General features: G+C 37.7%; 7 protein-coding genes and 1 pseudogene across 12 annotated transcripts; 5 read left to right on the forward strand and 3 right to left on the reverse strand.

Moving 5' to 3' along the window:
* Positions 1–7228: 7228 nt before the first annotated feature.
* Positions 7229–8902, forward strand: LOC135652524 (acyl transferase 9-like). The gene is made up of 2 exons (XM_065173509.1): positions 7229–7759; positions 7856–8902. Exons 1-2 carry the CDS (start codon positions 7346–7348, stop codon positions 8702–8704), a joined length of 1263 nt encoding a protein of 420 aa, XP_065029581.1. The 5' UTR covers positions 7229–7345; the 3' UTR covers positions 8705–8902.
* A 3840-nt stretch (positions 8903–12742) lies between these two features.
* Positions 12743–16513, reverse strand: LOC103970459 (protein DEHYDRATION-INDUCED 19 homolog 2). The gene is made up of 5 exons (XM_065175095.1): positions 16269–16513; positions 16029–16174; positions 14123–14202; positions 13679–13948; positions 12743–13101 (listed from the first exon to the last, which is right to left on the reverse strand). The coding sequence occupies exons 1-5, from the start codon at positions 16381–16383 to the stop codon at positions 12999–13001; spliced, it is 714 nt and encodes a 237-aa protein (XP_065031167.1). The 5' UTR covers positions 16384–16513; the 3' UTR covers positions 12743–12998.
* Positions 16514–20657: 4144 nt separating this feature from the next.
* On the forward strand, positions 20658–28218 carry LOC103970460 (two-component response regulator ARR2). 2 transcript variants are annotated; one of them, XM_009384239.3, is made up of 6 exons: positions 20658–21260; positions 21423–21575; positions 21650–22054; positions 22284–22360; positions 25591–26877; positions 27676–28218. In XM_009384239.3, exons 1-6 carry the CDS (start codon positions 21065–21067, stop codon positions 27745–27747), a joined length of 2190 nt encoding a protein of 729 aa, XP_009382514.2. In that variant the 5' UTR covers positions 20658–21064; the 3' UTR covers positions 27748–28218. The 2 variants fall into 2 exon arrangements, with proteins under 2 accessions (XP_009382514.2, XP_065031166.1); XM_065175094.1 differs by having other exon boundaries at positions 27679–28218.
* A 3418-nt stretch (positions 28219–31636) lies between these two features.
* LOC135652093 (probable galacturonosyltransferase-like 7) lies at positions 31637–33717 on the forward strand. Its single transcript, XM_065172776.1, has 2 exons — positions 31637–32057; positions 32134–33717. Exon 2 carries the CDS (start codon positions 32360–32362, stop codon positions 33467–33469), a length of 1110 nt encoding a protein of 369 aa, XP_065028848.1. The 5' UTR covers positions 31637–32057; positions 32134–32359; the 3' UTR covers positions 33470–33717.
* Positions 33718–43811: 10094 nt separating this feature from the next.
* LOC135652318 (GDSL esterase/lipase At2g27360-like) lies at positions 43812–44252 on the forward strand. Its single transcript, XM_065173161.1, has one exon. The coding sequence runs from the start codon at positions 43812–43814 to the stop codon at positions 44250–44252; it is 441 nt and encodes a 146-aa protein (XP_065029233.1).
* A 1934-nt stretch (positions 44253–46186) lies between these two features.
* LOC135652472 (GDSL esterase/lipase At1g31550-like) lies at positions 46187–48122 on the forward strand. The gene is made up of 5 exons (XM_065173418.1): positions 46187–46533; positions 46659–46871; positions 47227–47375; positions 47467–47743; positions 47817–48122. Exons 1-5 carry the CDS (start codon positions 46281–46283, stop codon positions 48047–48049), a joined length of 1125 nt encoding a protein of 374 aa, XP_065029490.1. The 5' UTR covers positions 46187–46280; the 3' UTR covers positions 48050–48122.
* A 511-nt stretch (positions 48123–48633) lies between these two features.
* On the reverse strand, positions 48634–59493 carry LOC135653362 (protein TPR1-like). Of its 5 annotated transcripts, none has more exons than XM_065175267.1 (25): positions 59234–59493; positions 58947–59126; positions 58688–58801; positions 57513–57671; positions 57188–57362; positions 56976–57102; positions 56273–56391; positions 56021–56156; positions 55823–55932; positions 53584–53653; positions 53395–53498; positions 53231–53326; positions 53057–53149; positions 52686–52813; positions 52353–52587; positions 52105–52272; positions 51944–52039; positions 51266–51415; positions 51061–51171; positions 50799–50978; positions 50590–50718; positions 50428–50523; positions 49529–49711; positions 49276–49451; positions 48634–49069 (listed from the first exon to the last, which is right to left on the reverse strand). In XM_065175267.1, exons 1-25 carry the CDS (start codon positions 59311–59313, stop codon positions 48856–48858), a joined length of 3429 nt encoding a protein of 1142 aa, XP_065031339.1. In that variant the 5' UTR covers positions 59314–59493; the 3' UTR covers positions 48634–48855. The 5 variants fall into 5 exon arrangements, with proteins under 5 accessions (XP_065031339.1, XP_065031338.1, XP_065031337.1 ...); XM_065175266.1 differs by having other exon boundaries at positions 56273–56394; XM_065175265.1 differs by having other exon boundaries at positions 56021–56159; positions 59234–59459.
* A 6715-nt stretch (positions 59494–66208) lies between these two features.
* Positions 66209–71658, reverse strand: part of LOC103970896 (phospholipase D zeta 1-like) — an 11803-nt pseudogene continuing 6353 nt past the window's right edge.

Genomic DNA, 71658 nt, shown 5'->3' on the forward strand with positions numbered 1-71658 from the left:
CGTGGGTCAATCTAATTGCCTCACGTTTACCGACTTAATATTATCGAGAGATGTTTCTAAGATTTCGTCTCTTGATATGACATGTCACACATATACATATTTAATATATATCTACATCGCATGCAAATATATATCCTTATCTAGTATGTGTATAAGCAATCACACCAGATGATCATGGACCACAACCTAATATGATTAGGCCCGAGCCAGTAGGCCTAATCACTCACATCAAGATCTATGTGTGCAACGGTGCATCTCCATGCCCTGTGATCGTCCATCTCGTCCTCATCGGTTCCGTCGACATCTTGATGCATCTCCATGCATCACGATCGTCCGTCTCGTGGGTCCCGTTATCGCATCCATGCTCCCGCTGCGCCTCCTCATGTGATTACAACTTAATCATAGGCACGCAGGCCCGACAATAAACGAGAAATATAATGGAGGCTCGCAGACCTCAATAATAATAATCACATGTACACACATCACACGGTCCATGATCATCCGTCCACACATCATACATCACATGTATAAATAATCATCATAATGTAGGACTACTAGATAATAATAAAAATAATAATCAACTAAACCTTTTAATTAATTAATATTTTCTGAAATCATGGACATGTAGGAAATTTCTGAATTTATAGGGGTATTTTCGTAATTTGGATAAAAAAGATAGAAACTGGAATTTCTCAAATTCAGAGGGGCAAAACTGTCTTTTGCCCAGAAAACCCTAATGCCCTTTCCCCTTTCGCTGGTGCCGCCGCCGCCACCCTGCCGGCGGCGGCCTGTGCGGCGAATGAGGGCACTGCCCTCGCCTGCGGGAGGCACGCCCGCTGGCGGCGCTGCCGCTGCGGGTGGGCGCCCCCTTCGGGCGCCGCTGCCTCCGCAGGGGGCGCTGTCCCGCCGGGCGGCCGCCCCTGTGGGGGGGGGGTTTCGCCCGCGGGAGCAGCGGCGGCAGGCGCCGCTGCCCTGCGGCGGCTGGCGCTGCTTCCTTGCGGCGCCTCTGCCCGTGGGCTGCCAGCCCCGCCGGCAGCAAGCCTGCTGCAAGCAGGCCGCCGGCCGGCTACTGCAGACGCAGCCCCTGTGCTGCCCGTCTTCGACTGCGCTTCACGCACGCAGATCGAGGGTAGCAACTGTTGCTGCGCTTTCTCGCTTTTGTGTCAACGATTTTGACGTCAAAATTCTTCCAAAACATAACACACGCAGTTCAAAATCAATCATTCGCACGAACAATCTGGCTCTGATACCACTGTTGGGAAATCTTGAGGACGACATCACATGCACAGCGGAAGAACAAGAAAACAAAATCCCCGATTCCCAAAAAGATGTTCGTCGTCATGCGAAGATTGGTGCGCAAAAATCCACGAAAAACTGCGTATAGATTGTGTTACCTAGGGAGATCGTATATCCCTGTTTCCTTACAAAGGAGGTCAAGCGTCCTCCTCTCTAGCGGTGATCCACACAGCAGGGTGCTCTGAATCCCTCCTATTTATAGAGGTCCCCTGTCAAACCCTAATGGGTCCTCCCCTAGTGGGTATTGGATCTGCATCCAATAAGACAAGGGCTCCGTCGGATATCTCATATCCGAACCTCTACTCATCGCAATGCCTACCATATGTGTGTGACCCTCTAGGCCCAATATCGAGCTGGCCGTGAGTCATACCTGTTAGAACTCCTTCTAACTCAGTGAATTATTATCTCTGTAATAATTCACTTGACTCATCGACTACGGACGTACTAGGCAACTACGTCGTAGTCCCCAAACGATACAGGGGAATTCAATCCATTGGACCTGTCTGTCCTTAGTTACCGTGTACCTATAGTCCCTCATCCATCTAATATCCCAGAGACCGTATATTGAGCATGGTGCTGTCAGACCCATACGGTTTCTACTCGAGTCTCGCTCTAATCGGATTCTCCCGGAGAACTCTTTCTCTCTCAACCCGAATGACCCTGGACAGGGATTTTTCTGAGCAAGAACACATGGGATATTCCTCTCATGACGCCGAGAGTGGATGATCCTCTATCGACACTCAATAGCCCTCGTAAGGTCGACTACCACTCCCAATTCCCAGTTGTACTAGATCTGGGACAGCCAAACCTATAAGTCTGGTATCAAAGAGTGGAGCACTCATACAGGACATCCTTGGTGTCTCAAGTCTAAGGACCAGATACACCACTAGGACTACGGAATCGCTGTCTGACAATAAGGCATCATCAACCATCTAGCATTCCGTAAGCGGATCAATCAGTGAACTCATTCTCCAATGAGCACCTGTACTGTATCCCTATTGTCCCTACACGAGCAGCTATGAGACCAGCTGCATCCATCATATGGACGGGTATACAGCACACCAGTCTATCCGGTTATCACGATATCCCTCTCGAGTAACCTTTGACCGGGATTATTTAGGATATGTGTTTAAATGTGAATCGATCTTATTATCGTGATCTCATCACGATCTGATTCCCATTGCACAAATCCAAGGACATCACAATATATGTATGCATTTATGCAATAGTTATAAAGTGATATACGCCAAAATATAATAAGCAAAAAGATTCTGTATCAAGTCACACGTGCCATCACTCACGTGATTGGTTTGCTGGGCACCTATGACTAGCATCTATTACTGTGATTGATTTATTATTGCAGCTATTCTTACATGATAAAGCATGATTTATTATTGTGGTTAATGATCGTGGGATGAAATAATCTATTATTGTGATTAAGTTACCATAGTAATATGCAGACATTTACTTGTGATTATAAAATCCATAACTTTTTCTAGTATATTTTGTTGTAGTATTATTAGAATCGTATTCTAGTAGAATTCTTAAAGTTTTGATAATTAATTAACCTAAAAATATCTTTAAAAATTAATTTTAAAATAGATTAAATAATTGAATTTAACTTATTTTGATTTCAAGGGTAAATAAGTCAATATATGAAATAGAAAATATAGGATTTTGTGATTAGTTTTATAATAAATTTAAGATAATTTATATAAAATTATTTTTTTTAAACAATAAGTGTAACTCGAGCATAACAAATATTTTTTGGATACTTTAGAATAATTTTATATAAAAATTAATATATTTTTTAAGATAACTTGAGTTTTTAGTTTTACGACGAATCTAAGATAATTTTATATCAAAACTAATGTACTTTAATATGTTTTATGAATAAGTGTCACTCCAAGCATAATGATTTTTCTGGATAACTTAGAATAATTTTATTTTAAAAATAATATATATATATACACATATATTAGGATAATTTAAAATTTTTAATTCTATGATAAATTTAATATAATTTTATATTAAAAATATATAATTTTAATATTTTATGTGAATGAGTGTAATCTGATTATACTCAAGTGCAATAGTCTATCTGTGTAAACTATGAGGAGGAGAAGACAAAAGAGGAGGGGGTGATGGAGATGGATAAAAGAGAATAGATAATGGAGTGGGAGATGGATGAGGCAAAACTAGAGAGGGAGGAGGTGATGTGGAGGTGAAGTGAGAGAAGGAAGAAGTGAACGAGGAAGGGGAGGAGACAATAGTGGAAGATTAGGTGGAGAAGGTGGGAGATAATTTGAAAAAAATCAAGAAATAATCCAAGGTTTAATTAAATCAAATTGAATAATTAAGATTTAGTTGAATCAATTGGTTCATCTCAAAAAATCGATTTAGTCTGAAAAAATCGAATCAAATATAATCAAAGGATAATCATTAATTTTTTATAATTTTATGGAGAATATTTTGATCAAAACTTAGAGAAAAGGCAACGCATGATAAAAGTGAAATATAAAAGCGTCATATATTAAAAACCTATTACTAAAGATATTTTTTGCTAAATTTCTCATAATTATATACAAATGATATTAAAGTTGAGAAGGATAAATATGGTATTTTTATTTTACTTTTTTACTAGGATAGTTGTTTGTCAAAACTTACGAGTATAATGTTTATATAAATCCATATAGAAACTTTGATAAGCCGTAAAACTTTGATAAATCCATGTCAAAACCAACTGAATAAGTCGTAAAACTTTGATAAAATATCTAACATTTAGTCCTTAAATCTTAACATATGAGTTGTGAATAGCTTTCGAAAAGATTATATCTTTGACTAATATTCCAATGGTTACAACTTTGTGGGGGCTACGTGTCAACTCTAACTAAGCCAAGTAGGACTAAGAGGTTGAACTCTTTGAGTTGGGTGGAGAACAGTTAAGAATTCGATAGACGTATACTAGTGGATAAGCATGTGGGTTTGAATTTTTAATTCAAATTTTTTTTGCGGATGAATTCCCAATGGTCTCTATGGCCTTTTTTTTTTATTAGAGTGTTTCAAATTTTAAAAATTATTATAAAATATCTTTTGTTATGTATTATTTTATTCTTATAATATTAAAAAATTATTTGTAACTCCGGTCCTAGCTACACCTCCGCTCACTCTTGGTCACTCAACTCGTTGACCCTCACTAACCCATCGAGCCTCGCACGAAGTAGGAGGGGACATGAGAGTTGCGATTGCCTCCACATATCTCATTTGATACAAAACCAATCATATCTATCTTTTATTTAAATACATCACCGTTGGTCTTTTTTGACCCCTCGAACTCATTGTTGCTTTTTCTCTCTCCGGACTCCTCTCCCTCCTCTCTCGTTGATCATCGTCGATGCAACGATTGCGCAAGGGTTGATAGGTAACCCCTCATTCCTTGTGTGAGGGCTCATAGGTAGGGTTACCAAGTGTGGGGCATAGAGGGACGATCAGCAAGGCAAAAGCATGGCTAGGCATGAGTGGAGACATGACGAAAAGCGATGATCGGTAGGGGCAAAAAATGGTTAGTTCTGAAAAAAAAAATAATAATAATAAAGTGCTTTACGAGAAAACCCCAAAGTTATGAGCTATTTTCGAGAATTCACCCATCTTTTTTACTATTCATCATTTTTATTTTAAAAATTTTAATATTTATAAAATATCTCTTTACATATATCTTTTTTTTCTTTTTCTTCTACTCTTCCTTCTTTTCTTCTTCGTCATCAATAAACATCGAGGGGATGACAAATAAGATCGGACAATATTGAGGTGTTAGATGTAATTAGGGATTATGAGAAAAAAAATAAAATGGTAAGATTGGTAATTTGGGATTATAAATAGTAAAATTATATTTTGTTAAAGATTATCCATACTAAAGGAGTTATCAATAGTAAAAAAAATTACCATTAGGAAGCAAGCCTCGATAATTATGTTGGATAAATACTTTTTCTATTTTTAAATTTTGAAATCTATTCTAAATAAATCGTAGGGGGGTTGTGGCCTTGTTTGGCTCGGTCTTCCGGATGATCAAATTAGATCACTCTACAAACCCATCTTGACAAGCCAATGGTATCGTGTAGCATTATTATCTTTTTGGTTCAAACATTACCTTTATGGTTAGATGCTTTCAAGCAACGCTGGAACCTTTTACTTCTTAATTACCATGTTAATTACCACTAGGATAACTATCTTTTCAACGAATATGATATGCTAATTATTTTTCATGATATTTCTGAAAATATCATTATTATAAATAAAGATACACTCCAAGTGTGGTCTAAACTTTTTTTTTTTTCGCTTGAATCATCCATACTTCACATTAGACCTTTGGTTTCTCAATTGATATTGGATACTTATTGACATAAGCATCGAGGGATCTCTCAAGATATACTTTATATAATGTTTTCTCTTACGGGAGATCATAGAGATAAATCTCTCTTAAATCGATGTTGAAGCTTTCGAAGAACGGAAACATATGTTTGATTCTTGAGTATGGCAAATTATTCTTGTATAATAACATAGAGATAAGCCCCCTCTCAAATCGATGTTGAGGCCTTATAGGTTGGTTACTACACCTTAGGTCTTATAAGCTGGAGTTCATAAATCTCAACTAGATTGGAGCAATTCATAGCTAGATATAAATAATACAATAAAGATGCCTAGCTAATCAAATCGTTGATACTTTTTCGTACTCAATAAAATACTTATATATTTAAAAATAACATATTTATCATTACAATAATAATAATAATAATAATAATAATAATAATAATAATAATAATAATAATAATAATAATAAAAATCGTAAGTCCTAATTATTTAGGATCGATCATATAAAATTTTTATTACAATTGAGATATATAAAAAATCACATACTTAGTTAAGTTTAAAATACTTAAATATCTATTTATAATTTTTATTAAAATAGTTTTAGATCTTTCTCTATCTAATCTCTTCTGGCTACCCATTAAAATAGCATAATTATCATTATAAAATTTAATTTAAAGTATATTTTTCATATATCATTATCATTAATATCCCTTAATAAAACTCATGTTAACCAATTACGAGGGTATCATTAGATAAAAATCTAATAATAAAAATATTTTTAAGTAAAATATTGTATAATAATTTACTCTAGTAAAAATATCACCTAACTTAGTAAGGATTCTGATAATTTATCATAAAGTCTTAGACTTAAATTTGACCTATATATATATATATATATAAAACTTTGGAGGCCTGATCTCAGCTGAGGTTGGCATGACCTCACCTGCTTCCGCTTGCTTTGGAGTTCTTATCCGAATAGATAATGCTCACATATGAATTCTATTGCGATATACATAATGCTCACATATGAATTAAAACATAAGATCTATGATTTGTGTAATGTTGTACCAATGGATGTTTCAATAAAATTATGTTGGAAATAATATTAAGTAAAAAAAAAGTCTTATGTGCATCCAATAAAGACTATTTTAAAGGTCAAGTCAGTTGTCCTAAGTGTTCAGATAATCCTAATAAATTTAGAATGATAATATATTTGAAAGCTATGTTATATATATATATATATATATATATATATATATATATATATATATATATATATATATATATATATATATAGTATCGGTTTTGTAATTATCATCGACTATATAATATTAAAATATATCTTATTTTCATGTCATGTTAATGTGACATAATCCATCGGTGCTTCATCTTCTTTCGATTCCTTTTGTGTTGAATAGAAACAGCTCTCTCATGGAAAACGTCACCGTCGTCCATATTCTTCGAAGACTCGCATGCCATTGCTGATCCTTCAGTGCGCATCTGCGCCCAGTGGAGAGCTTCCTTTTTCTCCTCCACTTGCTTCATCCTGGCCCGCTTTGCCTACCAGTCTTAATCCACTGCGAGCAATTGCCATGGCCATTTCTCCACCGAATCCAGTCTATATAGCCACAAAGATACAGCTTGGCAGGAGAACGCTGAACCAGGAGAAACGTTCCTCGCCATGGACTTCTCTGTGAGCAAGCTGACTGAGGGGCTGGTTGCACCGGCGGGGCCGACCCCGGCCGGCACCCTCCCACTCTCCGTCATGGACAAAACCCCAGGTTCGGTTGTACTCGTGGACTCCATACACGTGTTCCGCCACGGTCGACAGCCCGCAAAGATCATAAGGGAAGCACTGTCCAGGGCCTTGGTGTTCTACTACCCTGTGGCCGGCCGCTTCGCCATGTCCGACCAGGACGAGCTCGAGGTCGCTTGCACCGCAGACGGCGTGTACTTCATCGACGCATCCGCCAGCTGCAGCCTCGAAGATGTCAATTACCTTCAGCTGCCTCTCTCGGTGCCCAAGGAATCCATACTCCCGTATCCATCCCCTGATGCAGGGCAGACGGAGGGCATCGTTATTCTGTTGATGCAGGTGACCTCCCTCCCTCTCTCCTGAATACTGTACGTAGTTTGGTCATGGCAGCACGAGCAAAACCTACTCTTCTGTCTTGTGTGCGATCGAGATCAGGTTACAGAGTTTACATGTGGGGGTTTCACGGTGGGCATCAGATCCAGCCATGCAATTTTCGATGGCATCGGAGCAGGTCAGTTCTTCCAAGCCATTGCCGACATAGCCAGAGGTTGCACAGAACCCCTGGTCAAACCCATATGGTGCAGAGACGCCATCCCCAGCCCGCCTAAGCTGCAACGAGGACCGCCGCCGCCACTACTCACCTTCAAGTTCGTAGACACCATACTGGACGTCTCCTCAGACCACATCAACCGGATCAAGGACGAATTCATCAAGAAGACAGGCACGTTCTGCTCCACGTTCGACGTATTGACAGCCAAGGTTTGGCAGAGCCGAACACGAGCGATCCAGCTGGAGGAACACTCCACCGTTCGCATCGGTTTCGCGGCAAACGCTCGTCACTTGCTCTACAAATCGCTGCTCAAGGAGGAAGGCTACTATGGGAACTGTGCCTACCCCATGACCATCACGGCTCCTCGACAGAAGGTCGCGGATGGATCTCTGCTCGAAGTCATAAGCCTCATCAAAGATGCAAAACAGTGTCTACCGATCAGGTTCTCCAAGTGGATGATGGGCGACCCCCAGGAGGATCCATTCAAAGAGCCAATCGACTATGGATTCCTGTCCATATCAGATTGGAGTCGAGTTGGGTTCTCAGAGGTAGACTACGGCTGGGGAACGCCGATCCACTTTTGCCCGGTGAATGACTACAATTTCTTTGGTTCGTGCATCTTTCTCAGGCCACCTGCACCCAAGCAGGGGTTGAGGTTGATGGCGCGTTGTGTCGTAAAGGAGGAATCGGCATCCTTCCGAGATCAATTAATGGAGTTTGCCACCGAAAGATAGGATCTGATCGGAGGACTTCTCTCCATCTTACGCTAGTTTTGGAGAATAAGCGACGAACTCGGTTGCCTGTGAGTATGGGAAATGGTTTAGCTGTTTCATTTGGGAAATGTTTATTAGGGTTTTCTGAGTACACTATCAGCATCAGATTAATGTTTAAATCTTTAATTTTTAATAAATGGATCTGATATATCATCATCATATTAATGTTTAAGATATTAAATATATCGGATGAGGTTTAAAATGTCAACCTTTTAATTAGTGTCTACAATATCATTTTAATATTTTTTAATATATCTAAACTATCCCTTTATAAATATATTAAAATATTTTCATCTTTTTTTTTTCTCTTTCTTTCTCTTCTTTCACAAGCAATAGAGCGATGATAACGGTGTTGATGAAAGATTGATGACATGCGGGCAAACTAGGTTGACAATTAATTATAGTGGCTTCCTCCTCTTCTGTAACCCGTAGAGTCGATGACAATGACGTTAATGGAAGATCGATGGTAGATAGGCATGCTATGGTTGACGATCGACGATAGCGACTTTCTCCTCTTTCACAACCAATAGAGCTAGAGTTAACAAAGACGTCAATGAAAGATCGACAACAAGCGGATAGATTAGGGTCAATGATTGATGTAGATGGTTTCCTCCCCTTCCGTAGCCAATAGAGCTAGCGATGATGGAGGTAACGAAATATCAATGATACGTGAGTAGGCTGAGACCCATGATCGATAATAACGAGTGATGAAGGTAAGGCCATGGGCACTTTCACGATAGTAGAGTGCACAAATAGAGATCGTGAGAAAGAAAAAAAGAAAAGATGAGGGTCAAAATAAAATTAAAGATGTTATGAATAATAAATCATTTTTATTAATATTTAAAGGGATTATAAATAATAAAATTTATGAATAGTAAGAAGGAGCTTTGAATATTAAACTCTAAAATGAAATGTCTGTCCACGCTCAGCTCCTTATATTTTTTAACCTGAAGATATTTAAGCAATTTAATCATCAATATTCATTATTATTTAAGAATTTATCTAAAGACTGATACATTTATATTTTCTAATACTATTTTTCTCTTCTAATGCAATCTTATACTAAACGAAACTTTATAGATTTTATTGTTCCTTCTCCGGAATTTTTATATTGTCATATAGTTTTTTTTTTTAATTTTAACAATGAACATTTTATCAATCAATCATGTCCGAACGGATGAAATCATTCCTTCAAATACAAATGCATTCACGGGGAAGAAACGTCAGGTCATATGTTTTGGCATGTGATGCAATCAACCATGCATAAACGGATGAAATCGCTCCTTAAACCTACGATCATACATGCTTCAAAAGGTTAGTGCCTTTCTTTCGTGCTCTTTAATGTATTATAATACAATGCTATATTATTAAGAGCTAAAAGATACCATTTCGGATTTACTTGTATCTAAAATAACTAATATATTTTTAAAAATATAATATATAAGATCGTCCCGTCAAATCTCAATTAACATATTAGAACATGTTTACGTGACATATTGACTCATAATAAACTATTAATATAATGACATATGTAATTTAAGTAAAAAAATAGATCCATTTTAGTCCTTGTGATTTTGGTTATGGACCACTTAAGTCCTTATGATTTTATTTGTGTATAATATAATATTTATATTTTTTAAAATATAGCATATAAGTCCCTTCTATCAAGTCTGAGTTGACAAACATTATAATCACATACTAACCCACAATAAATCATTAATATAATGATATATATAATTTAAGTTAAACAAAAATTCTTGTCGAGGAAGAGGAAGCGATAAAGATCATAGCGACGGACAAAAGCAGAGAGTCAAAGGTGATGGAGAGTTGGACTACCACGTCGTAGGCGTGATAGGTGGGGGGCATAAGAGAGGACGAAGTGAGAGGCAATGGAGGATAAAGACACCTAGAGACCATTGTATGTCTAGCATCTGACTAGTCGATGCACATCCATCTTAGGTAGGATCTGAAGCTCTTGAGCTTCTCGTCAGCGCAGGAGAGGTTGCGTGCGTACGATACTTTGCTAGGCAGCAACGACTTAGTGTTGCAGCTGGTAGTTGCTTCCACAATGACATCTCCTCCCGTCATTGATGGTGGTATCAATTTTTTAATTTAAATTATACGTATTATTATATTAATGATTTATTATTAGTCACTATATCATATAAATAAACTATAATATTTGTTAATTCAGATAAAATGATCTTTTATATGTTATATTTTTTAAAATATATAAATTATTTTAGATATAGATAAATCATAAAAATTTAAGTAATCCAAAATCACTTGAGCTAAAATGTACATTAACTCTATTATTAATCAAAAATAATTTTACTCTCGTAACACACCAGTTGCATTTATGATGCAATAGCTTTATTTATAAAGGCATACAGTACATAGTCTTTATGCCATGTTATGTTAAATCGGGAGAAATAATAGTTTCATGTCCCCTTGTTTTTCTTTATTTTTTTATGTCATCTTATATTAAATTGAGAGAAATAATAGTTACATTTCCCCTTGTTTTTCTTTCGTTTTTTTTAATGAAAATTTGTCATCCATACTTCGAATTGTGAATTTCCGATATATTAATATGAATTCGATTATGAACATGCCATTTCTACCCCAACATTCTATCAATGTGATCTTGCCGTCTGTCACCATGGCAATTTTAGGAATGTTTCTATAGCCTTGATTTATGCGTTCATCGGACAAAGATATGGTTCAGCGGATCAAAAATATTCAACGAGGATTGATAGCCAATTTTTTCATGTATCTATGTCTGTCTAAACCCCTCAATTTGATTTATAGTTCCATTAAATCAAATTCGAAAACATAAATAATCACAAAAATTAATTAATCGAGTTGGGTCTTTTTCGATAATGGAGTTTATTTGGCTCTTCATTAAGATAATTATTTGAGGTATATGTCTTTGTCTATCCGACTCACTTGATTATATTTGATTGAAATTTCATTCTATTGAATTCAAATACTTGAATAATTTTAATTATAAGAGGCGGGTTTTTTTTTTCCTTCTAATAATGGAGCCTATTTGAGTTTTGATTAAAATAATTATTAATCAGGTTTTGATTAAATATGAATAGAATATAGGTATTTGAGTATGGATTTAGGATATGTTGCATTGCATAGATGATTATAAGTGCATTACTTTAATGTCATTTAAAAATAAAATAAATAATTTTATTTATCCTAATGTCATCAACTATTGATGAAAAGCACAATATGTGATATCACATATTGGATCAACGTAAAAGTGATGTAAAAAAAATAATTTTAATAATTTTAATTATTTTATTAATAAAAAAATTTAATATCTCACATATTAAAAATAAAAAAAAAATATTAAAATTATCTTTTTTTCTCTACCATTTTCGTATTCATCAAACACATGTTATATTTTCTTTCGTATTGATCCAACACGTATTATCACGTGTTATGTTTTCTTTTGTATCGACAAATGAAATTATTTGTTTTACTTTTAAAATTATAGATATCACACTATAAATTATTAAGTATAAAGAGATAATATGCTTAGGCCAGACAATAGCAATGAGTTGCATTTAATGGCAATACTATTTTCCAAAACCTGTCGAGACATTATAAAAGCCTCACTAAGGGTTTGTCTTTGACCACCACCATACCTATATTTCACAGCAGCAAACAGAGTGTCTCCCAATTCCCAGAGCTCTTCCTAGTTTGATCCGCCATGGCGACTCCGAGGAAGCACGTAGTGGTAGTAAAAAAGAGACTCACCTGGTCTGCCTTCCTCCGCTGGACTCCGAGGAAGGCCATTGCTTGTTTTCCGGGCTCTTCTTCTAATGACTGCCTCAAAGTGATGGTAAAAAGAGCCTCACCTTTTCAAACCTGTGAAAGCAAAATAAGCTTGCCTTGATGCACTGAAGAGGCCATTTCTGCCTTAGCAATTGGAGTGATCTGTGTGTGTTCCGTTCCATCTGTGACAACTGGAAATCAAGAAACCGGTGGCAGAAAAATGCTAAAGCAGTCTCCCACTATAAGTAGGTGTTGCTGCCCATAGTATATGATAGTTCAAACATTCACTCCTAAAAACATGTACTAAGTTAACATGCATAATACAATTTATGCTCTTCGCTCTCCCCTAGTAAGACAATTTAAGTACTAATTTGGAACCCTTCCATAGGAAAGAAATGCCACCCGCTGATGATCTCTTCTGTTTCCCTCAAGCATTCCGGCCGCCACTAGATGGCAAAAGCATGGCTTACAATGCGTCGTCAAAGATAGTAGACAGCACAAGCCCCTGCACGAATTCGCTCCTCTGAGCCCTCTCTTTCTGATCCTTGTCTGACAGAGACGGTTCAATCCTGGATGTATAGATCACACAGGTTGGTTAATGAACTGAGAAAAAACATTTATCGAAATAGCAACCAAACTACAAGAAAATTGTATATTAAGGAACAAGTTGTTCAGCATAGAGGTGCATGGCCTTTCATACACTTTATGTTATAATATGTTCTACCATTCATAGACAAAATGCAGTTACTACCAAATTGTGATCATTCTCTAACGAGGGGACTAAAGAAAGACCATATGATAAGGCCAAGAAGTAGGTCGATCAATTTCTACGACAAATTATTGGACTAATCTATCCCCACTGGAAATACATGCCATCCCAAGTCTCAGGATACATAAGATGGAATAACTTCACAAACAACCCTGACGACCGAAAATATATCATAATTTTATGACGGCGTAAAGAGAGTACTTGAGACCAAAGGTTTCTAAGAAAACACATTCATTGACACAGGAAAAAATAAAATAAAATGAATGAGCCAACTAAATTAAGAATTGCAGAAAATCAATGACATGTAAAGTTCCAACATCATCTGCATATCAAATTGATGATATCATGTAATGGAAAATCTATAAATAGGCACATACCTATCAACCACTTTTTCATCTGAACTCTTGCTGACAAGTGTTCCTTCATCAAAAGATTCTGGTCGTGCATCTTTCAAAGACTCATCCAAAGGCAAAGTATAAATTAGCGATGATATAAACGGATCAGGTGTTGCCGTAGGAGGAGGAGGAGCCCCATAGGAAGATCCCCCTAGAAGAGCTTGCAGATTGCCGTCTCTCAGGTCCTTTCTCAACAGAGAAAGCATAGTACGGGGTGCAAATGATCCTCTGCGGCATTTTCTCCTACGCTGCATGTAATTCTCAATCAAGAAATTCAAACTCAACGATCCGAACATAGGTTATGATCATTTTTATAGTACAGCAAAAGGACCCTAGAGTTGATTTCAAAAATTCAAAATTCTTCACACAGCATTTTTAGCTCAAACTTTAAAAAATGGGTAACATCCAATAGAGAATGAAAAGGATATCTTGAAAAAGCTCCCATGTTGTGTTGTCAAATGACCAACCAAGTCAAGCCCCACGCTAGCTGCGCAGACAGGACATACCTGCAAAAGGTAAAACATCCCGACCCTAGCATGATAAATCATCGTACAAAGTGCACTCAAACAAATGCAGCAATAAGGAAAAAGGGAAATGGCTTATGCCTACTAAACACTCACCACTTTTCACATAAATCAGAAATTTAACAAAACGTTAAAAAATGTGCACAATACAGAAGGAGGAGAAACTGTTTTTTTTTGTCACAAGACATTAAAAACATAGCAACAATACTTATCCCAATTGGTTGGGGAAGTCTGCATTGTCACTTTCCCATCTATTAGATCAATTAACAAAAATATCCATATATGTTATAAACGTCATCATGCCCCTTCATCCTTCTATATAAGACCACTTAACCTTTATTGACTAAATTTTCCAACCAACACACGTAAAGGTCTTATATACACATACCATTTCAACAGATCTTTTCCTTATTGTGTCCACAAAATGTACTACCTCCAACTTTAATATATCTGAACATACTTATTTCAACCACATTAACTTTTTGGACTTATGCAGACTACATAACAATATATTAAGTAAAGCACGATGGGCATATTCACATCTAATAATCTTTTTTATTTGAGGTTGTCCAGCATTCTTTGAGATGAAAGAAAATGCAGAACCAAATGAAACACAAAAGTTTAAATACTTCAGCTGGTATAATTATGTTCATCAGGAAAAATGTTAAAATGAGGCAATCAGGATGCAAAAGATGATACGATAGTAGTGTTAAATACCATGAAATACATAAGCCTTATTCCAAAAGATGAGCTAGGCAGTTAATGTGGATCCTATAATTCCCAGTCCTTAATGAACATCAATTGTATAAGCAACTCTGACTTTAAAAGGATTAAAAATAATTCATTAATTTAGAAAATTCTCCTTTTGAACAGAGAATGAAGCGGATCTCATTGTTTGTAGTGATACCAGGAATATACTCTCACATAACACAACTAGTCAGGAAAATTTTGCTACTATATATTTGCACACAGTTTAAAACAGAGTTTTGAACTATATATGAATCCAGACAAACTACGAACCTCAATGGCATCAACCATGTACAGAGAGCAGTTTTGGCTGATATTAGAAAAGAAGAAAAAATCTCTTCAAAATGGGGACTGTCATATGATCTCCCATCATCATGAACCAAAGGTTAAAATGCTGAAAACAGAAGGCACACTCACTAAGCTTCCTTGGTTGGTATCAACAGGGTTGAGGCTTATGAGATTGACATTTAAATTATTTCATTGTTTGGACATGGTAAAAGAGGGAACACTTATCTATATCATCCTATATAAGTCAATGATTTATTCAAGAACCTGCTCCTTAGCTAACATCTAGATGTTTAAACTGATTTCTAATGCAGGAAACAGGTACTCAAAGGTCAGTTGTCCTAAGTTAAGCATTATGAAATTGCTAGACCATGGCCTGGTTTTGCAGGCAAGAAGCAAGCTCATGGTTACACAAGATGGACATCAAGACAGAGATTGAACGGAGATTTTAGGTAAAGATAATGCTTCGATTAAAAACCACAACCTCAAACTTCCTCAAGAGAATATATGCTTCAAAATCACAACTTTCTTCCGACACTCGAGTCTACCGGACGAAAATTACCGAGATAACCTAAGAGGTTGAAACCAACGACAGGATTAACCTCCAAAGAATAAAAAAAAATGATGAATTCTTGAACCAACAATTCCCGTATGAAAATTTAAGCTTCTCCTCATCCCAAAAGAAAGTCTTTTTGCTAACATCACAACGGAAAAAGAGAATAAAAAAATGTTCTTGATCGATACATCTTAATCAGGTTGGAAAAATGAAGTTATACCCCATTCTTAGCCTCCACGGGGTGCTCATCATCGATATGGCAGCAAAGCCCGACGATATCGAAATCCTCAGAACAGAACGGGCAAGGGAACTCCGCGCGCGGGTCATCCTCGCCTCCATCTAACTCCTCGAACCCAAGATACAAATCTACCAACCGAGACACACGATCAGAAGATCCCACTCAAAAAACAGCGCAAGGAACACGCAAACCTCCCCGGCAGCACCTAATCCCCTCACCCACCTCTCCAGCCGCGAAGGCTGAGATCCCGAGACGCGTCGGCGTATCGCGAATGGGGCGCGGTCTGGTGGCGCTTCGATGCGGCCGGTGACAATCGGCTCCACGCATCGGATTCCATGATCGATCGTCACCCTCGCAGCTCCTTTTCCGTCCACGAACCGCGTCCTCCTTCCCCGAGCACCCTAATCGTAGCCCCACCCACAGATCCACGACCCGAGAGAGAGAGAGAGAAGGGGAAGAAGCGGTGGACAATCTCTCCGTGTGCGAAAAGGCGATGTTGGTTGGCACTTGTAATCGCCTTCCTAAAAGGACATCCATTTCGGTCGGAACAACGAAAACACCATTACAAGATTTCCCGTTTCTCCTACCTGTCAAACTCATCTACCCTCCCTGTTTACCCAGCGGCGACAGCCGAGACAACAGGATCACCGGCAACGTGTGGACAGACTCCACGGGTAGGTTTCACGTCAATTGCCCTGTCGAGGCGTGACGTGTTGCTGTGGCTAAGGTCCGGTGGACACGTGTAAGAATCGGGTGGGATGAGTTTGCTGTTTGACGTTTATAGATGCCAGCACCCGCAGCACGTGAGGTTCTGAGGAAGGGCACGATGGGGAGATCCGTCTCGGAAACCGAGATGGGCTCTGCCGGATCTGCTGCTCGGTCTCCGTGACGAAACAGGATGGATCCGTGAGTGGAATTGCTCGAGCACATCACATATCAAATAATTATTAGACGATGTAGAATATGAAATGTAATGTTAATACGATCTGTCCAAATTAAGTAGAAAAGGACATGCGTTTCAGATGTGAAGGCGAATCGCCGCATCGACGTGCGCATTGAGACCGCTGTAGTGTGTCGATCACTAAAATACCAAAAGGAAGAACGAAGAAAAAGACACCAAAAGTATGTCCTACTCATGCAGACTTACCTTTCTGTTCGTATGAAATATAACTTGTAATATAAGAATGATCTGAAAGCTCAAGTCAATCAAATGAGGAGTAATGGATGAGAACCAGTTAATGTGTGTAATTATATTAAGAAAAACATCCATAGATCCAAAAACTTTTGATTGATGATAGATAGGGGGAGACTCATTAATGAAGAGAGTCTAGTCTGCATGGGACGAACGCCAAGTCAAACTTGCATTGATGACCACATGATAATTATGGTTGGGTCGTCCACCATGTCACCGTCAAATCATAAATAAAAAATAGTCCTCTTAACATATTGAATTATTTATAATTTAGAATTATTGATCCAAAGATAAAGAATGATTTCTCTGACTCTGATTCTGTTACATGCTTCAACTAGTTTGGGGGAAAAAAAATCCGGTTGGGTACATATTAAATGTAATATTCAATAATTTTTATTTATTTATATAACTAAATTAATTATGGATCTTATAAAGGACTTTTGTATAATAATAATATGAGTTAAGTATGGACCTATTGTAATTAAACTATCTTTAGTATTCAGATCTCTCGGTGGGATCATTATTTTATGAATAATAAAATAATTAGTTTTGTTTATCCTCATATCTTCGATTTTGTTAAAAGAAATACTATAGGATTTATTGATTTATGATATACGAAAAAATAAAGTTAAATATTTTATTTTCTGTAATATTAGGAATATTAATATAACCTTTGTAAGTGTAGGGATAAAGATAGCTAATTATATAGGATAATTTATAATTAGCCCTAATAATATAGTAGAACTTCTAAAGTCACATGAATTATGAGTTATCATTAAAAAAAAATATTTTAACTTAAAAGATAAATTTTAAGGTCCATTAGTCTTTTAAAATTAAAAATTTAAAAAAATTTATTAAGATATATTATGTGATTTTATCTAATTAGATAGGATATATTATGGATATGATTAAATTTTAATTATGATTATCCATCAATAAAAAGTAAATATGATAAGATTCCTTAGGAGATATTTTGATGTAAATAACTCTCATAAGTATCTACTCTTACCTATAAATAGACAAAACCCCTTAGAAACTAAATATACAATATGTGAAAATACAGATTAGAGAAGAAAAATACATGATATTATTAAGAGATTACATATCATCTCTTGTATCCTATTTGTTCATAACTTTATCGTTCATAGTGATTCGATAGAAAAAGAGGAAATCGATATTACTATAACTTTCGAATTCGATAATGATATGCTCGCAAATTAGATACAAACTTTTGAATGATATCCAAATATACATATCATAAATTTAGATCTTTTATTATTTGATTTCAGATTTTTAACATTAAAATTTTTGAATATGTTTTTATGCTTACATTTCTCCTTTATAAATATCAATATAATAAATTTTCACATCAAAAATGGCATCAAAAGATTATAATCATTTTAGAGAAAATCAACCTTTGGTAACTTTTGAAGTTCTAACAACTTTAATTAATCAAAAGTTTTGTTAGTAGTTTACTGAGATATGATTTTCTCATATCTCCATTTTAAAATTTCTTTAAAGTGCTTGTATATGGGTTTGCTTGGAGAAAGTGTCTTTAAAATTTTTCTTAAGCATATATTTAATCATAATAATAATATTATTTGAAGTTGGATGCACTTGAGGATGTAATCGAAACATGTAGTGGATGTTTTTTTATTTCATTATGGGTTCAATTATGTTAAGTGATACGTAACATTATTTGTTTGGATTTCGATTTTAGATTTTCCATGAGGTAACCTATGTGAATTATGACACTATATAATATAAATGTCTCCCTCTACAATCGGAAAACCAAAAACACACAACAATAATACTATTTTTCATTCTTGATATCTCGAACTTAGATGTGGAATCCAAACTCCATTTTAATCAAAATCCACCACAAAGCCATTTTTCATTCTCTCTCTCTCTCTCTCTCTCTCTCTCTCTCTCTATATATATATATATATATATATATATATATATATATATATATATATATATATATATATATATATATATATATATATATATATATATATATATATATAATTAGCTAATCAATTTTTGGATAATATTTATCCTTCCAACCAAAAAAAAGGGCCCGTTGTTTGGTATCAAAATTAACTAAGTAATTATGTTCGATAGGTACTTTAAATTGGCACCAATTTCACCTAAAAATTAAAACTCGTATATGAGTAAATAAATAAAAAAGCAATCAAGTATATTTTTTTTTTATTGTTTCTCTGTCGTTGAATTTATAGGGATTTAATTCGTATCAGAGAGTGCGAAATGCAAACTTAACGGAGACCGTCGGATGGCGCTCTCCAAAAGCTACGTACAGCCTATGACGACGCCATCGTATAAAGTACGTGCGGTGACGACGAGTTATCCTGTGCCTGCAGACTAAAGTAAAACGACACCTGCCCCCAACCCCACTCGTGTCGTCCCCGTCCGGCCTATCTGACTCGTGATTGGCCGCAGCGACGGTGATCCAGTGGGACCCGCCAATCACGGGGAGGGTTTGGGATGCGAGGTCGGAGAAGTGGGTCTCGTTCGTACTACAAAATCCGGAACGGCAAAGCATGAACGCCGTTTGGCTTTGCCTTGTGTCTTTACTTTAATCCTTTTACTTTTTGCCCCTTTTACCACGTTTAAGAGGGTTAATCTACTCAGCATGGCTTCGGCCATAAAGAGCAAGGAATCGGTGGCATTGACCATGTAGCAGTAGTAATTATAATATTAATAATGGATATTTGTCCTAATGAATCATACCTTCTTCGCCATAATTTCCTTAATCTGAGGTTGAACAAGATTAACTCGAGGGATTTGATGTTGTCAATGGTGGGTTGACCGAGTCCGACCACATAGCAGCTCGGGCATTAATGGGGAAGATGACATGATGAGCAATGAATGAGTCAATCGGGATTCCAGCGCCAAATATCATCCATTGTTTTTTGTTTTTGTTTTTTGTTTTTCTGCTGTTTCATTCGATGCTAAAATAGTTTTTTTAAGAAACAAAATTCGTATTTTTTTTACTTTCCAAATTATGGCGTAAAATCTCGAAGTAAAAAAGGAATCACATCAGATAACTTATAGATCATAATTAGGCTCTAATTTAAGCATGATATATAAATGTTATATTTTTCCAAGATTAACTAACCGCAGTTGAGTCGCGGGATTGACATGGTCATCGGAACATACCCGAGACCGATGCATGTATGTGTATGCATGGAATGGTACATGAGATAAAGAAGGTTCGTCGATGTGGTTTGCAATCTTAGGCTTATCCGAGACCGAGGCTTCAATCATACGAAGTACCTGTTTGGGTCAATTGGACTGGTAATATAAAATGCCAAGTTTCAAGAATAGTTAAGACTGCAGGAAAAGGGAGGCGTGATGGAATGTTTCCTATTTGGTTTCATGGGAGGGGGGAGGGAGAGAGGGAGAGAGAGGCGGGGAGGGGATACGGTTGGCTAGTTGAGGGAAGTGAGCTGGCTTTCCCCTCCCTTCTCGGTGAGAGATGTTGGTGAGGTTTGAGATGAGAAGAGAGATAGAGAGAGAGTAAGCGAGCTTTTTTTTACATGAGAGAGAGAGAGAGAGAGAGAGAGAGAGAGAGGGAGGGAGAGAGCAATCAAACAGAACAGCGCCAGAGTCCAACAACCAAGCAGAGTATTTAGGAGTCCAACGATCTCTCTATCTTCTGTTGTTCTCGTGCTTTATCTGGCTTCTGGTTTGTTCTGGATCTCAGGAGATCCACTCCATCCCGCTTCTGCCCTCTCTCCGATAACCACTCCGATCGACTCCGCGGACATCTAATGCTGGATTTGGTTTCGGAGAGGAGTGGATGAATGAGCGAATGGATCCCGCCCCAACCAGCAGCGGCCAAGCCACCGCCAGTAGCTCCACTGGGCCGCCGGATGCTGCAGCCGGCGGCGGCATGCCCACTGAGTTCCCCGCCGGCTTGCGAGTTCTCCTCGTCGATGATGACGCCACTTGCCTCAAGATCATCGAGATGATGCTTCGCAAGTGCCACTACGATGGTACCATCTGTCCCCGCGTTTGCCGTCTTCTGTTAAAGCCTTTTCCTTCCCAATCCCCTTCCTTTGTATTCCGTACTGCGCTCTTCCGTTGCTCTCCATCTTACAGAAACTTGTCTTCGATGTGCCTTTAGAGATGATTCGTGTTGATTGGTCGTGTTGCAGTGACTACATGTTCGTGCGCGGTGACGGCGCTCTCCATGCTTCGCGAGAGGAAGGGGTGGTTCGACCTGGTCCTCAGCGACGTCTACATGCCGGACATGGACGGGTTCAAGCTGCTCGAGCACATCGGATTGGAGATGGACCTCCCTGTCATCAGTAAGTGCACAGCGACGTGACGACGGCTGGTTGTGTGGCATTGCGGCTGTTTTTGACTTGTTCTCTTTGCTCAGTGATGTCGGCTGACGATCACAAGGACGTGGTCATGAAGGGTGTCACCCACGGCGCCGTGGATTACCTTATAAAGCCTGTGAGAATCGAGCCATTAAAGAATATATGGCAGCACGTGGTGAGGAAGAAGCGGTTCGAATTGAAAGAGTTGGAGCATTCGGGGAGTTTCGAGGAGAACCAAAGGGAGAGTGAAAGGCACAAAAGGGCTATGGAGGAATGTGACAATGCGACCTCCGGATGTGGTGAGAATTTGAAGAACATAAAGAGAAAGAAGGAAGGAAAGGAGGAGGACGAACAGGATGTTGATGAGCAGGCAGATCCTTCCCAGACGAAGAAACCAAGAGTAGTGTGGTCTTCAGAACTGCACCAACAATTTGTGACCGCTGTCAACCAATTGGGCATTGATAGTATGAATTCTCACATTTTATTTAATCGATGTCTTTAATTAAGGTTTTATCTTAGTAATCGGACAACCGAGCATTTCTTTAACGTTTTTGCTATACTCATTTACCTGCAGAACTGTGCATCCTCAGTCACCAAACAATAGACTTCATATTTATTATCCTGGCGAAAATTTGTCAAGATTCAAAATCAAAGCTGTATTTCTTTATTCATGATACTTGTTGTTCTCTGCAGAAGCAGTTCCAAAGAAAATTCTTGAATTGATGAAAGTCGCTGGGCTTACTCGGGAAAACGTTGCTAGTCACCTGCAGGTATGGAACCACTGTCATCATACTTGACTAGCAGTTCTACTTTGGATTATTATGTCTGCTCATATTCTATACTAGATTTAAATATTTGTTTAAATCTTCATGACCAGCAAATCATGTGAATTTAACTCTATTAATCTCATGTAAGATAAGAACATATTTTCTTATGAATTGTAAATTATTGCATATGAACTGAAAGACATACATAAAGTCAGTACTCATTGTCTTTTCTCAAATTATGAATTTGAGGTTGTGATAAAAAATATTTCAAGTCAACGTAGATAGGATAACTGAATAACTCAGGAAGACAACAAGAGTTTTAAACAATTATCATACTTTCATTTCTGAGAATCAGTTTGAGTTATTTACATGAGTACAAAAACTCGTCTCTAATAGACATGGCATCGATCATGCGGAGAAGTAATAAACACAAAAGATAATTCTACTTAATGAACATTCAAGGACTTAGCAACATAGTTATCGGATGGATGGACTTGTTAGCTTTTATTGGAAGACATGTATACATAATGCAATGTTATACGTTACTGTTGTGAAGTTTCCCTGAGATGGATGGATTCTCTTTGTTTGTAGCTGGTTGCTGAGAGAACTGGCCAGATCCTATTCATGGCTCTCAATAATTGATGAAAAATTCTAAGGATTCTGCAACCCATAAATTTTCCTCCAGTATAAAATCTTCACTTAGGTTGACATGTATATAATACTTTTGATTGCTTAGGGCCCTTGTTGATTTTTGGATCGAGCATATATTGTATCTGAACCATTTTGCACTGGTGAACAGTGTGATGGTCCATGTCTGATGGCATTAAACCAAAATTACTATTGTTATCAATCTCAAACCTCCAGGAGCATCATCCACGTTATCTTTTTGATCTATATAACCAAGGAATATGAAATTATTGACTCTGAAACTTTCTACGTCATCCACATTTTCTTTTATGAAATAGGATGTTAGGTCCCTTAATGTTTGTATTATCAATATCCTTGTTGTATCTGCAAGTTTTTTATGTTATGTTGCAATTGCTACATGAGTAAAGCAATTGAGAAACATATGCAAGATTGGAAGGAGATGAAGAGTGAAGATAATATGGCACTAAACTATTGCATATAACTGATGTGGATAAGTGATGTTGTTTGCTATGATTTACAAGTATAATATGGACAGATGAAGATAAAACTAAACTAAACATCAGTCCATGGTTGATAGAAGGAAACCATTTTGGTGTATGTTTATTTGTGACATGAAATCAAGCAGATTTTGATAGTTTAAAAAATTATAAAATCAGTCTGTACTTTTGGAAGCAAGTATGGTTTCGTATACCTCATTGCCATGTATCTGGAGATGAGGCAGTTCTCTTATCTTTCTATTTCTGACACTGGATTATTCAAGCGCGGGGAAAAGTATAACTCAATTCTTATGTAGACGCTTTTATCATTGAACCGATGAAGGAAATATTCATGAGGTCATTAATTTGTATAAATTCTCAATTCAGATTTGCATGTATGAGGGATTACAATGTGCCATGGTTGAGTTTTATTTTAAAAAATAAATACAAGTTAATAACTGCGTAGAACTTTTCTTTTGCTTTCTGTTACCATATTCTAGTGACAATCCTTGTCCTTCCATTATTCATTAACTACAATATGAGTTGAACTTCAAAAAGACAAAAAAGAAAAGGCTTCTTGAGTTCCTTTTGGTTCAAATAGTGAATTTTATTTTGAACCCCTGCAATTCAAAACTCAAAAGACCATGTTGCTTCCCTGATCATCAATTATATATTTGTTCCTTGATGTGCTGATACTTTCTGTTTACTTCTTTGTGTAAGAAAAAGTCTATTGTATTATCTTTATGAATTAAGTATGATTGAATAAATTAGTTATATTGAGAATGTTGCCAATTTAGGAGTGGTATCAATTCAATCTATACACACAAAATTAAACAACCTATAGTCTTGCTGAAACAAAAATTCACTAAGTTTAAATTATAAAAACGATACATAGGTCCCTCGAAGACAGTTCACTTGACCTGATTACCGGATAACTTGCTAGGTCCAAGGGTTCAATGTGTGGTTGCTTACTGCTTACTCTTTATTGTTATGGTTGTTTGAAGAGAAGAGAAACTGAGTTTTATGTTAGTAAGAATGTTTATTCAACAGACATGGATAAGGCGATGAATGTTGAGCAGCTACCAATAATCTCTGTTTAAAGTTATGCTTACACTAAGACAATCTGATAGAAAGGAATATCATATTTGGTTTCCACAGATATTGGTAAGAGATGGACATCAGTTTCAATTAATTTTTTGTTGGAAACAACGGACTTAATCAACAGGAGATGTAATAATTTATCCAATTTTGTGGTGATATTTTGTGAACAGTGGACATCAGATGCATCATTTTTATTTAATTTCTTCAGATATTAGGGTATTTTCTTGTTATTTGTTCCTAACTAGAAATTTTTTCTTAGTCTAGAACTGCTATATCAAATTTTTGACAAAGGAAACAAATTGCTGGTTTTGAAAGGTGCTCAATGTTAGACAAATAATTTTGACAAAGACTATTCTTTTGCTAATTCTTTTCAGAGTCTATAAAACTACAAGTTGGATTTGATGTTTGATGATGCTAGATTAATTGGATTTCTTGCAACAGTTAATTTCCAAACAACTCACACCTGAGCTGGCCTTGTGTTGCAGCTCAGTGTTGGGATGTTGCTTGCGTCCTAGAGTTTTGTTGAGTTTAATGCAAAAAACATCATGGTCTCAAGAATGATATCCTGTCCTTCATTATGTGATTTGCTTGGATAACTGATGTGCAACTAATTTGTGATATGCTGAAATACACGGTTCAAACTCCTAACTACTAAGAAAATATTGTAGTAAAATATTTTCTTAACTTTTTCCTGCCATTATAGATGTATTTGTTATTGCATAGCATTAAATAAAGAGGTGACATGGTGGTAACAATCACAGGAATCAACTTATGAAAATAATTGACCAAGCAGACCAGGTACAAGATTTCAACATTATTCACTGGGTGTGGGTAATCTGGAATAGTATTTTTTTCAATCTCTTCCCATTGGCAAATTCATTCTGCACATGCAATTACATTTTAGTTAGTCAAATAGTGGATGCTTAATTCCTGCATTTCATTATCAGCAAATGTCTTAAGTACATCAAATGTTGCAAATATTATGCTTACATATTTGAAAATAAACAGAAATATCGCTTGTATTTGAGGAGATTAAGTGTTCCACAGCATCAGGACAGACTTGATGGACCTTTCACAAGTGCTCAAGATGCAACATTTCGGTCAGTTGGTACAGTTGATGGCTTTGATCTCCAAGCTCTTGCTGTTTCTGGTCAGCTTCTGCCACAGAATCTATCAGCTCTGAGTTCTGGTTCAAGGAGAGTGACTAATACTGGCTTAAGAATGCCTGTTTTTGATCAAATGGGTTTTCTGAATTCTGGCAATGCTTCAAGTACAAGGTCTGCATCGGTACAGCAAATGAACAGAGGTCTCGGTTACTTCTCTGGGTTTTCCAACAGTATTGAGTCAAGACAGTTAGGGCAGTCACACCAATTGGTTGAACCATATGGAAATATGTGTTCACAAGTTGGGGAAGAAATATCAGGTTTGTTGAACTTACCATCTCCTCAGACAACAAGATCCTCATTGCCAGGAGGCATCAGCAATGAACAAGTAAACAGGTCTTTAATTATGCAAATGTCTCAGCAAGGACAACAATTCTCTCTCTCTCAGCAACATGAGAATTTTCATGGGCAGCCTTTTCCAAGGGGACAAATATTCAATGGCATTGGAGGGCACGACTCTAGGCTCTCTTCAAAATTTGGGTACCAAATGTCTCCGAATGATATTTCAAGTCATATATCAGGAAGGACTGCTAATATTGCACAAACACCCATGCCTGGAAATCACATTAGTGCTTCATATAGTTCAGTCCCTGAAGCTCTCTATGCTAACAATATCCATGATAGCTGCCTAACTGAATCAGCTGCAAGTCATTATCCTCTTGCTAGTAGCATTGGAGATACACCAACAACTGGAAATGTAGAAGCATTAAGCAATACCAGCAGCCTTAAGGGAGTGACTGACCTTTCAAACTGTAATATCTATAGTGAACTTCGTCAGAACAAAACTCAAGACTGGAAATTAAAGACTGTTAATATTTCATATCAGTCAGGTCAAAACCTTGCTCCCAAGCAAAATAATGCTGATTTTGGTTCTTCACTTGTAGCACATCAAGATTCCATAGCTACCGTACAAGATGAAAGTAGTAGGAATACATGCACAGTAAGAAAGGAGATACTCTCAGTAACAACAGAAATTGAGAATGAGAAAATTGAATGTGTTGCTCAACGCAATAGTACCATCCTAGTTGAGAACTCCATCAGATTAAAGTCTGAAAGCATGCCTGATATCAAGCATCAAGAAGTATTGTATGATAATATTATTTCGAATGATCTCATGGATGTTGGAAAGCAGGTTAGTTTTCTTCTAGAACATCTTCATTTTGATACAACATAATTATCACTGTTCAATCATGTTCACATCAATAGACTATTATAGAATGGTTCCAATTCAAGAAGACTACAAATAAACTGTCTGAATTTTATTAACAACTTCCGTATTGAACTCTGTCCACCAAATTTTGGAACCAAAGTTCTTAATAAATAATAATTCAACAAGCCAGCTTGTTTTAGAACATAAAAGACAAGTTGGCTGATAAAAAGTTCTGCATAATGATATTGCTTATGGATTCTATTTTGACTTTCAGTGAGATCATTCACAGTTCTGGTGTTGAGTAATATACAAGAGGCAAATATTGCATAGATTTTTCTGGTTTAACAGTAAAATCGAGTCATTTGTGCTAACTAGTTTCGATTTTTATCCACATATGATCGGCAAAGATTGAAGATATGAAGCAAAGATTAATCTGAACCTCTAGTGGCTTTTGATTCATTGTAAGCAAAAAAAAAAGTGTAATCAACATATGTGACACAACTCATGCAGAAAAATGAAGTGCTACATAATAAGGGTACCTATCAGTCAAATTTCAATTTTGTTCTCGTAATCTAATGTACAACATTTCAGTCTAGATTTTTGTCCATGTGAAAATGATACATGTATTATACAGTTTCAAACCTATACCAAATTCATGATAATTTTGTGGCATAAGATGATGACGTTTTCTGATTTCAGTTGCACATAACATTTCCTTTTTTTTACAGTCACAAATTTGGGAGATTGCATCTAACCTCGTAACATTTTATGCTTTTTCAGCAGCAAGAAGGCATTGAGCAGGATGATCCTGAGTTTTTCGATGCATATTCGTTGGAAAATATTCCAATGTGATTTATTCTGTTCTCTTATCCTAGAACAGCGACACGAACTCAGGATCCTTTAAGCATTAAAGTAAGCTTCTTTTTAAAATTGAATGACAGTGAAGAGAATCATGTTGCTGCCTGAAGATCTTTAACCTGGGAAACAAGTTGCTCGGAGTTGCATGCTTGGTGTATCCTCAACGGTATCAGGACTGATATTATAGGACCGAAGATGGCAACAAGTATGTGAAGACATACCTTAGAAGTTTTTGGTTTTTTTTTTTTTCTGTGTTCATACTAACAATGCAGGAATTAAGTGATGAAGGATATTAATTAATCTTTTTCTTCTAATGAGTTGTTTGGTGCTTTAGGAAACGGAATCGTCTAGTAGTCTTTTGGAGTTCTGAGAGTCCAATAAATAGCTCCTTGTTGGTATAGTAACAATAACCATGTACAGGTTTCATTTCATTCATCAGTTTAATCTAAGTTCTTTTTATCTCAAGTAGCCTGTGATACTGCCTTCTTTTACTTTTGCATAGATGTTCTTTATTTGCTTCTTTTGATTCGAAATTGCATAAGATGCGTAGTAGATGTTTACAGTAGAACTTGAGCTCCGATTAGGCTTCATCAAGAAAGAAACCATCACATTGTCAGGATTAATAACCAGAATCTGCTAAAAGAGTACCTTTCAATCTTTTCTTGAGCTTCTTATTTGTTGTTGTTCGTTCTCCATCAAATTAGACTTGAAACCCTGCGTTCACCATTTCGGACCTAAATAAAGCTAAGATGCGAGTGTCTGTTGGGTGGGATTTTGATCCTTGCCCATCAACCGAGAAGTGTATGGTTTGGATGTCTATGATCGAGTTCTTATGTTTAATGCTAATTGATAGGACATCATGATGAGTGGTGCACCGAGCGCTATAACATCTTATGGTTTGGAACACATAATTATGGGTGCAAACTATTAGTATAAAATATTTTCTTTTTAAGTAAAATGCAATGAACAAAAAGATTGCCTTCTTTTTTATGGAAATAAAAGAAAATCTTTTAATGCATGGATTTAAGCGAGCAAAGAAAGGGGCATCACCTTCCTTAATACTTGAGAGCCCCGTTAAATCTTATGCCACTCGATGGTTTCAAGATGTTGAGATGATTTACGTTTCATGTTGCTCATCACAATTGTCGCAGCACACGAAAACACCCAAAAACTAATCAAAAGATATAAGTCCATTTGGAGCAACAAACAGTAAGGACTAAAGATAATTTTCAATTGGAAGTCCATTTGGAGGAATATATATATATATATATATAAGTCTAATGAATTATGATATATAAAGTGAAATATACTTTAGATATTAGAAATATAAGTCATTAGTTATGGTATGTGTTGAGCAACTTTATGCTATGATCGATGGAATCAGCATGGTTTGGTTCGACCCCCGTGGAGTCGCCCATGCGGTTGCTTGAACTAGGATGGTCAGCATCAGGTCAAGTCCACGCTTCATCTTCAAGATCGATCGAAGGTAGAGCAAGGAGTTCTTTTTCCTCCCTCACTTGGTTACTGTTTCATCGTCGAGTTTCTGCACACAGGTCAATCGGAAGGAGGATTTCCCGACTCGACCCCTTTGAAGCTCAAGTCAGTATTTAGTAGAGTTAGAGGGAGTTGAGGTGTTCGAAGTCCCATCCTTCATGCTAGTCAGGAGGTTGACTTTTATACCTACGAACGAAGATTAATCATACATGGTCTCTTAATGATCGTCGATTCCTCATGTGACCAACTCGTACCTTCCATATGGGCATCGATCGACTTGCACGGATTGGTACTGTGTGACACTATTTCGAGCTTTCCGAAGCAGTTTTGTATTATGCGACACTATTTTTTATGACCCCGAACAGCGCGGGAATAAGCGATCATCCCATCTGAGTTCGAGGTGTCACGTTGACGTAGTATACCATATTAGTCTTAAGGCTCTGTGTTGGCACTGATGTGACTGTCGACTGATGCCACGAGGTAGTACCAAAATATGCCCTATCAGTATGTTCTCTCTTCAATCATTTTCGTTCCCTCATAGTATAATTTATATAGTCTTGGAAATATTATCTTAGCTTTTATCTCCCATACTACAAACAAAGATGTTTAAGAGCAGCGAGATTTTTGGCATGCCATAACGTGCATGGCCTCCTCTGAGCTCCTCAGTAGGTATTTTTAGCTTCGGTCCCAAAAATGAACTCTGTTCAATCTTAATTTTCACTTGAGCAGAAATGACTTGGGAGTTCTCTTATTGTCAAATTGGGTGATCTAAGCTTCCTGCTAATGGTAAGGGACAAGGATGGAGTGGCATAACTCCAATTCACCTGGTCTTGATATTAGACATGGATCATTCGAGCTAGTGGAGAAGTCACCTGCTGCGGAAGACTTAATTATGCCCTGTAGCTGATGTACCAAAGTGCCATGTCACTTGCAGACACTTTTAAGAAGACTTCCTGACACTTGTACATCAATATTTTTGACGTCCATGACATAGATTTTGAAGCTGTCAGTAGCTGTCAAAGTGGGATACTTTACTGCACTTCCTCTCTCTCTCTTTCTCTCTCTAACTCTTCATAATATTCTGTCCTCTTCGACTGGAGTTATGAGTGTCTGCTATTACCCTTCCATCAATCATTAATGGGTGATGTAGCTACAGCTGAATCCTCCCTCTCAGCGAAGTAGAGTGTGAAGCATGGTTGGCACTGCTCTTACCTGATAGCTTTTAAGACAGGGGAAGACAGAATCCAATGCCAAGATCACAGATGGAATCTTATATTTTTAGTGGGCTCACTGTAAGGACCCATGCATTAAAACCTTAATTTAATGCCATGTGGAATCTTATATTTTGCAATGAAGCACTCATAACTGATGCATAAACCTTCATTCAAGCTCTGGATTTCTCAGCTGCAGATATGTAGTTATTCCTCAAGTGTAATAATTTTGAGTAAGTTATGTGGTGTTAACACCACCATACTTGACTCAGTTCTTGCAAGATTTTGACTTTTGATTCAATTCTGAGCATTCTATCCAATAAACACAAGTTGAGAAGAGTGTCCAAGTATATAATTCTAACAATTACCTTAGAGGATAAGAATTACAATACATATAATTCAAGTTGGCATGAATTAGATCATTGATAATAACATATAATAAAACCTGATCATCATCAAAATATGGGAAACTAAAGGAAGGGAGAGAGAGAGAGAGAGATGAAACAAATGTAAAATACTAAATAGACCTCTTAACAACCCAATGTTAAAGATTGGAGGAGTCATTTGTTATATGGCAACTTGAGATTGTATAGAATAGGCTAATAATTGCTATCCTAATGACTGGAAGGTTTGCAGTCCCATCAATTAGTCTTCAACCTATGCCTCATTATGATGGGATGTTGCCCAAATGATGTCTTGTGATGTGAAATTTGTAGAAATATTATTACATGATAAAAAAAAAATTCATGAAAATAAGATTTGAGTACAAAATCTTGCAATGATTTATCAAATTCTTAGTCAACATCTTGAAAATTAAATATATTTATTTATGCTTTCCAAGGATTAGTTGTTTCTCCGTTGACCGTGTGGGCTATTCCACGCTCATGGGCGTTGACTTTTTTCACTGGCTTCGGATCGGATGAAGTGCCACTTGCAGCGGAAACATTAAAAGGCTAATGGGACTCGCATCGCGGTGTCAAGTGGAGATGCGTAGTATAAGGATGGACCCGGCATCGAAGCTTGCAACGGATCCCACTGGGAGACGGGAAGAGACGTGTTGCCGCCCTCGGCGGCGTCCAGCCTGGCAATCTCAGGCTCGCGAATCACGAGGCGTACGCGGCCTCCGAAGCTCCGCCATCACCACCCTCGTCGGCGGTGTGCGTCACCCGTACAATTGTACCTCTCCCACCTACGTGGACGGCTCGCCGGCGGAGAACAAGAAGGGCAAAAAGGTCCGGACGTAGTAACCGACGGTCCTGATTCGTCGCTGTCTGTGACATCCCGCGCCAGCTGCGTCTTCCGGCTCTGCTGTCCCCGCCACTTACCACATAACTTAATTAGCTGCTTCTACATTGCTAATAATCACAAGAGCAGTTGTTATTAATAGTAGTTATGTGCAAATTACGATGTGGGAAACGAAGCTATTACTGCAAACCACCCTTTTTCTTTGATTCTATGGTCGGAAGAAGAAGAAGCTAAAAGAGTTAACTTTTCCCTTTCTTGATCTCTATCCCAATCTCTTTTGCTGCTGCCACCGCAAGAACAAAAGAGGAGATGGAGTAGGGTGGGGCGAGCCAGTGGGGGCGGAGTGCATCGCCGGTGAGGTTACCGCAGGCGCTTACTTCGTCTTGTCGCCGTCCGTGGATTCTCACATCTCGCTTTTGGGGTTTTGCAGGGCTGCGGCGATCGCTTCGAGCCTAAGGGATCCGAGTGCTGAAGCCCAAGCCCTGCTTGGATTCCTCGATTTTGATCGAGAGCCGGGTCGGTCTTCCTTCTTGTTCGCTCTGGCGGGGATCAGGGCCACGTTCGCCCTCCTCCTGGTGTCCGCGATCGCTCGCTTCGCCGATCTCTTCGATTTTAAGACTCGCGGACGCCGCCGGCGCCGGCGTAGTGGCGGAGTCATGCTCTGGGTCGTCCGCCTCTCCGGTTTGTGCTCCCTTACCATGGTCATGGTAGTGCTGTCCCCCTCCCTCCAATCCTTCCCCCCCGCCGAGGCCATCCGATCGTCTCACTACCTCCGCCTATACGGCGGCTACAATCACCATCTCGCCGCTGCCTCCGACGACTCCGATGACCTCGTGTTCCGGCGGGCGCCGCCGTTCCACAATGCCGCAGATTGCGAACCTCCGTCGGCGAACGGCACCTCGGTCTGCGACTCCTCGCTGGTGCACATCGCCATCACCCTCGACGAGGAGTACCTGCGCGGCTCGATTGCGGCGGTCCACTCGGTGCTCGCCCACACCCGGTGCCCGGAGAGCGTGTTCTTCCACTTCCTGGTGTCGGAGCCGAGCCTGGAGCCGGTGGTGCGATCCGCTTTCCCGGGGCTCCGGTTCAAGGCGTACTACTTTGACCCGGACCGTGTGCGAGGGTTGATCTCCTCGTCGGTGCGGCAGGCGCTGGAACAGCCGCTCAACTACGCGCGCAACTATCTGGCGGGCATCCTCGAGCATTGCGTGAGGCGGGTGATATACCTCGACTCCGACCTCGTGGTGGTCGACGACATCGCCAAGCTATGGCGCACGGAGCTGGGGTCGCGGGCCGTGGGTGCGCCCGAGTACTGCCACGCCAACTTCACCAAGTACTTTACGGACCGCTTCTGGTCCGACCAGCGCCTGGCGTCGACGTTCGCCGGTCGACGTCCGTGCTACTTCAACACGGGGGTGATGGTGCTCGACCTGGTCAGGTGGCGGCGCGCCGGGTACACGCGGCGGATCGAGCGGTGGATGGAGGTACAGAAGAGCGGCGCCGGCCGGATCTACGAGCTGGGGTCGCTGCCGCCCTTCCTGCTGGTATTCGCTGGGCACGTGGCGCCAATCGAGCACCGGTGGAACCAGCACGGTCTCGGCGGGGACAACGTCAGGGGCAGCTGCCGTGACCTCCACCCGGGGCCGGTGAGCCTCCTCCACTGGAGCGGCAGCGGCAAGCCATGGGTGCGGCTCGACTCAATCCGGCCATGCCCGCTCGACCACCTCTGGGCGCCCTACGACCTCTATGGCCCCGCAGCCTCCTGACGCACCTGATACTGCCGCCGCCTCCAAAGTAAACTCGCCATTTCCTCATCCATTACGAATTCTCGCTTCTTTTTTGCTTCCCTTCTCATGATTTTACACGTTTATTATTCTTTACGGGATTACTGTGCGTTTCTCTTCCGGGTTTTGTTCTTCCTCCCCACTCCCACTCTTTTGTTGCGAGGCCATATTTGTAATTTAAAGTTATATTATTGCTGACTCCGTGAATAAAAGAGTAGGCGATATACTCACATTTGTTCCCTATATATACAATTACTGGGTTTCTTTCCCTACCTTTCGCCCTTCGTTGTTCGATGCCCCGATTCTATCGCATGCACCTCTGTTTCTGTTTTGAGTCGACAAGCAAAACTGGAGCTTTGTTCTTGGTTCTGATGTACATGTAGGAAGCCTTCGTTGTTTGATTCGCCCAATGTAGCTCCAAATTAGTGAGTCTTTGATCCAGAAATACAAGGAAGAAACGAAGGGAAGATGTAGGCGTGACCCTGTATTCTTTGCCTGATGATGATGATGATGTTGAGGTCCAATCTCTTGTAGCTTTTACCGTGGCTGGGGTGGATGGGGAATCTGTTGGTATGTCAATGGCAGTGGGGGGATCGCCCTTTCCTTGGAAGACAAGTTTTGGTTGAGTATCACGCACACAAAAGTATTCCATGTGGTCCTTGCACCGACAGCCACCCCACCGGCACAGAATTGTCACCTCGGTGGCCGCCTTCAGATGAGGTGCGCACCATGTGTTTGTTCAATTGTGAGGCGATCAGGTGCAGACAAGTCGTCCTCGCTCACGATAAAGAACAAGGCAAAAAAAGATCGCTCTCCAGCTCTCAGACGATGGCTGGCTGGTGGCCGATGGCGATGCCCTACCTGCAGCTGCTCATCATGATCGGCGTGATTGATACGGCGTACCTAAAGGTCATCGCAGCGATAATATTGTGTAATCCTAGTGCTGTTTTATGCGTAGTTGTTCTCGTGTCGAGCGTTTGCAGAGCGGATAAATTGACCAAACCGACGAAAGAGGAGGAGGAGGAGGAGATGGGATGTGGTTTCTTGGGCTTTGATCCGTTCCTTAGAGGACCAAAACAATGTTTGTGGCGTCCACCTTACACAGCTCAGGAAAGTTCAATGTTTCTTAGGGTTCATGAACTGCCAGCTTTGGACTCCACCATCGCTTCTCAGCTGCCTTCTTTGAGGCGACAATAAATCTTCGAGTTCGCTGCAGCAGCTAAGGATTTTGGTTTCCGATTCACTTAATGGCGGTTGGGGTTTGGACGAAATGACTCGGATGGCTCCATCCCCTTTTCACTGAATCCATAATTAAAATTCGACCTTATCAATTTGGATCAATATGCGATGAATGGATGTCATGTTGTGGTACGGACCAAATCTAAATGGATTCGTCGATCCACAGCCCAAGTTCTTTCGAAGGCCATTACCACCCTCTGTGATGGTGGCGAAGGAACACTTATTTACTTTTTATCTGTCACCAATAGCAGATAAGATTTTTCCAACTATATGAGGAAAGAAAAATTTTTCCTTATAAATAGGAGAGGGATATGTTAATGGACTCATTACGTTATGAAGCCCACCAAATCGCACAAAAATATCGAGCTGAGATGAATGTGATGAGACATCTGTGGTGTCAGCTTAGAGAGTAGTATTCTTAATGTGCTGAAGAGAGAGTTTTCCTTTACCACAATGATCACGTCAACATATAAAATCCACTCCAAGAAGCTGCATCTCCCACATGAAAGATTCATATGATGTTTATGCTACGCATTTATGCTTTACATGAATTCAATGTTGTAAAATTTAATGCATTATATTGTGATTTTGATTATTACAAGTAAGTGAAAAATGGCAAAATGTAGTGGACTCATTACTATAAATGATATTAGGTACAATCTAAATTAATGCATTTTATGCAATATTCTTTTCTTTTGCTCTTAATAAATGATCCCAAGTCACCTTTGCGTTCACCCTTATCACTACAATTAATCAATTTAATTTGACATATAATCAGATTCTCTTAGTGTTCTTTATTTATTGTGACATATATATATATATATATATATATATATATATATATATATATATATATATATATAATCATGTATTTGAGACACATAATGATTCAAATGCAGAAAAAGTTCCCTTGATTTCAATTGTGCACTACAAACTTCTAATCATTCATCACTGCCATTTAACAATGATACAATTGTCAAAATAATTAGTGAAAACATAAGAAGAAGAAGAAGAAGAAGAAGAAGAATAAAAGGAGTGCATGAACACGTAAGAAGGATTCATTTGTATATATCCTTTGATGTTAGGAGTGTTGGAAGCACGGAGTGGTGGCTGTGGCGTACCTCCTGTGGATGGCGAGAGGCAGCGTCCTCTCGTCGGACTCCTCGCGCTCGGCACTGCTCGACCTCTCGTCGTCGTAGCCGTCGATGAACCCCATGGATCTGGCCAACCGGAAAATTAAACGTAGGTAGGCGTAACGGACGGCCTTGGGGAGCCGTGGCAGCGAGCTGGTGTGGGAGGGCGGCTGCTTCGTAGAGGACTTGAACCGCCAGAAGCAGCAGCGGCTGTGGCATCCGAGGCAGCGGGAGGTCCCACAGTCACCCACTGGCTCTGGCTTGTCCTCGGAGACGTCGGCGGCGTCGTGGCGGAACTTCCAGCAGCATTTGAACAGTCCCATCGCTTACGGGTTCCTTCGATGGCTTCTCTTTATATATAGCAGAAGGGAGGTGGCAATCATATAAGCGTATCCAATGGCCGATATCGTCGCGGGTGCACTCGTCGTCTGCTTAATACCACCACCAGCCGCCGCCGTCGAGGAACCGTTGATTCGGTCGAGGTGGCTCTCGATCGAGGACGTGGACGGGAACCCCTAGGGGGAATCCAAATAGACGGCGTTCGACGCAACGTCTATTCATCGACGCCGAACCATCCCCCTACGGATATCCTCTAGATCGCACCGTATCACCCGTCCCCCCAATCACACACGTTTGTGTCATCCCCCCTCCTCCTCCTCCTCCTCCTCCTCCTGTTGTTGCTACTTTTCCTTTTTCCCATACATTGATATTTCAATTTTGCTTGTACTCGAATGGGTTCAAGAATGAGCATGACACGAATCGAGGGAAATGGAATGAATCATGCATACATTGTAGATATAATTGATTTAACACCCTACTTCTTTTATTTTTCTTGGCAAATCTGACAGATGCGTGCACTTCTTTGGCTGCAAACTTTGACTCACCGAGCTATGCTTCCTCTATGAAGTTCGAATGGCTGACGGGCAAACACATCTGTTACGTACATTTAGCAGCGGTATCAAAAGTACTATTAAGCATCAATGCGAGAGATGGGAGTGACTTACAAGTTAAAGATAGTAAACGCACTATTCATGCAATCGGTAACGTGGGCTGGTAATCTCACTCTCTATTGCTTCGTATTATTCCAATGGAATGTGGGCACTATGGACGTCACCTTCCTTCCTTCCTTCCAACCCAAAGAGATGAAGAACGTGATCCAAAAACTGGATGCCTCAAGTGGTTGAATGATCTCTCACAGAGCCACTCTTCAGTTGCAGCATGAGCTGAATCTTCTGCGAGGGGTTCATCCAAATTCCCAAGTCTTCTATGCTGTTCATCACGGAGCTATTAATGCCTATCTTCCGGTCTCCTTTAAGGTTTTTTTTTTTTTTGAGATCACTAATATTTTCGGGTTTGGGTCATCATATATAATGTGAAGAAAGAAAAAGATCATATTGTAAATATAATCCTTTCACAAATAGTAATAATAAGGTACTTTTAATCCGAGATCAAACCAAAAATATAATCCTTTCACAAATAGTAATAACAAGATAGTTTTAATCCGAGATCAAAATAAATAAGAAAAGAAATCAAGACAGAAGTTTATATATATATATATATATATATATATATATATATATATATATATATATGTTAAACTTCTTAAAAAAGAAATACTTATAGGATCTTGAACTACTCTTTAATCTAAGCTCTATAGGCCTAAACAATTAGACTTGAATGGATCTACGCATATGTCATCTATTTATGAGTATAAATTAACAATTTAAACTAAGAGATTCTCATCTTTATAACTCTATCTAATAAACTTTTTTAAAAGGTAAAATATAATAATATAAAATCTTTCAAAGGATATACATCAAGTCTTAACAATCCTCCTTAAAGTATATTTTCAGAGATTATTGAAGATCTTTAAGTGATCCTTTGAAAAGAGATTTGGTAAAGATATTTACGATATTATCTTTGCCTTTGATATCTATGACTTAATGATTCCTTGAATAATATTTTTTAGATAAAATGATATTTAATTTTATTGTGATTGGTTATTGTATGATAAATTAAATTTGTAATTAATTTTAAGGTACTTTGATTGTCACACTATAAAATAATTTGGTCGTTAATTTATAACAAGCATCCTCGATTAAATGCCTTAACCATATACATTATATAGCAGTAAGTGAGGAAGCCATATGTTCTGCTTCAGTTATAGAAAGAGAAGTCAATTATTATTTCTTACTATATCAAGAGATATAAACAAAATTATATAAAAAATACATAACCAGAATAGATCTACAATTATCCAAATCACCTCCCAGATTAGCATATGTATAATTATACAATTCAATATGTATGTCCTTCTTATAGAATAATCCCAAATCAAGAATATAATTTACATATTTTAAAATTCTCTGCATCAAGATATGGCTACATAAAACAACTTACAAGACCAATTGAAAATGCAATATCTAGCCTTGTTATTTTTAGGTAGATGAGAAAGACACGAAAAGATCGAGGGTAAGAACATTGTTATTATTATAACTTAGCTTTATATTTATATCATGGAATAGAAATTTTCTTATTTTTGTTAATTCTAAATCTTTCAATAATTTTCTTTATATTATTTGTTTGAGAGATAAATATATTTTCTTTTATATTCATCACCTAGAAAAATATTAAGCTTTCGCAAGACTTTCATTTTAAACAGGAAAGCAAGATCACCACAAAGCTTTGAAATATCTATTTCGTCATTAGTGATAATCATATCATCCATATATATATATATATATATATATATATATATATATATATATATATATATATATATATATATATATATATATATATATATATATATATATATATATATATATATATATAATAATAATAATAATAATAATAATAATAATAATAATAATATGTAGACTTTCTTATTTTTTAATAAATGAGCTAGGTTCTTATGAAAAGAAAATATTCACATAAATGTATGTATTAAGTAATTTTTTCATGCCATGCTTTGGGAGCTTGTTTTAGATTATTAAGGGCCTAGAGCTTGCAAATGTAATCTAGTTTGAAAATATAATCTAGTTTGAAAATAAAAATATATCTTGGTAGTTGTTTCATATAAATGTTCTTGTCAATTTCATCATATCGGAAGACATTCTTCACATCAACTTACCAAATCTTCCATCTAAGATTACCTACTAAAATAATCACCATCTTAACATATGTCATCTTAGCCATGAAACTAAATATTTTCTTATAATATTTTTTATATTTTTAAGAAAAACCTTTTACAGTAAATCTTATCTTATATCGATTTATACTTCTTTCTAACTTAAGTTTCACCTTATAGACCCATTTGTAAGTAATTAGATCTATATTTATAAACTTTGGCATTAGATCCTAAATTTTATTATTATGAAGAGTCTTCGTTTCTTCATTTATGACATCCTCCCACAATCATATATTTTGAATATATATCACTTTCACTCTTATGATTGATATCTTTTAAAAAATCTATTTTGGAGGATAATAAGAAGAAACATTATCAAACACAATATCTTGAGATACAATATATCTATGTTTATAGATCCATTCATTGTTAATCTTTAAAGATGTTGTAGTATCAAGCATACTTCTCTTTGAGTCTGGTATATGAATATAACATGGAGAATTAAATATTCTGAAATGCTGAACATTTGGTTTCTCACTGAATATGAGCTCATATGGAAACTTCAAATTGATTGGATTAAGGGAAGTTTGATTAATAACATAAGGTGTATATACTATACCTTCTACCCATAAGGTTTTAAGTAAATTCTTTGCATAAAACTAACACTTACAAATCTCCACGAGATGTCAAATCTTTCATTTGCTGCACTATTTTATTATGGTATATTTGCACATGTGAGTTCCATTTTAATATAATGCTCTTTGCAAAAGAAGAAAAATCTATTAGAATTGAACTCCTTGCCATTATAGTGTGTAACCCTTTAATTTTCTTTCATGAACACTTTCAACTATTAACTTAAACACTTGAAACTTTGAATCAAAAATATTTTTTTCTTCACAAACTAAACCCAAGTAAATCTTATAAGATCATTAATAAAGAGAAACATATAATAAAAATCTAAATAAGATAAAGTTTGAGTAGAGCTCATTAGATCGCTTTGAATAAGCTCTAAGAGAAATTTGCACATAGAAAGTGATCAATCAAAAGGTTCCTTGCATGTTTTGCCAAATTAACAATCTTCACAAACTTCATTACTACTAAAATTAGTAAGATTTGAAAAATCATCAACTAGATTTTTCTATATCATAATCCTTAATTTACGAAAATTTATATGACTAAGTCTAGCATGTCAGATTGATGTATTATCATTTACACTCATCCTATCAACATAAGAGGTTGATGCTAAAAAAATATATAAATATTTGACCCTTTTACTAGTATGTATTATATTTGTAGTTAATTCTTTTATGTTTCAAAGAAACTTAACTTTATTAGTATCAAAAAGAATATAATTTTCAACAACAATCGTATTTGTAACAAAAAAAAAAGATTTTTGTTTTTATTTGAAATATGATACATACTCTTTAATGTAATAGAATCATTATTTTTGTCTGAAATTATGATAGTGTCTTCTTTCTCTATTTAGTGAATAGTATTGTTTATCATGATAATTGCATTAATACCTTTATATTAAAGAAGATTGATGAATTTGGTAGCATTACTAATAAGACAATGATTACATCTTGAATCAATTATCCAATCATATTCGAAATTAATATATGTCATGGCCTTAGCAATTTTAGCCATAAAGCATTTACCTCAATCTTCATTAATATTAAAATAATATTCGTTATTTATAATATTTTCTTCTTTGATCTTAACACGATAATTTTTTTATATAGCCTAAGTTACCACACTTGTACACTTGATCTTCTTTTGATTTATACTATTGTTCAAAGTTTTATTCTATTTCTTATTTGTAAAGAGAGCATCTTTATCTGAAATAAATTTTTTTAGCATACGATTAGTTAAAGATTCTTAAGAAACAAGAAGATTTTTCAACTCTATTAAGGATAATATAATATAAGAAATATTTTCTTTTTGATGATCACAAGTAGTATAACATTTCATTCATGTATCAAAATAGGCTCATCTAGATCTAAGAGTAATATTTCTGAATATAAATTTTTAATCTTTAAAAAGTATTGAGAAATTAAGAGAGCATCTTAGATAGTATTTACCAAATCATTCTTAGTCCTTTTTTTTTATTGAGCAATACATCAAGAGTGATCCAAATATCTGAAACTGATTTGTATCCAATAATATGTTAAAAGAGATCATATGAAATAAGTCTCTTTAATACAAATTTAGTTGCTATATTTAATGTCCTCTTTCTATTCATGGCATCTCCATTTATAACATCCGGTGTTATTATTGTATTATTACCAATCATATCTCATAGATTTTTCAGATAGGACTCCAAATAAGTTTTTTAGATCTTATAATTAGATTAATTGAGAAGTTCAATACTAAACCCACCAACTAGACTGTTATGATCTATAAAAAAATATATATTCTTCACAAGAAAATATTAAAATACAGATTACCATGACTTTGATACCATAGAAGAAAGAAAGGGATCACATGTAAATGTAACACTTTCTTAAATAGTAGTAACAAAGTATTACTAGCCCAAGACCAAACTAAATAAAAGAAAAAAAATCAAGGCGAAAGTAAAAAAAAATATTATACTTCTCAAAAAGAAAAATACTTACGAGATCTTGAACTACATTTTTTATTCGAGCCATATAAGCCTATCTAATAATAATTTAACTTAAAAATTTAAGTTAAATTTTTTAACATTCTATCTAACATTTTTTATCTAAAATTTAAGTTAAAAATTTTAACTTAAATTACAGAAATTTTTAACTTAAAATTGTTAACTTAAATTTTAACATTCTATCTAACATTCTATCTAAAATTACAGAATAATAATTTAACTTTGCTGAGGGTTGCTGAGCTTTCCAGCAAACGTAGAACTGCCACCATTTGGCCCTTGTGCTACTTCAACTAGTGTTCTTCCGGCTGCGCGCTGTGCAACTACAGTTTGTCTGTAGATTGGAGCCTCATGTCCCGCTAATTGCATGCAGTTTGTCTGTAGATTGTCCCGTGAATTGCACGCAGCTTGAGCCTGTGACAAACTTGTTGGTGAACAGATGTGCCGTGGATGGTGAGTCAGTACGGCTAGGTCCACGGGTCGATGTCGGGAGTTTTCTATCGGTTAAGCTGGACACCAAGGTAGGTCAGGCCTTCGTGACGAGGTGTTGGTCAACGTTTCTTGGTCCGAGCGTTATCTGCGTCGAGCTGCGTCTCTCCATTCCCGGGATAGGTGACAGCTCGCCCTCGTTCACTGGATGACGATTTTCGGGTCGAGGCGCTCGTGGCTCCGGGTGACCGCTTTCCTACAAAAAGAAGGCCTTCGTTGGGTGATTCCCAACTGTGGGCCCTCCGACGAGCAAATCAGTTATTGGTGGAATTGTTTTCCCTCCTGGGTCAGATGCCGGCCAGAGGTCTTTATACTATTGTTCGAGGGTCGGTCGTACACGGGTTGGCGTGGTGGACGTGTCAAACAATGCCTTGGTATAGGTTCTGACTTATCGTGTCTTGGGGGCGGTGCTGTCTCGGGATTCCTGAGACGTGCCAAGCAACGGCTTGGTATGGATTCTGACCTGGCGTGTGACACCGGGTGTGGCATGTCTTGGACCCAAAATAGGCCTTATCACTTCTCCCCCTCCCCCCCTCCCATCCCCACCCCAACCCCCCTCCCCCCAACCCCTCCCCTCGACATGGTGTGCCGTGGGGTCTTGAAAGGGCCGAGAGGGGTGCCGGGGTCGGAGTGGTGTGACCACATCGGTTGCTCGTGAATGGGATCTAGGAGGACGAGTTGCAAGTCGTGGATCGCGATGGAGCGAGTCGCAAGTCGTAAGTCGGGGATCGTCATGGAGTGACTCGGACAACGGACTAAGCCGGCGAGGTGTGGCCCGAAAGTTGGATCGGTTGAGATGCGACTCGGGCATTAGATTGGCCTCGAGGCGTGGCTCGAGCGTTGGGTCAGCCGAGATGTGACTCAGGCATTAGATTGGCCGCGAGGCGTGACTCGGGTGTTGAATCGACCGAGATGTAACTCGGGCATTAGATTGGCCGCGAGGCGTGACTCGGGCGTTGGATCGGCCGAGATACAACTCGGGCATTAGATTGGCCGCAAGGCGTGGCTCGGGCATTAGATCGGTCGAGATGCGACTCGGGAATTAGATTGGCCGCGAGGCGTGGCTCGGGCGTTGGATCGGCCGAGATGCGACTCGGGAATTAGATTGGCCGCGAGACGTGGCTCGAACGTTGGGTCAGCCGAGATGCGACTCGGGCATTAGATTGGCCGCGAGGCATGGCTCGGTCTGAAGGTTGGCCCTGCGGGCCGAGTGACTGAGTCTGGGCTCAGGTTTCGATGTCGGCGGGTCACAAGTCGGGAGCGATCTGGAGCGACCCGGGCAGGAGTTGGGCCGACGAGCCGTAAGTCGAGAACCGATCTGGAGTGGCTCGGGCAAGAGTTGTGCCAGCGGGTCGCAAGTACCCAGGCAGGAATTGGGCCAGCGAGCCGCAAGTCGAGAACCGATCTGGAGCGGCTCGGGCAAGAGCTGTGCCAACGAGTCGCAAGTCGAAAGTTGATCTGGAGCGACTCGGGCAGGAGTTGGGCCGGCGAGCCGCCAGCTCCCGTTTCCAACTTGATCTACCAAATTCCTAGCCACGATTTCGAAGAAGGACACATCTGTACTTGCATAATCCTATTTCGTCTGTGCTAACACTTGTAGGAATTTACACTAAACAGTGGCAAACACTGAGAAGGCACAAATTTACTGTTATTTACCGTCATTTATCGACAGCCTCCGGTGACGTTTTGGACAAGTCGCTGTTCATCATGGGGGAGATGGGGATGAACGACTACAATTCTGTGTTGGTCGACGACAAACCCATCGAGTCCGCACGGGCCCTCGTCGCTCCTGTTGCGTGCGCGATCGGTGCGGCCATCGACGTAAGCCAGCTGCAACCTCGCACTGCCGTCGATTTGCTTCCCATGGTCGACTCCTCCATCACTGACCAACTCATGTTGACTGATCTCCAGGCGCTGGTTCGGGCCGGGGAAAAGACCGTATTCGTTTCCGGCATCTTCCCAATGGGGTGCATCGCTCTGTTCCCCGCCAAGTTCGAGACTCAGAACGCCGCGGAGTACGATCCAGAAACGGGTTGCCTCAAGTGGATAAACGAGTTCTCGCAGCACCACAACCTACTGCTGCGGCGCGAGCTCCGTCGACTTCGGCGAGCCCACCCACACTGGTGCGTCGACTATGGTGGCGTGCTGTGGAGGTGAGGAACCCTACAACTACAATTCCTCCGTGAGGTGCAGCGATCCATGGAGCTACGTTTGTTGGGACGGGGGGCACCTCACGGAGGCAGCCTACCAAATCATTGCCCATGGCGTCTTGGACGGATCATAAGCTGAGGTCAGACTTGAAGTAGTCCATCTTATGGTTATTCCGCGGATCGTAGGCCTTTGATTTGAGGGTGTAACATTATTCTTCTTACAAATGTTGATGAATAGTAGTAAGTCATACAAAATATGGCATCCGAAATGATCATATTCACATTGTGAAAGATGAACTAAGTAGATAAGTATAGTGACCCATAGAGCATAATGTGCATCTGTTATAAGACAAGGGAGATGAATGGTGTTGCTCGATTAAAATGATACATGTGGCATTCATCTCCGATCTTGTCGGTCTCCATGAGAGAACTATAGAAAGAGGAATGTTATTGGAGACTACTACATGATGGGATTCTTATCCATGGATATTAAGCTAAAGCTTGAAATATTAGATTTTGAAGATCACACTAGATCGACATAATTCAACATATATTTAATTATAAAATAATATTAAGTAAATTGAAGGGTAAAGGAGGTGACAATAAAATGACATAATTCTGTATTACTTTTATCAGGGAGGGAGAAGAAACTTGAAACCAAAAGAAATTAAGAGATCAATAAGTAAATAACAAATCAAAATATATAACGTAGTTTAATAATTTCTTATCTATGGAGAAAGTCAAATTCTTTACTATTATATGTACTTAAGCACAAAGGGTCTTCTTGTATATTTATCCATGTAAACCGAAAGAACTCTTCTCTTAATCTTTTCTAGATTTATAGGATAGAAACTCTTTAGAGCATCCAAAGAAAATATTTATCGATCCTAACAATTATAGAGGAAAAAATTAAGAATAAAATGAAAAATATAATGATACCCAAAGGTAATATTTATAATGAAAGTCACTTTATATATATATATATATATATATATATACACACACGAAAGGTTGGTTAAATTGGCTTAATAGAGTACTATAGTACAATTGGGGTCTAGATTTAACCATTTTGATCAATTATATCCTATCAACTCAAATCATCACAAATGATTTATATGGATAAGGTAAATTTACTATTATCAGCTAAATCACTTATATTATTATAGATGATAACATTCATATTTATGACATATGGGATTGACATATCCGTGACATCATATTTCTTATGAATAAATTCAATGTGATAAGAGCAAAATCATTCAGGTAATTTTCTTCTCAATTAAAATTTTATAATTCGAACCTCCATAAAATATATTAAAAAAGAATACTTCTTATAGACCCTTAAGTATCGCATCTAAAATATAAAAAGATAATGATGAATTCCCCAAAAAAATCTATCATATTTGAAATTTCCTATAGATCATCCCTGCTTTAAAGAATTTTGAAATAATATATATTTTTTTAAACGAATCATTTATCCTTTGTTATTGTCCTATTCGTCCAACCCAACCCATTATAGTGGAGTGAGGTGAGCAACCCTCTTGCAAAGGCTACAGTGAAAGGGGATGATCAACGCTCGTGTGAAGACTACAAACAAAAAAAAGATGATCCCACACAACGAAAGGAAATTGTGGACGATAGTTAACCCTCAAAACAAGAGAAGACTACGATCAGTCTGATAAAATAAAATAAAATAATTTTTTAATAGGACCAAGTACTATTATTTTAAAAAAAATTAAAGTAATAATATTGTTCTGCAAAAAAAATTTAAAAATAATTTTTTTAAGAATTCGCTCAAAAGGTAAACATCCTATAACAATATAAAAAAGAGTGATCGTGGCATTCAGTGTAACAACCCCTGCGATTTAATCATCGATCCGTTACGATGAATGAGAGACAGACCATGTGTTTTGGCATCACAGGTTGCAGTGCTGCCTTTGTAATAATTGCAAGGCAGACTCATAATTAAGCTACTGTAGGCCTCCTAATTATTTGGGCACCGAGACGCGTTGCCCTCCCACCCATCCATCCATCCATGGCATCATCGTCCTTCCCCCTCCATCTCATCCTCCTCGCCATCAATCTCCTCCTGCTGCCGAGCGTCGTCACCCCATCCACTGCCCGCTACTCCGCCATCTTTAGCTTCGGCGACTCGCTCGCCGACACCGGAAACTTGGCCTTCTTCTCCGGCGGCAAGGATCAGGCTAACCGGCCTCCCTACGGCGAGACCTACTTCCATCGACCTAACGGCCGCTATTCCGATGGCCGAATCATCCTAGACTTCATCGGTATGCATATTGCCCTCTCTCGCTCTCTCACACATCTCTCTTTCCTCTTTCTGCTCCATATAAAACACTAGGATTGAGAAGCAGAACTTATAGCTAACATATGGTGGGCATACCTGGTGTTGTAGCACAAACCACGGGGCTGCCTCTGGTGCGGCCATATCCTGCAGGGCGCGGCAGCGAGGGATTCGTCTACGGGGCCAACTTTGCCGTGGCAGGAGCCTGCGCGCTCAGCAACGCCTTCTACGAGGCCGAGGGATTCAACGTCACATGGGAGGATTACTCCTTGGGCACGCAGCTCAAGTGGTTCGAGCAACTGCTGTCGTCTCCCTCTGTTCTTGGTATGTGCTCTTTCCCCTACCTCTGTCCCGTATGCTCGTTTGTTGAATCACCAGCTCCCGATTCGAACTCGATATACCAAAGTCGTAGCCACGATTTGGAAGAAGGACACAGAAGCGAATCGATTAAGTAACATCTGTGTCTGGGTAATCCTAGTTCGTGGCGGTGCTAACACTCGTCGGAGTTTCCACTCGACCGGTGGCAAACACCGACGACTTCATTTTTTATTGATCATTAATTTAATTCAAACTTTAATGGATCTTATACAAAGTTATTGTGCCACGTCATATTAAGTATCTTTTTGAGCGTTAATAAATCGGTGCCTCTTTGTCTCTGCTAATCCATTTGTGGCGAGAGCCCCGAATGACGCTCTGAGCAAGTCGCTGTTCATCATGGGGGAGATTGGGGCGAACGACTACAGTTCTGTTTTGGTCGGCGACAACCCCATGGAGTCCGCACAAGCCCTCGTCGCCCCTGTCGCGCGCGCAATCGGTGCGGCCATCGACGTAAGCCGGCTTCAACCTCGCCCTGCCGGTGATTTGCTTCCGCACGGTCGACTCCTCCGTCGCTGACAAACTCACGTTGACTGATCTCCAGGCGCTGGTTCGGACCGGGGCGAAGACGGTGTTGGTTTCCGGGGTCTTCCCACTGGGGTGCGTCCCTCTGTTCCTCACCAGGTTCCGGACTCGGAACGCCGAGGCGTACGATCCAGCGACGGGTTGCCTCAAGTGGCTGAACGAGTTATCGCAGTATCACAACCTGCTGCTGCAGCGCGTGCTCCGTCGACTTCGGCGAGCCCACCCACACTCCACCATCATCTACGCTGACATTTATGGAGCTATGATGGCCATCTACACATCTCCAAGCCAATTCGGTGAGCTACTGCGTCTTGTCTTGTCTTGTGACGACGGATACATGCCATTACCTAGCGAATGAAACGGGTGCAGGGATGAGGTCGACTCTGGAGGCCTGCTGTGGGGGCGAGGGGCCCTACGACTACAATTCCTCCGTGACCTGCGGTGATCCGACGTCGACGTTGTGCAGCGATCCATGGAGCTACGTTTCTTGGGACGGGCTGCACCTCACCGAGGCAGCCTACCAAATTATTGCCAATGGCGCGGGTATAGTGGCCGGACCAAACGCACAAGTCTCCCACTACGCAAACGTTGATCAAATGTAAGCAAGTATAGATTTAAAGAAACCAAGTAGATCAAATTAAATGATGAAATATAGAATAGTTTTTGGTGAAATAATTTCCAATATGCGAGGGGAAATAGATAGTTTCCAAAGACGATTCCAATTATTCCAACTTCGATCAAGAAGAGATGAATCTTGCTCAATCAAGTATACTTATTTATAACCTTGCCATACCGAACCGTACCGCCCGATACAGGCGGTACATACCGATCCGATTGGTTATCGGTACGCGGACCGCCTGTTACCGGTATCGTACCAGTACCGAACCCAAGTCGAAATACCGATACGGTACAGTATTGCGAACCTTGGCCTGACCCATACATCATCACAAGACAAATGATCAACTTCTATAAAATCAGTAGATTGAACCAATGAGAGACCACAATAACACCAAACTTACTACTAAACATTAGTATCTCACAAAAGCCATATAGGATAATCAACAATCACAAAGGCGCTGTTCCAAGCAACCTAAAAAAAAAAAAACAATAAGATCCATGATTTGCCAACATCAATGAGTTATGTGATCATAGATCAGACAGTACAAAACATTTGAGAAGATATTGCTGACGAGAATGTCAAGTAAGAATTTTACTAATTATGAGAACTTAATCATCCAATTAGTATCCACTAGTATCATACACTAACACATTCTTCTTATTGTTTCCTTTTCATAGTTACGTTTCTGGAACCACATGATAGTTATAGAAGAAAAACTGAAACAAGTGAAATGAAACCTAAAAATCGATGCTACACAAGTATGGGTTCTTTGTCCAATAATAGAAGCAATCATCTTTGGGGCTGGTCCGCAGCAGGATTGCTTGTAGTTGATAATGTCTGCATCCTGCGAACATGTACCCCATTATCAACAGGTGTGGGAGCCCCCCACCTTCCTTCGGACTTTGATGGCTCTATTACTTTTACTGCTCCGTCTGTCAAACCAACTGCAAATTGATTTGGCTCTTGCGGATGGGCCGCAATCACAAGAGGATATGTTGGGTTGCTGAAAAATGAAAATGAATGTTGATCAGCAGGTGAATCCACAATTCTAACGATGCTCTGACTAAAACTGCAAACGTAGCAATGTTTGAAGAATGGTCATTGTAAATTAACAAATGTAAGCAACTATCACTAGATAACTTCATTCAAGAAACTGATAAAATTCCACTGTTACATAGGATCACGATACTACAAAGAAACACAGTTTACCTGCTTGCAGCAGCAGGTGACATGTATGTGGATGGGGCAATTCGGCATCTTAATCTCAAGTTGTCAGCATCGAAGACACCAATATTACCATCACAAAAGGAAGCATAAACAAGTTCGCTGAAACACGAATATGAAGCATACGATATAGGAGCAGGTAAGGCATCTTGAGGAACCCACTGCAAAGAAGAAAGCATCCAATATGAGTGACATCCAAAATATATCATGATGAAACAATTCTCCGAACAATAGACACCTGATGGATACGCTCAATTTTCAAGGTGTCATATATAGCTAGCTGTGTTTCGTGGACAACTAACAAGCGGCTTTGATCAGAATTAAACTGGACTCGGGTGTCACCAACTGACTTCGTCCCTTCAGGCAGTTGAATAGCTACAGATTTCTTCTTCTCCCAAGTCTCAGTACTCCATATGTAGAGCTGAAACATAAATATCAAATTTCAAATCCAACAGCAGAACTAGAAATTGCAAATAAAAATCAATTATGACAGACTATCTAGACGTCCTCTGCAATGACAAGGAACATCCAATTCCTACAGCTCAAAGTTTTAAGCAAAAAATAGCAAATTGAAATTACAATAAAACATGTTCCATGATTCATAACATAAAAGTGTAACCTAAAAGGTCCTTTCTTTCCATGCAATGACCAAAGCTCCAGAAAACCATAAAGCAAAAATTTCTGCCTTCCATCTGCTAAATATGATCTAGTTGTTTTATCTGCTTGGGGCATATCTTTATCGTATATTACCATAAATACGTTTGTTTCTGCAAATATTGCAACCAAAAACAAACAGGACATGAACCATAACCCTAGTAGAAAATAGAAGGAACTATCCAAGACATTCTATACTTCAAGCAACTTGAGGTATTCTCAAACCTGACAATTTCTGTGTGTATGCATAGCAAATCCCCTATTTTAAGCACTATAGATGCCCATAAACACACCTACACACATTTATCTTCACAGAAGAATATGCTTTTTGTATTATGCTAAAGAACATACTCTAACTATGGAATTACATATTCATATAATTATTCTAGTTATAACATGCAGGAAAAACTGAAGTTGATAGATGACTATGATTTGAGTATTTAGAACAGAAAACATAAACCAATGACCAATTTTCTTACTGACCTGTGCATCAGCTCCAGAAGATACAAGTATATTAAGATTGTTGGAAAATGCCAGCCCACTTATGCGCTTCTGGTGACCTTTCAATTTTGTTTGGACCTGACAAATACACAAAGTTAGCATAAGCTAATCGAAAGAAGAAGCTCAATTCAGAAGAGTTATTACCTCATCCACCTTAACATTGTATATGTGGATGGTTGAATCTTCCATTCCAATTGCTATAATGTTGTTGTCCTGTGGGTGGAATGCTAAGAATGTCGAAGCAGGTGGGGGTGACATGAAAGTTGTCATTACCTACAAGAATATGTAGGCATATACCTTAGATATACTTGGTGCTAACAACCACAGCTTTGGATTAGACATTGACACCTTACCTTGAATGTCATCATGTTAAATAAGGAAACCTTCCCACCACATGCAGACATTACATACGAGTCATTCTTTGAGAGCGCAATACAAGGAACTGCCTCTTCTGGACTTGTATCCGATACATCATTGGTCATAAGAAGACCACTGTTTGGTTGCCAATGCTGCGGCACAACACTAGCCGTGGCCTTTTAACAGCAGATGAACTTAAGTACTTCCATGTAAGTAATCCAAAAATCCATAAAAGGTATAAATGCAAAAAACAACTACCTTGCCACTTGGATTCTGCTCATTGCGACTCCATTTCCACACCCTCTGAATAGCATTGGACCCCAGAGCTAATAAGCCAACACCAGAATTTGTATAAAGAAGCCTTGTGACCTGTAATTGCAATTAACAATTGTTAAAGCTTTGAGTTTCAAAAGTACAACTGTACCAGCATTAAAAAAACAAACAAGCTGAATGTGGTACCCACCTTGCTGGCAGAATCAGTCTCTGGCATGGTAGCAACTCGGCATTGTTGTGGATTAAAAACTTCGGCCAACTCCCATGACTTCATCTTATCTGGCAATTCTTCTGATATTCTTGGCTTATCTACATTTCTAGGAGTTATATCACCTCCATTCTGCAATAAAATTCACTAAAGTCATATAGGAACAGGCTCAACTGAAAGACCGATTGCATATCTAGGCAACATGTACATGCAATGGGAGTAACATATATTCCAATAGTCTAAAGACTTGTCCTTGGAGAGGAAACCAATAAGAGCATGCTGACTATAAAGCTAAGCCCTTAAAAGATAGTAGATGGGTTTTCCTTATTTGTCCTTGGAAAGGAACCAACAGGAGCTTGCTGACTATAAAGCTAAGCCCTTAAAAGATGTACGGGTTGTCCTTAGTTGCAATAGATATAAATGCATATACAAATAATTACTATAATAGATATATTAAGAAATCTGTATGTGCCTGTGGTTATTCTGTGACCAGTACATGCATAATACATATATATACATATAATTATATATAGACTTAGCAAATAAAAATTGGTGTCCAAATATTTCCAAAGCTAAATTGTCAAATAACATCACGATGGGGCAAACATATCCAAGGAAATGATAAGAAGCACAAGATTTTTCTTTTAACACTGAACATACAAGAACAGTAGATGGTTTCGCAGGAGAATTTCTGTCCAATGATTCAACATTACTGATGTTTGGTGAGATGCTTGCCACCACAGGAGAATTTGAGACCTGATAAAAATAATTATTCGTTAGAACCAACAAATATATCTCATTTTGGAAAAAGAATATCTCACCCTGATAGGAGTAGCTTCATGTTGAGCTCTAAATGGTTCAAAAGAGCGATTTCCAAAGGCTCGTAGTGCCGCAAGGCCATCTGCATTAGCTAATACTTTAAAGCCATTATCTACTGTTGCAACAGCAAGAAGATTTCCTTTCTTGTTGAATCTCAAATGTGGACGACTCTGAAATAATTGGTACGGCCATGTCAAAGAGTAGAATAACGTAATATCAGTTCATGTAGCACTACATACAAAACACTTACAGGAAGTCCACCATCAGCATCAGTACTTGCCAGCATGTTAATGCTGTCAACACTCCAAAATTTTATTTGGTTATCTTCACCAGCAGCCAAAAAATGATTCTGGGAAGTGTCAAACTGAACAACAACCGTGGACTTCTTCCGGAACCCAGAATATTGCCTCTTTATGGATCCCTCACTTTCATTCCACTCAACAAGAATACAGTCCCCATCTTTGCTAGTCCCACATGAGAAGAGTCTGCATTTCAAGAAAATAGATAGTTCATGGACAAGCCAACCAAAGTTTGAAGGAATGTAGCATCAAATAGAATAAATTAATGATATTACACATCTTACCGACTTCCATCGGCACTGTAAACCATTGTGGTAAACAAGTGCCCAGGGGTATTAAAGTCAACCATAGATCCCACGTTGTCATACAGCCAAGCCTTTATTTTTCCATCAACGGAAGTTGAGAAGATAAACTATGAAGCAGAACAGAAGATGTTATTACAACGCATTGAACTAGAGAAAACAATAGGTATAGTTTAGGTGAATGGCATGTCAGTTCAAGAGTTGACACAACGTATGTTTGTTATTCAATGCCAACTAATGTAAAAAAGTTCCATAATACATAAAGTTGATAAGGAAACAACAATATCAGTGGAACAAACTATATGGCTTTAGAGAAATAGCTGCCAGGTAAAAACAAGCAATCAACAAAGTACCTGAATATTCTCCTTGCGGTGGGGGCATATAGAATAGACAGGTGCTTCATGTCCTTCAAAGACATAAAGCCTTTGACCACTTAGATCCCATACCTGCAGTTTTTGCAAAAATATCCATAAAAGAAGGTGAAAATATGAGAATTTAAACAAAAGACAGGATTTGACAGTTAACACCTTTATTAGCTTATCATCTCCACAAGTGACCACACACAGTCGTTCATCTCGTTGAGAGAATGCAATATCATTGACTCCACCAACATGAGCATCAATCTGATAAGAAAAAAAGAAATCTCACTTATATTCCACTGAGACATATAAATCAAACTGTTCCAACCCACCTCTAAAAGTTGGCGGAGATCAAATTGGCGGAGTTCAAATAGACGGAGATCATTTGGTGCTTGATATTCATGTATATGAATCAAGTGCTTCGAGAATGCAACCCCTGTGAACACAACTCAAATTTAGACAACTGTAATAGGAGCAAATTAAATAGTAAATTTACTTGATCATATCCAAGAGGAAGATACCTATTAAACTTCCATCTGGACTCCAAATAACTCGAGTGACAGATATAGAAGAGTCTTTGACAATGGCACTCTGTAAAATGCATAACACACCTCAAGCAATGAAATTTTGACATATTTCAGAGAGAAAAACTAGTCCTGATATCATATTTGCCTATAACTAATTCAGACAATAGAAGATGAACAATATGCATATCAAGATATTACTAATCTAGAAAAATGGATACTTGACAAGAACATATGGGCTACTTAAACAAGCAGAGGCAATACAATCAGAAAAACAGAATGTTGCACATACATAGACCACTAAATTGGTTAAGGAACTGGCATGGACCACATTAGAATATAGACAAATTAATGGACACTAGTCCACAACCAGTTACTTCTTCCAACCTAGACTGAACTCGTGAATGAACTTGCTTATCAGCCCAAGATCCACATAAATTTTATTCAACATTTTGACCTGGTCATATAAAAAAACATGGAACCTAATCAATTCTAAAATGTTGCAGAAAGGCACTATGTCTGGAAACAACTTGTAAGGAAAAATGTGAAAATGAATAGCAGCTTAGTGGCAAGCTATGTCAGCATTAAACACACATTCTAGACATGGCACCATGCACCATGCACCATGCCCCTAACATGTCACAACAGTGCTGCCCATGCCAACTTCCAACTTCAAGGATAATAATAGTGTGTTTCTAACCATTCTTCTTCATTATTCCTCTTTCCTCCTAATGGACCTTAAATTTCAGTCAACTTACCACAAATGATTTTCTTTTGACATGTTAAACCACAAATGATTTTCTCTATCTTATCCCCAACCAATGCTATCTCCAACTTCTAACAACTGCTGGTAACAGCAATCATCAAAGCTGCCTTCACTCTACAAATCTCTCTTAATCCTCATACCAAATATTTGGAAACTAAAGAGCTTGGTTATACTTATAGCTGATTCTCAATATTTGCAGTTAAAACATAAAAAGCATCTTAAGGTTGGAAAAGATGGACATGGATCTTACCTGTTGATCAAGTTGACAGATATTAAAGGGTTAAAGCCCATTGTTTCTAAAATGTTTTCCATTAAGAAAATAAACTAATGATAAAATTGCTTGATGACTACCAATCAGTTCACTTGCAAAATTCTTATTAAAACCTAAGAAGTGGCCATAGAGTCCACTAGTAGTTTCATCAATAGTGTTTCTAAATATAAGAATTTGTGACCCCTAAATGTTTATTTCATTACACAAGTTGGTGCAAGCAGTACAATTATGTAAATGCCAGCATGTAAATAAGTTATAAAAACATAAAACAATAAGAAATAAGTTGGTTGGACACTGATGATAACAAAATCCAAACATTTTGCCTTATAGTTGTTATCAAGGAATTCAATTTTGTCCGCAACGGATGGTATTACCAGTCCAGACATTAACTGGGAGGAGAAGGGGCGTCAACACAGAAATCCAAATGCTGCCACGGTATATGTTGGCAAACTGTGTTTTGTACACCAGCATGGACCAGATCCATACTGATTACATTCCTTAATCTCAACCATCTAAAAATTGCAATTATTCTACTCAGCTACAAGTTTAATGATTATTAATAGAGGGAATAGCAAATGTTGGCAATCTGGAGCCTTGTTTTATTTTTCCCTGTCTTTGTTGATGGTTTCAATGATGTGCTCATGTGTGTGTGTGTGTGTGTGTGTTATTTTTCCCTCTGTATTTGTTGATGGTTTCAAGGATGTGTATGTGTGTCTCAATCAGATTGGAGCAGCAAATGAAATTATGCCAATCCGCAGCTATAAATGGGAAGTGGAAGAGCATCAAGATTAAGCAATCCTTAATTGCAACATGAGATATAACAACTGATGTGTAAAAATTTTGTGATGCAGAAACTTTGAGTCAATTTTGTGTTAAGCAACCAAATAGTTTGATCTAGTTGTGACCAAAACAAAAATAGTTTCTGTTCTCTGCCCTGCAACTTGAGCTTCGTTGTAGGCAGCAATCTAAAATTAATTTATTAAACACTAGAATGCATCTCCGATGTAACGAATAACATTCTTATCTCTGACATTATTAAGAACACAAAAGGAATGAAACAAGAATAGAGGGAGACAGGAAAGGGAAACAGGAATCAGCAGATACTAAGTTCTCTAACATAAACTATCACACGGAATATATCTCAACGGTAATGGAAGTTGCATTCCAAAAGAAACGAAAAAGTGAATCATTCTCTAGACCTGGAATTGTGGTGAACAAGCAGCCGTATCCCATACTCTAAATGGCTTGGACACCAACTTCTGCTGGATACCAATCTCCCAAAGTGTGATTTCACCAGTGTTGGAGCCCACTAAAGGGGAGGAGGAGAAGATAGAGTATAAAGAGTTAAATTTAGGTTCAATTAGCACCAGAAGAAATTTAGATAGTCATAGTCATACCAAGAAGTGATGTATGATGAAAAGGATGAAAGTCCATGCTAGTCACATTGGATCCCTCTGTCAAGGAGCAGGCTACAACTCTTGGCAGGTCATCCAGCGACCATGTAACTTGTGGGTGAGGTGCAGGATAGCTAACCTGCTAAGGAAGATGCAAAGATAAAACTCAGAAACAAAGTAGTATATGGTATAGATAACATAGGTATAATTTACACATGAATTTTGCTACATTAAGCTTCAAAAATTACATCAAACCTCGTCAACTGGATGTGCGCCAGACCGTAGACGTTTCATCATCTGCTCAGATTCAGCATTTTGATAGTTTGACATGCCAATAGCATTCGGAGGAGTTCTTGGGCGTTTCAAGATGGGGACTGCTGAAATAAAAGAATAAATTAGAATAAATAAGTTTTCTTCACATTTTTTTACATGGCAGAAAGGAAACCTAGTGGAATAACCTCAACATGCATCTGCAAAGCTCTCACCATATTAACCTTTATATTTAGTCCACTCAAATCAAAGAGATGGACACATAAACATAATATAGTAAATAAAATGTCCAAGGAATCCAAGACATCCTTAGAACAATTTAACTAATTTAACCATACTCATGCTTTCAGCAATAAAATGATTATATGAATGCTACATTGCATAAATTCATTAATCAACCAGTAGCTATAAAGAATTACAGGACCTCAAGAATCATATAACAAGAGGGGGATGAGTTTAGATCATTCAAAGCATGAAATCTCAAATATGATAGAAAAGCCACTCCAATCCTCCTTTTACATGTTTCTTGAACCTAGTCTCAACTCTGAAAAAAGAGACCCAAAGAGATGAAATACGAACACATAACTGTTACTTCCACAAATAATGAGAAGGCATAATCATTAGCATTTCCAGAAGGTGTTAAAATTTCATCCAACATTATAAACATAAGAAAAAAGAAGAGTTTAACCTTGATTTGGTGGAAGAGGTATTGATGATGGTGCAACAACAGCAGACTGGACAGAGGATGAAGCAGCAGCGTTAGCCATCCAACCAGCTAAAGCACTAGCATTTGCAGCTGCCTGGGGTGGAAATGGCTGCATGATAATGAAGATAGTCCTAAAAGTTATGTTCTTCAAGTAAAATTTATTCAACAGGAGACTTGATCTTGGAGCAACATACCCCATGAGCACCAAGTGGTGTATATGTACCAACAGCCTTTGGAACAGCTGCAACAGGAACAGAGACTGGTGAAGCACGAGCTCCATTTGGAGGGGCGCAAGCATGGTCCATGAACAATGTCTTGATGTCAGGATTTGACCTTGGAGTCTTACAGAGTTGATGCTGCCAGTTCAAGCTGCAATTCATTATGCCACAATTTAGCAAGCTACAACACAACAGCCCACAGGGGCCCATCGAACTTATATTTTTATCATTTAAAAATCTCAGTAATCTGAGAGAAAGAGTCCTCAACTAAATAAAAGTGTACTCCATTATAAATATCTACCTTTGATTAATCAGAGTTCGCAGGCGTGAAGCTTTAAGTGTAGGAAAGACAAGTTTTTCTCGAAAGAGAGGATTTGCTTCAATTAACTTCTTGAGCTCTACCAGCATGGTACTTCTAGCAGACTTAGTATCACCATATTTAGACAACTGCTCGTTTTCCCTGTGAATGAGTAAAATGAAAAAAAATGATCAAAAATTTCTGCAGGACAATATTTGAAGTGAATTAGATTCCAGTCAGTGAGTTGATAGTGACATAATTATAACACTCTAATAAGGAGTAGTAGAAAGCATAAATGTGATAAAGTATGACTTGCTGCAGGAAAAGGGACCAGCCACTAATAAGGATCAAAAAACAAAACCTCAGATATAATAAACAAATTTAGCAAACAGAAAGCAACTAAGATTACTTATTGAGAAACACAAATATTACAAGTCTTCCAGCATAAAAATGTATGCCAGTATGACATACCAATTCAATTCTGGTTTCAGCCAATCGCCAAAGCAAACATTTAAAAAAAGAACCACAATTTTGGCAATTTCAGGTCATGTTTCACTGGTTTCAGCTTCAATTTTATTCGTAAAACTACTGTCAATAAAGTTCTATATCGGACTATTTTTTAACAAAAATTACTGTATTTAAACAATAAAATACTTTTATCAATGAAACTAGGTCAAAATAATAAAATTGCTTACTTTGAAATGTGCAATCAACCTCGTAAATTGATTCCAAGCAAATATGCCAAAAAAAAAATCAGTATACTGATTTCTCAAAAGTTTATAGAAAAATCTCTAATCAATAGCTCATACACTCACTTTAATTAAAAAAATGACATTTATTGCACTTGTGAAGTTACAAACAGTGCTAGTAAAACAATCTACAATTTTCAATTTTAGCCCACACTGCTTTTGTGCAATCAGAATACAGAATTTAATGAGTCAATTAATGATTTAATCTACAAAATTTTGGAAGCTACCAAAGCTATCATGACTTTTAGTATCAAAAGGTACCTTTTCAACAGTACTCAGCAAAAACTTTTTGTTCTTTGCCTTTTCTTATTCTGGCATTTAAATGATCCCTTTCTCAGAAAACACAATAATTCATAAAAGGGAAACGAGCAATTGTCTGAACCTGATTAAACCAAAATCATGGACATATTATAAAGAAAGATAAATCACCTAAAGTTTTCAAGGGTGAGAAGCTGAGTAATTTCTTTATACAAATCCTCATTAAACGTTGAGAAAACCTTGAGATCCTTTATGAGTGTTTCAACTGCCTTTGCCCTGTCATGCCTGAGCATAGTACAATCACAAGACTTCAGATGGGGACAAGAAGCAATATTCTCTGTAAGTATAAAATATAGAATATATACACAGAATAACCGAAAATAGCCGAATCAAAAGACGGATAGGAAAGAAGAACCAAAGACGAACGAACCTGTCAAGCGCCTCTAGATACTTCTGCTTCCTAATCTCGAAGAAAATCTTCATCGAATACCTGTTATCATCAACCTTGGTGTATCCCGAGAGGTACTTCTCCGCTTCCTCCCACTCTCCCGCCTGCACCTTCTCCTCGAAGTATTTCATATTAAAGAAAAACCCCGCTTCCTGCTCAAGCCTGCCATAAAACCGCGCAAAAACGAGAACTCTCAAGCCAAAACCATCCGATACAAAAAAAGAACCGAGCGGCCAAGAATCCAAACGAAACCCGCCCAAAAGACTCACTTGTGCACGGATTCCTTGAACTTCTCCTCATCCAGGAACTGGAGTATCAGGAACACCAGCTCCCGACTCAGCGACGACATATCCGGCGATCAGAGCCGAGACGCCGGCGAGGAACGGCGACGAGGATATCGAATTAGAGCCGGAGGCGCGGCCGAGAGGCGGAGCACAACGGATTCGAAGGAGAAGGCGTCGAAATCAAGATGACCGCGCGACAAATCGAAGGCCAAGAAAGAGAGTCTAGGGTTTGGTGACCCGATCGACTTCGGCTCCCCTTTCTTCGATGCGGTTTTGTAGTCCTCTCCCTCCCTCCAACTTTCACCGACTTATCACCGATAAGGCAACGTTCCTATTTAATAAGCAAATTTGCCTATCTGATAAGCGCAGGAGGGGTCGGGCGGATTCAGTTCTCGCGGACGCGAGAGCTCGGAGTTCAAATCGGGTCGATATTCTCCGTAACATCCGCTAACTTCCAAGACGAGAGGCGTTCGCTCGCGCGAGATGCCCTTTTTCTCGCGTGATATCGACGGCTCTCTCAGACTCGTGTCTGTCGGGATGTCGTGAATCCAGTGAGTGGATCGCGGACCGGCTGCTGTGGATAAAAGTGGTAAGTCTTTTGTTTCCTGTACAGCCACGTGGATGATGGAAAGATTTTTGGCCGCATTCTATTGATCGTTAGATGCGTGTCGAGTCTCAGAACTGCGACCTCCACAAATAAATCCGAAGAAGGGACAAGCAATTCAACTAAAGATAAAAGGACATCGACTGATCAACGGTCAGGATCGTCTCGCTTTTTTACGAATTCTTTTCATGGGCATTAAAAGATATTTCTCCGAAAAACATAAAATCTTACCAAATCACTTAGAGGCCATATAAATGGAAGAAAAAAAAGAAACCGCTGTGGAAGCGAAGAGATGGTTAAACGAGAATTTGTAATGTGATTTCTAATAAGATGAATAATAATAGCTGGAGCCACCTATGTGCATCCTCCCTATTAAGAGCTTTCTTGTTTTTGATTTTTTTTTTCTAAATGGTAAGTGATGAAGATGGAATTCGATCTCAAAATCTTATGACGTCTATATACAAATTAACTTGTTCATCGGAGAAATTACATTGTGCATGAACTTTCTCTTTAATGATCCACTACTTATTAGTATCGCCTTAAAATTATTCGTCACATTTTTTACGATAAATAGTCGACGACCTAATTCTATTTCCATATGGGGCGTTGCTCTAATTATTCTTCTAATTTGAAATTTTCTTTATATTATCATGGAACCATTTACACCGAAGTTTCTAATGAGCATAAATTCTGAATAGGAAATAAAGATTCACGAGAAAGGCTAATAACAACATGCTAGTCAAGTATAATATATATTCTCGAGTATATAAATCATAAGAACTCATGCAGTATGCATTCCAACAATGTCATGCACGGATGCAATCAGCCATGCAAGTATCTCACTGACTCGATAATCTAATGGATGCGTTATCCCACCGGTTAATGGAGAAAAACCATATCATACATAGCCTTAACCACCCATTAAGTAATGTTATGCCTTCGTTGTCGTATGCTTGTATATAAAATAATATTATCATCATCAACAATATTATGATATACTGAGATGACATCGGAGATTTTACTTTCTCGATGGTTAATAAAAAGATTATTGTATGATAGGAGTTCTTTATTTTTAATAATTAATAAAGAGAACTCATATGAGATCCTTATGGGCTAAAGAGGGACAAGTTCCTTCGAATGATTAATAAAAATATTATCTAACTATCATGTGCTTTATTCCTTAAGTGCATCAGTTAATGACGTATCATCATAGGTTATATCATCCACATATATATCGTTATATATTATAAGTATTTATTTATGTATACACTTTTATTTATTATGCATGTATTCAAAAGATATTCATTCATAATAAGGGAAATTATCATACTAGAGGAGTCAGTAAATGTGTGTCAAATAAATATAAAAAATATTAAAATAGATTCATGCATAAATGAGTTTATATTTTCTTTTACGAGTAATTTTTTTATTTTAAAAATATTTAATCTACGCTCATAAATATATTTCAGGATGATTATTTATACACTAAATAACATTTCAACACTAATACTTTCCATGGCTAAGATCTTAGTTATTGTACATGATCATATAATGGTTGAATTAATTAGATTCAACAAACATAAAGTCTATTACATTTGGATATAATTTGATCATGATCTACTTAATTCTTATAATTACTTTGATCCAATAATTTATCTCTCTAATTATGTTATGTATTCTATTTATAATCGGTTTATTATGCACCTAAATATATATTGAACTGGTAAGATACAAGATTCTAAACCAAATAATCCCACTTGTTTTAGGTCTTAGCCTTGTTTCAAGTGAGGATCTATTTGATTTCATTCCATCAACGACATCCAAGTATGTGCATTGAACCAAACTTGTTTATCAAAATCTCTCTCATATTTATTTTCAAGGCTGATCAACATACTATTATACTAACATTAGTTTAAGGATGGATCATATCAATCGGTGGTAGATTTCGAAGCTTCTATCCTTTAGTAAATAGATTTAATACACCATCATACTGATATTTTATGTATAAATATGTCGAAACATCTAATAATTAGATATAATATACCACCATCATACTAAAATTTTAGGTATTATATATTAGATGAGGTTTCGAACCCTTAATATTACTTAATAGAAGGGTTTCATGTATCATTATACGATCAATGTTTGTTTCGGGTGTATAAAAAATTATATCGAATGAGGTTTAGAAAGTTGAATTGGTTTGGTACACCTCAATCTTTAGTAAATCAATATGATATATTATCACCAAACCAATAATATTAAGTATAAAAATATATGAAATGAGACTTGGAACACTTAACTATGCCAAATGGAACTGGTATCTCACCATTAAACTAATATTTTATGTATTGATACAATAAATAAAATTTTTAAAATTTATTAGTAAATAAATCTGATATATTATCACCAGACCAAATTTGAATTAAGTATAAATAATGAATTTAATAAAGATGAGATTTGATCAGAAGCTTGATAACTTTGATTATAATGGTAGCATCAACTAACTTGTAAAATGAGTCAAACTCACTCCACGCATCCCCCAACATGATGGAGGATCTATATATCTGGTATATACTAAGAATCTGTTTCTAAATTTTATTTTTGATGATATTTCTTCATCATTAAAAGAAACACATTCTTACCCCAAGATGCATTCACCATTAAAAATAGCACATTCTTACCCTTAGATACAGTGGAGTTGATATCTGCTCTTTCCTTAGATTGGAGCACTTCCCTTTTAAATATTTAGGTGCATCTATTGCCCCTCATTTTAAATATTTAGGTACACATGATCACCTTTTGCCAAAAAATTAAAGTTAAACTCATTTTATAATTATTTAAGAGGTCATAGTACTAAAGGGCTTCACCATATCAATTGGTCCCACTATCACTAATCCATGGGAGTAACAATAGTATTCGATGTTTTATTTTCCCTGGTTCTCTTGATACTTGGTCTCCTTTTTAACACCTTTTTGTTTAACCCATGAATAAATCGAGGGATGGTTTCTCTAAATATATTAGAAATAGGTCTTATTTTTTGATAATTCTTGAATGTTTAATATATCATTATCTTTAACCCTGACTTGATTGTCATATTTTGAGTTTAATAGAGGATACTATCGTGGATTCCCTTATCCAATCTAGGAGTTAGTATTCCTTGTTACTATTGGAGTGGTTTGGTTAGGAGTTGACTTCTTCAATTAATTTCATTAAAATTATTCGGTACATGATTTATGAGTTTAGATTGTTCATGTGCAAGATGAGACTACATCTAAATATGCTTATTCTTTTTTGAAATAAAAGAATTGTACCCCAAATTTTAGTGAAAATGATTAACATGTTTTATAAAAACTTTTTATTGTTATTAAAATCCACTTTTTTTTTGTGAAAATTACTCCATCGATTGTAATTCCAACTTCATCAATCCTACTCATTAAGCAAGTTTAGGATTGCTGGTATCAAATTCTCCCGGCCTAATTTTGTCTTAAAGAATTTTAGAATATATGCTCTTAAAATAATTCCATCATTGACACTGGAAATCATTGCAAACCAACTTTGTTTATCCAAAATGCATACAAATCTCATAATAATATGGACTTTGTTAGCCACTATGCTAAGATCCATCCTACCTAAGGGTAATAGAATAAATAATTTTCTATATGTTAAATAGAGTAAATCATATAGATTAAATCATATATATTTAAAATAATGTATTTAAAATAAATAATCATATATCCATTACGAAGCGTTGGCACTCGAATTTGGCTCGTAAGCTATTTTGGACCATTAAATCTAACTCCTCATTTCCATCCAACGTGTTAACCAATGGATTAAGTGTAATGTTCGTCGGACGATTTCGTTGCGCGCTGTCCGAATCACGAGGCCATATCCAACGGCGTTCACGAGACGCTCTCAGATCCCTTGCTCGGGAAAACACCAGCGGCGGGAGGTGGACCCCCACGCGACAGGTGATGGTTTGTCGTTAGATTACGTCAGGGGGAGTAAGTAAGTAACGAGATGATCAAAGGCGTCACGATTTTTAAGGCCATTTATTACGTGATCCCATCTCGTTGGCGGACAAGGCATGGAAAAGACGACGGCTGACGTATGACATCCACTGCCATCGCTGCCACGTCACAGTCTGCGATGGATAAGGAGTACGACCGTCTCCAACCATGACCTGCGTCATCGTTTTCATTTCACGTCCATGGAATCATCGATCGGACTACCACATGGATTAAGTAGTTCGAACCCGACCGAGTTAGTATATTTGAATTAAAATTAAGAGCTAATGTGGCATGCATATGGCATGACGGGAGTCTTCAACTCTGCATTAACTTGCTTCGTCAGGAGACGTGCTGTCACCGGCTAATTGATGGAAGTGCATCGTCCTCCACCATCGCAAGTGAGGTGGACGCGTCGTGTATAGTAAGTATTATTGATTGGTCCTTCGCTAAATTATGATGCCTTGTGAAGAGAGAACGCAATGATGGTGAAAGGTGCAGCTGAAGTGACTGATTTGATTATTTAATCGGATGGGCTGAAAAATTAAAATAAATTGATCGATTCGAATGATTTTTGGATGGCCTGTATGAATGATTTTTTGATTGATTTGATTATTTTCATATTATTAACTTAGATGTTTTTTATTATTTTACTTAAGAGGATATTTAAGTCAATCATAAAATTATGATTATAATAAATAAATAAATATATATATATATAATCAATCAGGTGTAATATAATTATTATAAATATTTAAAAATATTAATGGGGCGAGATGAGATGATAAATGTTTTGCTCGTATCATCTCTCATCCCCAATCCCAATCCCAATCCCCATCCCATTCTCTATTTAGATAGGTTGGGAAATCCCCATTTGAGGTAAGAAATTATGGGTGCTTCACATTCTCATAATTAATTTTTAAAAATAAATATATTGATCAAAACTAATTAATAATATCAGAATTTATAAATAATAATATTATTATTTATATAATTCATATGTTATAAAAACATTAAAATATAATTATATATAAATTTAAATAATAACATCTATTGATAGTATATCATCTTGTTCAATTGAATCAAATGACTCGTAATTGATTCACGACTAACTCAACTAAGGCTCAATCCAATCTTATTTGAATTGGGTGGATGATTGGCTCACGCGATGTATTGAGCCCAATATCTTAATTCACGTTTGGTAAGTGAGTATCGGAAAGATAAGGAGTGCTTTAACCATGTGAGTAATAAAAATACTTTCCATCCCTATTTATTTATTTATTTATTCCTATTATATTGGGAGTAGGTCCGTATGGATACCTATATTCGTGAGTATAATTAATACCTCTATAAATATTTGTGTTTATAATATTGGTTGATATTATTATTATTATTTTTAACAAAACTTGTATGTTTTAGTTAGTTTTAATATTTTAAATATTTATTATATGTTATTTTAAAAAGAATTAAATATGTGATCATATTTAGTTAGTTTTAATTAAATATGTTGCCTAAATGGCTTCCCAAAAATGGAAAATTAGTGTTGACAGGAAAGCTTTCACCAAATTGTATACATGTATAAAGGACATGTATAAGTAAGATAAAGGAAGTTAGATTATGTAATCTTATTTAATTGAATAAGATATGTTATAAATTTAATTAGATTTTTATTATAATATTTAAAAGATATTTTGATGAAAAAAAACTCTTCTAATTATTTATTGTAGATTTTTTATTCTTATCTATGAATAACAAGAAATCTAGAAACTATAAATCTTATTTTTTTTTTCTCAGTCATTATTCTACAACTTATTATTATGGTCTTGATAAGAAAAGAGGAATTACGGATTATATTCTCGGATCAGATATATATATTTTTTTTAATCAAAAGGTACATAATTATGATCTTATATGTTATTATTTATTTTAGTTTTTGAGATTAAAATTTTTTCCACTGTTGTTAAAAATAATATAATTATAATTTTTATACTTACAGAATAAAAGAAGAAAAAAATACCTAATTAATATAACGATATAATAGTGCCACCTAAGCATAGTTAAATAGTATAATATAAATATTCCACGTTGATACTTTGGGACACCTCTAAGATGATCGTGCCTTCAAAGTTGGCCGCTTGATAAAACCTTTATCACGCAAACCTAATGGAAGATCTATGTGAGCAATCATACCATTTTTCCCCAAAAAAAGTTAGAAAACTCAGATGCACAGTTTCCAAATGTTGTAGAAAATTTTCAATATATATACTGAGGTATTAAAAAAAAAAAAAAAAAGGTAACATGACGAACGGATGCCAGCATACACAATTTCCATAAAAGACGAGGTAACGTCGATTAAGAACAAAAAACTCTTTTTATTTTCGCTAGAAACGAATCAACAAATCATTATGTTTTGCTCCTTCAAGGAGCCTCACCTTTTTTATTCTTTTATACTGTTACAAATGCTTGACATGTTCATTAACATCAATGTGGTTGTGTAATAATGCATGTGCACAACCTTCGATTTTACAAACATATACAGCTTAGTGGAACACTCGAGATGCTTAGAATTCACCTTCGATGAAACCCGGTCTCAGATCCTCATTGCACATGTGCAAAATCCAAAGGAAAAGAAACAAGGTGACCTCTCACTGACTGTAATCTCTCCATTGGATCCGTGTTTTTGATGGCTCCATTCTGATAGGCCTCCAGCTTCTCGAGAGCAATTCCTAAATCGATGGTTGTATTCCCAATTTTCTCCTTGCAGTAGTTGGTGCTTTGCCGGAAAGCAGATCTGAAGATATTTGATGTTGTCCAAAAGAAAGCAGCATGAAATATAATAGGAAAGCTGAAGCATAAAATAGTACCTGGAGTGGATAAGATCATTGGGGACACATGAAAAGACATCACGGTAGATCGTGGCGTTAGTCTGCCAAAGAAACAGAATTCAATACCTCTCATTGAAATAAAGCAATACAATTCAGATGATAAGCAGATATAGGCACCATGGCATATGCATTCTTTAGACTCCATAAGGAATTGCTTAATGAAATTGAGTTTCAGGATTGTCATTTCAGGGCACATGGGTACATGCTGAAAGTGTCACAGTACATGTATGTTGTGCCAAATGCCACCCTCCATTTGCAGGGTTGCACGAGCCAAAATTTGGGTTGGTCATGTGTCAGCATGATTGGCACATTTGAGCACTGCATAGCATGTTAAGTCTGGACCATACTCGATGCATGTCAAACCTTGCCAAACAGCATGACAGTCAATCTTGACTTGTTCAAGAGATAAATCACTTATTCTATAAAGAAATTTCATGAGGAATGCTTGTTTCGAATGTTGTCTCACTTGTCACAAAAAGACCAAGCCAAAAACTGATGTATGTTCAAAAAATTGCTAGTTGGCTATCCGGATATACTTGCGTCGCATCAACATTAAGCAATTTTAAACACATCCTCTTCTGCGTTCCTCTTCTGCGTAAATGCGTCCAACACTTTTGGCAACAAGACTTGGTGACATCTTGTAAATAAGTGAACAAGCATAATGAAGATGAAACACTGCTAAATGTATGGTCATCTCAAACAAATTTCGGAACAAAAGCACCAAGCACATTAAATTGTATACATTTATAGCTATTATCTCCCAGAACCACCAGTAGTAGCTAGCATGATTTCTTTTGGCTTAAGATATTAATAATGTAGAATGATGAAAGGTTCAGTATTGCTATTTAAATATTGCAATGTTAAGAAGAAAAAGAAAACTTCCCTATCATGACAAGAGAAGGATTGAAATTCAAGCATCATCAAATGCAAACCAAAGATGATTGTTCTACACTTGTTTGACTATAATATATTGAGGTGGAAGGAAAATATTCTGCACAAATGATAATTAATCTTGGAAATTGGAATAATATAAGATGACTTCTGGATGATGAGCAAAGGTAATCGATATGTTTTGAGAAAAGAAATGGAGTGAACTACCACTAAAAAAAAGGGTTCTACTCGAGGTTTTGGTTTCCTCACCTTAGCAGTCGCCATCCGGATGTCCCTGTATGTTGCATCGGCGACAGGATCCTGAATCTGATTGATCTGTCAAGAAGCAAATCATAAACTTAAAAAATAAAACACAAGAACTGATAAGCCTGTAGGATGCTTCTATTCAATTTTATGTGTCAGACACATCTTCCAATATTGACCAGATGCATCTGTCCTCACAGTGAAGTTTCTATTTAAGAAGTTATCTTCAAAACAGATACATCTTCCTTGTGGCGCACAATTAAAAGGAGCTCACTGTAAGATATATGTGGATATTACGATGTAGTTTGGTGTCAGAGAGGAACACTCAAAGATATGGTCTCATTATATATGACTTGGGATGCAACTACATATCTTGAAACCAGAGCACTAAAATTGCTCAGAATCAGAGCAAAGAAAAAGTTATGAATGGCATCCAAAGTTTACAAACCTGTCCAACACAGGACCCAGATGTTCCAGCCACAGTGAGAGGCGAAGACTACGAGAAAAATTTCCAGCTTTCCATGGTTGTCCATCCATAAGTGATTCAACAAATTCTTTATCTTCTATAAGCACATCGATCTGAGCAAATAAAGGCATGCCACCATCAAAAGGGAATGAAATCAATGTTAAAAAGCAATTAACCATATACAAAGAAATAATGTCCTAGCATAAAAACATCAAAAAGTTAAAAGGCAGGTGGCACAGACCCGACTAACTGAAACAAGCTCCAGCAACATCTGAAGTAAAGGTTTTTACTGTTAATCATTTTTGACAGTTGGATGCCTGAAACCCACTTAAACATAAAGCTCAACATCATGGACATCCATGGCATAATTATCTTTTATTATACATTTTTGTATAACTTACTGCTGTCTGCTGGTACTCTACAAGAAGGGGAAAGTTTCAGCATAACCTACTAGCAATAGGAATGCCTCCAAATCATATGACATCCATCAATCACATCATAGAAATAAAGCTACTAATTTTTAATGGTAAATAAACCTACTAGCAATAGGTAAATTATGTTTGTCCTTCAAGAGCCACCATGCAAAAGGTAAAACAGAACAAACAACAATCTATTAAACATTCATCTTTTACTACTCGAATTATATGAACATGAACAAGAAACAAACTACAGAGTATTCATCATTTATTACCACAAGAAAAGTACATTGTTGATTAAAACTAAAAAAATTGTTCAAGGCATGTTCTCAATGAAAATAGTAAAGTTACAGAATTAGGACAATCTAGGTAACATAATATCACTAGCATTTTTCTCTAAACATTATATTTTTTTAAGTATAGAAAGTCAAATAAATCTTGGAATCTCTTGATCCTAGCAAGCTTCTATCATTTATATTAGCTGAACCAACCAATGCAACTTGATCATCAACTATCATCAATTATCTGTGCACATATACCTGAGAGAAACAAATGCCATTAACAGAAATCTCAAGCAATAATATCTCTCAGAAGAAAGGAAAAAGATCATGCAAAATAGAAAACATCCCTTATGCAACTACAGGTCATAAAACAGAATATTCACTTCTATAAGAAACATTGCATGGTAGAATGTCTATGCAGATCAAGGACACCATGCAGGAAAAGTTTGATGACAAATAGATCAATAGTTGAAGCATGAACAAAGGCACCTCGAGCAAATATATCTTATACTTCATAACTCCAGCATGTTCTCCCATACAAACACAAGGAAAGGAGACACAACTATACTGACCATTCATTTTTTTGCAGTAAATTCAACCATTAGCATGCATGACACAGGTCAAAATAGTACAAAGCTTTACTAGTTCACTTTACATGTGCACAAACATGGTTATCATGCACTGCTGAATAGTTCAACCTGATAGCATGCATGGATCCTGATTAATAATAGTTCATTATTGCATATTTCACAGGGCCTGTGGCTAAAAAGTAAAAACTACATAAACTAGCATGTGATTGAGGCATTCTTAATTTCTTAGAATGCCATTATTCATGAACCTAAAATAACTAATTTTCACAGGAATGTTGAGTTTGAAATTATAAGGTATAATGACACATTACGGAATTTGGAGAACAAACTGAACTTTCATGTGGCTGAAGCATGCTTAATTTTGTTGCTGAGATTTACAAATCTTCAACTATATTTAAATGAAAATTCTATTTGAAATACGAGGAAAGGCATAAGGAATACAAGATTATAAGAAAATAGTGTGTGAAAACTGAAAAGGATAAGATGCTTACTTAAAGAACAAGTGAGAGATAATCTGCATATACAATTGCACCAAGAGTGGCATTACTAAATAAGATGATATATAAATGTAAAGGGCTTCACCTGATTAGCAACCAAGGGACCTCCATCACAAAGTCTTCCATATGCTCGAAGACCATAAATATATCAATTTAACAATGAAAGAGCAAAACATTATGAGTTTGAACTTATACCAACTCCGATGAGGGGGAAAGGCATTGCATCGTCCTTCTAACCAAGGATTTTAATTTCGAATGATACCACCCATACCGGGCGGAACATACCGGTTCGCCATCAGACCGGTACGCGGACCGCCCGCTACCGAGTGGTACCGTCGATTGGGGTTGTTTCCGCCCTACTATCAGGTGGTATTAGCCGAAAGAAGAGGGAGAAGAAAAGGGAGAACCTGAAGATCTTGCGCCGCTCTCCCTCGACGATCCCGATCGGCCGCCGCCCTCCCTTGCCGGACATCGCAAATGAAATGTCGCCTCCTCCTCATCTGAGGCGATGAGGCCTCGACGTCTTCGGTGACCTCTCATCCATGCGAGGAGAAGAAGCCTCGGTGACGTCGTGGGGAGAAGAAACCGAGCGTCGTCGGGAGAAGGAAACCTCGGTTTCTTCTCCCCACGCAGGTAGAAACACTAGGCGACGTCGCCTCGTCGCCCTGTTTTGCGTGGGGAGAAGAAACTTCTCCCACACGGGCAGTATATATATATATATATATATATATATATATATATATATATATATATATATATATATATATATATATATATACACTGAGCAGTACGCTAGAATGTACCGCTCGATATACTCGTACCGTACCATACCGAGCTGAACTTGAAACTCCGGTACGGTACGAAATTACAAATCTTGCTTCTAACTATTTTGAGTTGAATAACAGGTTGATCCACGAGTCTCCCATGCAAGGTGACTCCAAAAATGTTAGTTATTTAACAGCAAGGTTTGCTAAACTGGCTGGTCCAATATGGCTTGGCAGTATTTACCATCTGATCTAGGACCAGATCACAAATCACCCTAACAAGGCAGTTTGATCACATTCTAATATATAATATTCTTTTTCCCTTGTAGTTATGGTTTGGAGCATCCTGATCTCTCGTGCTTGCAACAAGGTCCGAACAGCTGCCACTCACCTTTGTCGCCACTAGCCGCCTGTGGTTCTGCTCCGGTACGCTTCCTCCATCTTCTTCCTCAGCTTCTTTCTTCTTTTGCTTCCTTCTTCCTCTTCTTCCTTATTTCTCTTTTCTTTCTTCTTTTTCTTCCTCCACCTTTTTCCTCTTCCTTCTTCGTTTGCTTTCTCAACCCTTGTTCCTCCTGTCCTCTCCCTGCCCCAAAGATTTTCCAATGCATACCAGCATACCAACACACGGTACAGTATGCTAAATGGATTGGATTGGTCTGGTCATGAACCAACACAGGTCCAGTTATGAAACTGCAAACCTTGTTTAATAGTTCGAGTTTTTGTTAGTTTGGCAATTGTAGATGTAGATGGAAAGTCTTTTGATTTCCAT

The sequence above is a fragment of the Musa acuminata genome, chromosome BXJ3-11, assembly GCF_036884655.1.
Source record: "Musa acuminata AAA Group cultivar baxijiao chromosome BXJ3-11, Cavendish_Baxijiao_AAA, whole genome shotgun sequence".
Classification (NCBI taxonomy): Eukaryota; Viridiplantae; Streptophyta; class Magnoliopsida; order Zingiberales; family Musaceae; genus Musa; species Musa acuminata.

Coding starts and splice junctions, on each gene's coding strand:
- LOC135652524 (XM_065173509.1), top strand. CDS start 7,346: ATGGACTTCTCTGTGAGCAAGCTGACTGAGGGGCTGGTTGCACCGGCG. Junction 7,760..7,855: donor TCGTTATTCTGTTGATGCAG/GTGACCTCCCTC, acceptor GATCGAGATCAG/GTTACAGAGTTTACATGTGG.
- LOC103970459 (XM_065175095.1), bottom strand. CDS start 16,383: ATGGAATCCGATGCGTGGAGCCGATTGTCACCGGCCGCATCGAAGCGC. Junction 16,175..16,268: donor CAGCCTTCGCGGCTGGAGAG/GTGGGTGAGGGG, acceptor CTCGGTTGGTAG/ATTTGTATCTTGGGTTCGAG. Junction 13,102..13,678: donor GATGAAAAAGTGGTTGATAG/GTATGTGCCTAT, acceptor CTATACATCCAG/GATTGAACCGTCTCTGTCAG.
- LOC103970460 (XM_009384239.3), top strand. CDS start 21,065: ATGAATGAGCGAATGGATCCCGCCCCAACCAGCAGCGGCCAAGCCACC. Junction 22,055..22,283: donor CAACCAATTGGGCATTGATA/GTATGAATTCTC, acceptor TGTTCTCTGCAG/AAGCAGTTCCAAAGAAAATT. Junction 22,361..25,590: donor ACGTTGCTAGTCACCTGCAG/GTATGGAACCAC, acceptor GAAAATAAACAG/AAATATCGCTTGTATTTGAG.
- LOC135652093 (XM_065172776.1), top strand. CDS start 32,360: ATGCTCTGGGTCGTCCGCCTCTCCGGTTTGTGCTCCCTTACCATGGTC.
- LOC135652318 (XM_065173161.1), top strand. CDS start 43,812: ATGGGGATGAACGACTACAATTCTGTGTTGGTCGACGACAAACCCATC.
- LOC135652472 (XM_065173418.1), top strand. CDS start 46,281: ATGGCATCATCGTCCTTCCCCCTCCATCTCATCCTCCTCGCCATCAAT. Junction 46,534..46,658: donor AATCATCCTAGACTTCATCG/GTATGCATATTG, acceptor CTGGTGTTGTAG/CACAAACCACGGGGCTGCCT. Junction 46,872..47,226: donor GTCGTCTCCCTCTGTTCTTG/GTATGTGCTCTT, acceptor TTGTGGCGAGAG/CCCCGAATGACGCTCTGAGC.
- LOC135653362 (XM_065175263.1), bottom strand. CDS start 59,313: ATGTCGTCGCTGAGTCGGGAGCTGGTGTTCCTGATACTCCAGTTCCTG. Junction 53,327..53,394: donor ATCTCCGCCAACTTTTAGAG/GTGGGTTGGAAC, acceptor TTTTCTTATCAG/ATTGATGCTCATGTTGGTGG. Junction 50,719..50,798: donor TTAACATGATGACATTCAAG/GTAAGGTGTCAA, acceptor ATATTCTTGTAG/GTAATGACAACTTTCATGTC.